Source organism: Zingiber officinale, chromosome 5B (genome assembly GCF_018446385.1).
Source record: "Zingiber officinale cultivar Zhangliang chromosome 5B, Zo_v1.1, whole genome shotgun sequence".
NCBI lineage: Eukaryota > Viridiplantae > Streptophyta > Magnoliopsida > Zingiberales > Zingiberaceae > Zingiber > Zingiber officinale.
In genome coordinates this window covers 28,357,062-28,429,150 of record NC_055995.1, presented here as the reverse complement: position 1 = coordinate 28,429,150, position 72,089 = coordinate 28,357,062, and the positions used below count along the sequence as shown (strand labels likewise).

The window sequence follows — 72,089 nt, the reverse complement described above, 5'->3', positions numbered from 1 at the left end:
ATAGTTGAAAGTTGAGAGAATGTTGAAAGCTTGTGAGCAAGAGAGAGAAGGAGAGAGAGAATTGATCTTGAGAGGAGTTGAGCTAAGAGGATGTGAGAAATGATTTGGGAAGCAATTCTAGGATTTTGGTTTCATTGTAATGCTAGGTGATGTTACATAGATTGCATAGTTCTTATCCTCTATGTTCATGCTCTTGTAGAGAACCTAACTAAATACTGACACAACCCGGTGATAGCTGGATCAGAGTGGCCATCCCATTAGCATTCAATGCTACTAAGTAGAATAGGTAATGTGAAAAGTCTGGTTAAAGGATTATCTTTTATACTAAGGGCTTCCCAGTCATATGATCTACATCGCACTATCCACTTCATATCATGAAATTGAGATAACCCCATTAAGTTCTAATTAGCCATTCTCTTGTAGAGTGTTGACCTCCAATTCAAAGTGGTGCTCTAGATGTCCGGTTAAAAGGATACCCTTATCACTAGGGCCCCCCCTGTCTGTAACACCCCACCCTTCTCACTACTGGACTGTGAGGGTGGAGCGCTACTGGACTACTAACTTATCTTAACTAACAGCGGAATTCTAAATACATGACAATCTTAATAAATTCTTATGCTAAATCCCAAGGCTCTATAGTCCAGGCATCACACATCCATCCGCACCTCCTTGTCGCCTTCCTTTGCTATAACTTTTCCTTTCCTTTATCTGCAGTAAGAGGAAAATGCATCTATAAGCAAAATTGCTTAATAAGCGCTATCTAACTCACAAAACTCGAGTATACATGTAAGCTGAAAGAAATCTAAAAACTGAATGCTCATCTAATAGCAAAAGGAACATAACATACTGAAATGCTAAACATGTAAAGCTTATTTCACTTGTTCAAAACTTATACTTTTATACTTCAGAATAATAAGTTTAACTGAACTGATACATAAGCTGAGCTAAACTGATGTTAGGCTAACGCCGAATCTGAACTGTATTCACGTAACTGATTTGTGAAGTTTTGAAAACTATTTTCATAATAGATAAAAATAATAATCAAGCTGCTGATGGGCCCGACAACTGTACTTGCTATGCGCGCATCCCTAACTAGACCCGAGATAGCTAGTCCCGAATCTAGTAGGGTTTACTAGGTTATCTAAACCTAGGGACGACTATGGGAGCCCAACCCAAGGACAACTAAGAGTCCAGCACAGTGCCACTGATAAAAGTAAAATACTGATTCATAAGTTGATTTATCTTAATTACTTCTTCTTTAAATGCCTTGGCATTTTAACGAGCACTTTGTGTGTCAAAATCCCTAAAGTCTTGACTTTGGGATTTACTTAAGGTCTTGGCCTTTTTCTTTCTTTTCTTTATCTTTCTTATACTTGTTAATACCTCTAATAAAAGAATGCTTCTTTAAAAACTGAAATGTTTAAACAAATTCTAACTTTGAAATGCATAAACAAAAATCTGCATACTATGCTAATCAAAATTCTGCATACTATACTAATCAAGATTCTGCATTCTATGCTACACTATTTCTGCATACTATGCAAACATAAATTCTGCACTATAATACTTAACCAAACTGCACTATAATCTTTTTTTTAAAAAACTGCACTTAAGTTCTCCCAAAAATCTGCACTACAAGTTCCACCAAAAATCTGCACTATAAACTTAATTAAAATCTGCACTATAAGCTTAATTAAAATCTGCACTATAAACTTACATAAAAATCTGCACTATAAGCTTAATTAAAATCTGCATTATAGGCTTAATTAAAATCTGCACTATAAATTCCACCAAAAATCTGCACTATAAACTTAATTAAAATCTGCACTATAAGCTTAATTAAAATCTGCACTATAAGCTTACATAAAAATCTGCACTATAAGCTTAATTAAAATCTGCACTATAGACTTAATTAAAATCTGCACTATAAATTCCACCAAAAATCTGCACTACAAGTTTCACCAAAAATCTGCACTATAAACTTAATCAAAATCTGCACTATAAACTTAATTAAAATCTGCATTATAAGCTTACATAAAAATCTGCACTATAAGCTTAATTAAAATCTGCACTACAAGCTTAATTAAAATCTGCACTATAAGCTTACATAAAAATCTGCATAATAAGTTTAATTAAAATCTGCACTATAAGCTTAATTAAAAGTCTGCACTATAAGCTTAATTAAAATCTGCACTATAAGCTTACATAAAAATCTACATTATAAGCTTAATTAAAATCTGCACTATAAGCTTAATTAAAACTCTGCACTATAAGCTTAATTAAAATCTGCACTATAAGCTTAATTAAAATCTGCACTATAAGTTTAATTAAAATTTGCAATATAGGCTTAATTAAAAATTTGCACTATAAGTTCACATAAAAAATCCGAATTTCTAATTACAAGGGAAAAACAAATCTTGGATCTACTCTAAATTCCCAAGCAACCACAATCCTTTACAGCATATTCCGAAAACTAAAAGAAACACTAAATCAAAGCTCGAAACTACCCTTACCGCAGGTGAGTAGCACTTACCTTGCTTTTTGGACTCACAACCGAACAACAAGGACTTCTAGGACCTTGGCCGGTCGCCGGAGACGATGCCCTAACTCCCTTTTGTTTTCTGCCCGAGCTCCGCCATCGTACACAGAAGAGAAGGAGAGAATGGTTTAGGTCACGGGAAAACAAAGCATCAACTTATCCCTTTTTATAACTTAATATTTCTGTTAACTACTTAAATAAATTTTTCTATCTTTTCTAAACATAACCGCCCGCTTGGGCACTTGGTCAGCCGGATTTGCTTAAGGTTCGGGTCGGGTTAGAGGTTGCGGGTTCGAATCTCGGCTGCATCCCTTTTTATTCCTATTTATTTTCTGTTTTCTAACTACTGCTTAACTAAATTTCATCCCTTATTTGATTAGCATCGCCCGCTTGGGCACCTGGTCAGCTGGACTCTTGGTTCGGCCGGAGGTTGTGGGTTCGAATCTCAGCTGCATCCCTTTTTATTCCTATTTATTTTCTGTTTTCTAACTACTGCTTAACTAAATTTCGTCCCTTATTTGATTAGCATCGCCTGCTTGGGCACCTAGTCAGCCGGATTCTTGGTTCGGCCGGAGGTTGCGGGTTCGAATCCTCTGCTGAACCCTTTTTATGGCTATTTATTTTCTATCTATTAACTATTACTTAAATTAATTCTGCTTCTTCTTTAATTAGCAACGCTTGCTTGAACACTTGGCTAGCCGTGTTTTGACCGGGTCAGAGGTCGCGGGTTCGATTCCTCAGTCGCCCCTTTTATTCCCATTTATTTTTTGTTTCCTATTAACTATTACTTAAATATATTTCATTCCCCTATTTAATTGGCAACGATCGTTGGTACACTTGGTCAGCTGTGTTTTGCTAAATCTTGACCGGGTCAAAGGTCGCGGGTTCGATTCCTTAGCCGCCCTTTTTATTTCAATTTATTTCCTATTCCTCAACTACTGCTTAAATAGATTTTGCTCCTTCTTTAATCAGCAACGCCCGTTTGGGTACTTGGTCAGCCGGATTCGCTTAAGAATTGGCTCGGTCGGAGGTCTCCGGTTCGAATCTCAGCTTGGACATTATTTTTGTCGAAACTTCTTTCGTTTAGTAAAAATACCAAATGACCTTCAAAAATTACGTAAAAATGCTCTAAAAATTTCTAAAAATCTCTAGAATTTTTCTAAAGCATTTCTAAATATTTTTACGTACTATTAAGACTCGTAATGAGGAATTTTGGGTCGTTACACTGTCATACAATTTAGAGCACCCCCCATTACATGGATATCAATCCTCCACATCATTCAATAAAACATGTAAAAAAATATATAAATGCTTCACACACATATTTCATCAAACATGAATAAGGTATCAAATAAGTCATTGAATAGAAGCATGACAAATTTACATAGTTCTACATCTCCATCACATCGCAAATACTCCCTAATCCTATAAAGGGAGATCTACTCCATTGTAAAAGAAGCACAACCCCAAAACATAAAATAAAGTATACTTACAACTCGAGATGTGAGAAGAAGGAGAAGAAGAGATTCTTATCAAGGTTCCTGATGCCTTGGGGATGTCTTCTTGCTCTGGAGATGCACGGATCATCAAGGAATGGAGGTGGATGAAGCCCTAGGGTTTCCTCCTAAGGGAAAACCCCTTCCTCAATGAGAGGGATGAACTTCCAAACCCAAGATGAGTCAAAGAATGAGGTTTTTGACCCTTTTATACCTCCTCCAAAATTAGCCAGGATTGCATGTTGGTGCAGTTTTACACTAACGGTTTAACTCAGGTTTTGATGAATAACAAGTAAGTTAAGTTAGGTTTTGTTGTGATCTAACCACTTGATTAAGTCTACAGAAAATCTAGCTAGGTCAATGAGCCAACCGAATAGCTACTACGAAATCCAACTAGGTCAACGAGCCGACCGGATAACTAGTACAAAATCCAGCTAGATCGACGGACCGACCGGATAGCTGGTGAAAAGTCCAAATAGGTCGACGGGTTGATCAAATATCTGGCAAGAAGTTCAACTAGGTCGATGGGTCGACCGGATAGTTGGCATGAAGTCCAGACAGGTCAACGGGCTAACCGGATGTCTGGCAAACTGGTAAGTTAAGGTAAGTCACTAGAGGAGAGTGATATCAGTCGAGGCGAAAAATAGGTCGAATGTTTGAGATATATTTAAAAATGTAGAAAAATTTGAGAGGTGTTACACTAATCTCAAATTAAAATCGAACAAAAAAATTATCTGAATAGGTAAATTTTACCAATTAACATCCGACCTCGACCCAACCCTCGACTTCTCTATCTATCGAGGATCGACTCACTCATCTTGAGGAGTCCTCTGCGTAGCTTCGGCAGTCAATCTCGGATGAATTCAACACACTCCGGGGGGAGATGACCACTGGATTTACTTCTCTCCGAGACGACATGACCACGAGATTTGAGCAGATTCTTCAGGCTCTGCATGCTCCTGAGCGACCCCTACCACCACCTATTGATGATGATTAGATCTGATCATGTTACATACATTATTATGCATTATATATGACTTGACTTACTATTTCAGTTAGTTTTTTTCAGTCTGATTGTTAAAAGTTGGAATGTGTTTAATAGACTAGGGCCATTATTTCCAAAATTATTTTCAAAAAATTTTAAATTTTAGGATAAAATTCTTTATACAATTTTCTAAAAAAAATATATTTTTAGAATTTTCAAAATCAATTTTAGCCTTAGTTTAGATCAAATCCATAGAAAGCATGTTCCTATAGATCTAGGGCTTGAACATCTCACCAACACATTAGGCTACCATGTTTGTGTATTGCCACACTTAGAAAGGGGTGAGATGCATAGGCAGCTTGCCTGGACTTAAGATGCTTATATCAGTGCATCAACATAAGTTTGGGCGTTAAATACCAAATTTATAGTCAGTATCGTACCTGAGATTTTGATGGTCTGAATCAAACTTCAATAAAAAGGGCCCCTTACATCATCTTACTACTATATTAACTTAAAAAATCATCTACACTTCAAAATATAATCCACCTTTAAATATGTGATCAAGATTTTTTAGCTAGACTATAAAATGTACAATAAAATTAAGAGTTAAATAATATGAATATTTCAAAATATAATAAAAAAACAAATATTTCTGGTAATCATTGAATACAATTCGTCTTGCTTCTGTTTTAGCTATAAAAGTATAATGTATATTGTTGTCGTGTTTTAGTGAGCCTACAACATGTAAAGTAAAATATCAAGTTAAAAAACATTTAATATTACAAATATATAATCAAATAAAAATATAAATATTACCAATAATCATTTGAATACAACACGTCTTGCTGTTTTAGCTGCAAAATATCAATTAAGCTTGTATAATCAAAATGTTCAACTATTTTCTTTTCAATAAAAACCATCGTCAACCCATTTAATCTTTCTTGTGACATGGTTGATCGAAGATATGCTTTAATCAACTTCAACTTGGAAAAGCTTCTTTCTGCAGATGTCACTATAACTGGTATGGTCAATAAAATTCTGTATGCAACATGAGTATTTGGATAACAATCATCCATATTTTTCAGATAATTCAAAACATCTATTGCTATTTTTTGCTTCCACCAGTAAAGACTATTTAAAAATTGATAACTCCATATACAAATCATTTCCATCAATATCTAACTTGCCATTGTATCTCAATGTTTCTTCTAGATTTTTACAAGATTTCATTAGATTATCATCATTAGCAAACTTTAATCTCTCTGGATTGAGCAAAACCCCAAATGTTTCTTCGTACTTTTGAAATTGTATGAATCGAGTTTTTAGTGAAGAAATAGCTTGATCCATTAAGAAAATAAAATAATTAACGCTAAAAGATTCTTCAGCTGATTGTATTACATCTTCATTACTACTCTCACCAAATTGTTTCTTTTTTCGGATAATGTGTTTTTCTTTGAATGTAGCTTCAATCTCCATTTCTTCTGCCATTAGCTTCTATCATGGCCTTATCAAATCCAAACTCTCGATACTCCTCAAAAGTAAGAATAAGTCCTTTTAATTGTTTAATTGCAATATCAATATCCATATTTTCACCTTGAAGAAATTTACTCACAGTATTAATCGCATGCAACAACTTGTGCCAAATTACCATACCAAGCAAGAATTCAAAATTTTTAAGTTCATATGTTGCCAATGATTCAACTTCACTCTTTGTTTTTAGATCTTTGCTTGTTTGTGCCAAATCAAGTAAAGCATCATTAATTTTTTATGTTTGTTCTTTTATAGCTTTCACGCTTTCAACATGACTTTTCCAATGAGTTTGTGACAATGGCTTAATTGTCAAGCCTTCTACGTGATCTTTAAAAACTTTCCAATGCTTTGTAAGAGGAAAACAATGTATAAATATGTTGTATCACTCCAAACATAGACATAACTTTAGAACAACAATTAGCCATATAATATAATGTCAAATTCAGACTATGACATCCACAAGGTGTATAAAAGGCTCTATGATTTATTTCAAGTAATCTTTTTTGCACCCCATTATATTTTCCTTTCATATTGGATCCATTATCATACCTCTGTCCTCTTATATCATCAATATTAAGCTTGAGATCATTCAACACATTTTTTAGTTCAGTAAAAAGTCTAAATCTAGAAGTGTCATCCACTTTCAAAAATGCTACCTAGTATTCTTCAACCATAACAGAGTTTGTTGAATTATCCACACAACGTATTACAAGAGACATTTTTTCCTCGTGACTTATGTCTGGAATGAAATCTAGTATAACTGGATAATATTTTACTTCTTTGATTTTTCTAAGAATTGCAGTTTTTACTTCATTTTCCAACATCTGAATCAATTCATTTTGAATTTTTGGACCGATATGTATAATGTATCTCATGTGCTTGAATACGTCGTATGTGCTCTTGCATTATTGGATCGAACTCAGCAATCATTTCAATCATTTGCAAAAAATTACCATTATTCTCAACATAAAGCTTTTCACAATTTCCTCGATATGCTAGATTATTTTTTACAAGTCTATAGGCAACAACAATTAACCTCTTTAATACTAATTGTTGGATCGAGACGCGCTATAGGGGGTGAATAGCGGTCGTGGCTTTCACTTTTCGTAATCAAAAACTCGATGAGTAACACAGCGGAATAAAACAAAATACACACACACAGAAAGACCCAACTGTTTTACTTGGTTCGGAGCCTTGGGCGACTCCTACTCCAAGGCTCACGCTCGTTGAACGTTTACTTTGGGCAATCACTATAATATCATGAAAGAGTACAATTATCAAATAAGTATAGCTGAAAATTAAACAATACCGATAACTGAATTAAGAAATTGAAGCTCTGGGTCGTCGGGGACTTGTAACAACACTTCTGGGTCACCTAGTTAGCAGCACACAGGAATAAGGACACTTGAGAATTGATGTTCCAAAGCTGTTGGTCGAGACCCCTTATAAAGCTCATTGAAGGTGGCTTAAACCTCCTTGAAGGCGCCTCCAATCACCGAGTCAGCCGTACGGATCAGAACTAAAATGGTCGCAGCTTATCTGGTTGAAGGCGCCTCCATCGCCCTTGAAGGTGCCTCAAAGCCTGTCCGAGGCACCTCAAGCTTTCATGAGGGTGCCTCCAACTCCGCAGTGCGCACACTCCAGTCTTCTCACCTGAGGCGCCTCCAAGCTCCATGAAGGCGCCTCGGGTACTGTTCATCCGAGGCTAATCTTGCTATTTTATCCCTGCAAAATATGTTAGTCTACAAAACAGCCACATATCCTATAAAACAAAGTTAGCACACATAATAAACACATTAATATGAAAGTTTGATAGTCACGGACTGTCTGGTTTTGACTTCGAATTTCTGACCGGAAACCTTAGGTCGAACCGACGCCTACTGTTCCCTCTTCCGAGGAACGCATCCTCACCTACTCCACTCAGGAGAGCATACCTGATGCCAGTTTGGTCCATCAGACTGACTGGACTTTCTACCTAGGGTTACCACCCCCTAAGACCTACGGTTACTGCCCCCTAGGGTTTTTCGCCACCTAGGGTTACCTCCCCTAGGACCTAAGGTTGTCGCCCCTTAGGATTGTTCACCACCTAGGGTTACCACCCCCTAGGACCTAAGGTTGTCGTCCCTTAGGGTTTTCCTCCAACTAGGATTACCACCCCCTTAGACCTAAGGTTACCGCCCCTTAGAATTTTCCACCTGCCTAACTGCAGTTAGGACTTTCCTGCAAACTCATTCAACATATCAAATAACAAATAACCTTAACTTTGAATTCCATTGTCATTATCAAAACTTGGGTTCGATCATCGGATGCTTTGCGCACCAACAATCTCCCCCTTTTTGATTATGACAACTGAAATTCAAAGTTAAACAAAAAAAACGCAATAAAGAAAAGCTATAAAGATAACGGTGCAAGCATAACTGAATAAAAATAGCGCAAGCATAAATTTAGTAAAAAGCAACCCCTTAATAGAGGCTTACAAAAACTCCCCTTTAATAAAAACTCCTCTTGAATTTTCTTTAAATTTTTAAATTTTCTTTTTCTTTGAATTTGCTTATACTCTCCCCCTTTGTCATATATCCAAATAAACAAGAAGGTAAAGAAAAGTTGAGTATAGGCCTTAGCTTGTTTTTAGAAATAATTTTTATCTATATTAACTTTGATAAACACTTAACTTTTTAGAATAAATTTTCTTGTAAAACTTTTAGCTAAGTGAAATCAAAAAAAAAAATCTTTTTCTTTTAGAGATGGCTTAAAAAGCTAGGTTTGCAAAATACTTTAGCTAAGAGAAAATTGATTTGGAAGGTAACTTAGCTAATTTTGGGATTAGAAAAATATGAAATTTTAGTTAGATTTGAAAAGTCTTTTGAAAGATACTTAGCTAAATTTGAAAAAAATTTTAAAAAAATACTTAGTTGAATTTGAAAAGCTTTTTGAAAAAATACTTAGTTAAATTTAAAATATTTTTGTAAATACTTAAAAGTATTGATAAATACTTAACCTTTTTTTAAAAAAAAAAACTTCAAACGTTAAGATTTTGAAGAAGGACTTACTCAACTTAAAACCGATTTTGATAAAAGCTTTAGCTTTAAAAAAAATTGATAGACTTTTAAATCAACTTAAAACCGATTTTGATAAAAGCTTTAGCTTTAAAAAAAATTGATAGACTCTTAGATTTAAAGTTAAAAACTTTAACTTAAAAATATTTTTTTGTAAAAATACTTAACTAAGTGATTTGAAAATATTTGAGCAAATACATAGTTTTTTTTGATAATTTATTTTTCATTTTAAAATTAAATTAAATTTTTGTAAATATTTTCAATTTTTTTTAAAAGTAACTTAGCTCGACTCTCTTCACTCCTCCTTGATTAATGCCTTAATAAATTCTTAGGGTCCTAGAGTCCAAGCATAAAAAACGTAAAGGTTATTTTATATTTTTCTAATTTTCCATCTCACTCATTCTAGGTTATCAAGCATGTTCAGCTTATGAGTGAGTGTGAGATGGAGTTGTCTTTATTTTAATTTTATCAATATTTAAATTGATATTTAAAATAAATTTGAGTTTGAATTTCAAATGAGTAAATATTTAAAATTCTGGAGATCTTGAAAATTATAGCTTGAAAATATGATTTGAAAATTTAATTAAGATTTTGAAAATATGATTTTAAAATTAATTATCATTTAAGATTTTGAATATTAAATATGATTTTAAAATTAATTATCATTTAGATTTTGAAAAATGAAAATTTAATAATTGAAAAAAATTAATTTTGATTTTATGATTTTGGAATTAATAAAAAAAATGATTTAATAATGATTTAAAAGTAATTATGAAATTAAATAGAATTTAAAAAAATTATGATTATAAAATAATTATGAAATTAAATAAAATTTTGAAAATTAATTATGATTTAAAAATTAATTATGAAATTAAATAGAATTTTGAAAATTAATAATTATGAAATTAAATAGGTTAAATTGATTAAATTGAATTAAGATTGATTAATTAGACTAAGTTCAACCTAGATCCATCCCGCCCGATTCTAAGTTGTCAATCAGGGAACCTTATGTATTTTTGTGAGATAGTTAACTTTAATTTAGATTATATCTAAGGATTAATTTACATTTGAATTAGACTTAGGTTTTTTAATTAGTCAATTAAATACACATTTCAAGGATCGGCTCTCAGGCTGTGGCGAAACACTAGACCTTCTTAGGTATGAGATCATCCACTATTCTAGACAGAGCCTTTCAAAGAAATTATATATTTAATTTTCTTTTTGAAACTCCTAGGACTAACCATTCAAGTATAAATTACGCCTAGGTCCTTAATCTAGCGTAATCTAAGCATTTATATAAAGACAATAAAAGCAATCATCAACCAATTTTAAAAATGGTCTTTCTATTGGCTCCCCCTGGATTATAGCCTCGATATGGTCTATCAAGGCAATGGACTTGATCCTTGGGGACCCAATAGTGTCCAAGTCCAACTTGATTGACCAAGTTAGACTTAGGTACCCGTGCTTAGACTATCTTTCTATTCGGTCTGTTAACAAGCGACAAATAAGACCGATATTTCTTTTTAGTTCTAAATCCTAGTCCGGATCGATTGTATACGACTTTCTGTTTTCCAAGAATCAAATCAAGATTCTTATAACTCAATGTAAACTGTTCTAATGTAAACTTCAAATCTTTGAGTTGACTTTTCAAGCTGGAATTCTCTTCCTCAAGCTTTTGGACTTGAGTTGAGGTTCTAGTCTGAACTGGGTCAGTCAAGGAGTTAGTCACTTCTTTAAGGGTTGTTACCTCCTTTAGAAGTGATTTGATCCGAACATTAGACTTATCTAGTTTGCGCATTAAGTAATTTATTAAATTATACAAATGAAATGTACTTACAGAGGGGTTCGGCCCTTCGGAAATGGATACGGATCTGTGGCTTCTCTCGGACTCAGCTTCCAATTCGTCCTCGCTTCCGGATTCATTGATTTGGTCTCGGGCCATCATTGCGAGGAAACTCGTCTGTTCGAGTTCTTCACCATTGGACTCTTCCGAAGAAGACTCGTCCCAAGTAGCTTTCAGGGTCTTCTTCCTTCTTGGTTTCTTTGCATCTTTCTGGTTCGGACAGTTGGCCTTGATGTGCCCCTTTTGGTTGCATCCGTAGCACGTCACCTCGAACTTCACCTTTAGTTGGGCCTCCTTGGATTGGATCACCTTTCTAACATCCTTCTTGTTGAAGCCCTTCTTCTTTCTGTAGAGCTTCCTCACCGGGTTGACAAGTTCGACCGTGAGCTCGTCGTCGTCGTCGTCCGAATCCGGTTCTTGTTCCGACTCCGGTTCGATTATGCGCCTTCTGCTTGTACCTGCAACCAAAGGTATACCCTTCTCAGCTGGGCGTGGATTAGTCTGCTCATGCAATTCAAATTCAGAAAAAAGTTCATCTTATTTTATTGACGAGAGATCCTTGGATACCTTGTAAGCATCTACCATGAATGCCCACAAGGTATTCCTAGGAAAGACGTTGAGTGCATACCTTATAACGTCCCTGTTCTCCACCCTTTGGTCGATTGCGTGGAATCCGTTCAATAGGTCTTGTATGCGAGCGTGCAGTTGGCTTGCCGTTTTATTTTCCTGCAATTTAATGTTATATAGTTTATTTAAAATAAGGTCTCTCTTTCTTACCTTTGTGTCTAATGTACCCTCGTGTAGTTCAATCAGTTTTTGTCATAGCTCCTTTGCACTTGAGAAAGGTTCTACTCTGTTGAGTTCCTCCTTTGTCAGGCCACACTGGAGGGTGCAGGTCGCTTTGGCATTTGCTTCTACCTTCTTGATTAGGGTTGCATCCCAATTCTCGCAAGGTATCGGTTTGCCGACGTCGTCAGTTGAAAGTTCGAGGCTGATTTTGACGATCATCCAGACTTCAAAGTGAGTCTGGAGATACGTCTCCATCCGGCCCTTCCAGTAACCGAAGTCATCTCTGGTGAAGAGCGGTGGGCGAGCAGTGCTATACCCTTCTTAAAGAGCCATTGAAGATCTAGCACAAAAAAAAAAAATGAACAGGAAAACGAGTCCCAGGACTTGATCCTGGATTAGCAGTGCGGTTTAAGAATAGAAAAATACGATCTCGAGTGGTGTTGCACCTACTTCGAGAAAAGAATCCGATTACGAAAAACTAGATCGGAAGACGGCAAGAATACCGATTCCGATCGACTCCGAAAAAATTGAAAAACAACACCGAAAAAGTGCTTGACTTGTGGTTGCACCAGATCAAAGCGACCCCACTCTGATACCAATTGTTGGATCGAGACGCGCTAGAGGAAGGGTGAATAGCGCTCGTGGCTTTCACTTTTCGTAATAAAAAACTCGACGTGTAACGCGGCGGAACAAAACAAAATACACACACACACAGAAAGACCCAAGTGTTTTACTTAGTTCGAAGCCTTAGACGACTCCTACTCCAAGGTCCACGCTCGTTGAGCATTTACTTTGGGCAATCACTATAATATCACGAAAGAGTACAATTATCAAATAAGTACAGCTGAAAATTAAACAATACCGACAACTGAATTAAGAAATTGAAGCTCCGGATCGTCGGGGACTTGTAACAGCACTTCTGGGTCGTCTTGTTAGCGACACACAGGAGTAAGGACACTTGAGAATTGATGTTCCAAAGCTGCTGGTCGAGACCCCTTATAAAGCTCATTGAAGGCGGCTTAAACCTCCTTGAAGGCTAAAATGGTCGAGTCAGCCGTACGGATCAGAACTAAAATGGTCGCAGCTTATCTAGTTGAAGTCGCCTCCATCGCCCTTGAAGGTGCCTCAAAGCCTGTCCGAAGCACCTCAAGCCTTCATGAGGGTGCCTCCAACTCCGCAATGCGCACACTCCAGTCTTCTCACCTGAGGCGCCTCCAAGCTCCATGAAGGCACCTCGAGTACTGTTCATCTGAGGCTAATCTTGCTATTTTATCCCTGCAAAATATGTTAGTCCATCAAACAGCCACATATCCTGCAAAACAAAGTTAGCACACATAATAAACACAATAATATGAAAGTTTGATAGTCACGGGCTGTCTGGTTCTGACTTCGAATTTCCGACCGAAAACCCTAGGTCGAACCGACGCCTACTGTTCCCTCTTCCGAAGAACGCATCCTCATCTACTCCACTCAGGAGAGCATACCTGATGTCAGTCTGGTCCTCCAGACCGACTGAACTTTCTGCCTAGGGTTACCACCCCCTAGGACTTAGGGTAACTGTTCCTTAGGGTTTTTTGTCACCTAGGGTTACCTCCCCCTAGGACCTAAGGATTCCCCCCTTAGGATTTCCTCCACTTAGGGTTACCACCCTCTAGGACCTACGGTTGTCGCCCCTTAGGTTTTTTCACTACCTAGGGTTACCACCCCCTAGGACCTAAGGTTGCCGCCCCTTAGGGTTTTCCTCCACCTATTGTTACCACCCCTTAAAACCTAAGGTTACCGCCACTAAGGGTTTTCCACCTGCCTAACTGCAGTTAGGACTTTCCTTCAAACTCATTCAACATATCAGATAACAAATAACCTTAACTTTGAATCCCTTTGACATTATCAAAATTTGGGTTCGATCATCGGATGCTTCCCGCACCAACACTAATCTCCAATGCTCTTTTTCTTTATTAATTTCTTTCTGAATGCTTTCATCAATTGTCTTGTTTTTTTTCATTCTTTTCTCCAATTCATTCCATATTATCATACAACCAATATGTTCCTTATTTCCTTCATGCATTGTAAGACATCGAGTCAAATTATGCCAATCCTTATAGCCTTCAGTAGTTAATTGACTAATTGTATTCTTGTTATTGTGATTTATGAACAACTTACAACAAAAGTAAAATATTCTATCCAATGAAGATGAATAAACTAGCCATTTTCTATCATTTTTTCTCCATTTTGCAGTATTCATTTATAATGCAATGCATTAAAATGTCTACTAGCTTTATCTTTAATCAATTCTAGTTGGACCCTTTTCCACTAAAAAATCTCTTAAATTTTGATCAATTTTTTCTCATTTTTTAGGATCATCAATATACATATGTGAAATAATCTCTCGAAACTAGCCATGAATAGCAAACGACTCTAGTTGCACTTATAACTAGTCATGAAAATTTTATGCTACTACAGTTCAAGTGTAACACAAGGGATCCTGTTCATTGCTTGTTTTTTGCCATGAAGGTTAATTCAATTAGGTCCTCCTTTACAATGACAAATGAGCATAAAATGACATCAAAATGGTAGATTGGAGCCAAAGAGCTAAGCTCTAATAGATGAACAAGAAGAAAACAACTACTTACATCTAAAAAAAATCATCTTAGCATATCTCCTGCTTCAGTAAGTTCACAATCAAATTTTATGAGTCAACATTCTTGTACTTGGAGCCAAACCAATCTAAAGGAATTGTTTTGGGCACAAACAATTGACCAATTGTTGTTGAAAAATTTATCAATTTGTCTTTATTTTTTGTATATTTAGTATTTAATGCAATGAGCATTAGTGATCAGTCATGCAAACCCCAATTAAATTGTTAGATGTGGATTTGCTTGTTAGATCTCTCATGCTTTTCCTACGAATGAGGTGCAGAATCCTTTTTTCCAGCTCACTTCTAGATGCAAAAAGCTGACTAATTTAATGATAGAATCTAATTGAATCAAATTGGATGGAGTTAATAGGAATTAAGGAGCAGGAGCAGAGCTTCATAAGAGAACAAGAAAAATCAGCTTTGCTTTTATCTCCCTCTCACCTTTTTCCTTGCTTTTGTAACCACACAAAACACAACAATTCAAAAGCAAGAGAACTAATGTCGCAAGCAAGAAGTCAAAAACAGCGAAGTTGATCAAAAATAAAAACTACATAGATCAAACAGAAACTTACCAAAATGAAAGATTAATCGAAGAGCAAGTTGCTATCGCCGACCGTGTAGAAAACTAGAAACTATTGGAGCAATCTAGGTACCATAGGTTTTGATATTTTGACAAGAGTTTAAGTAAGATTTATTGTTGTATTTAATATACATTGTGAGTGTGCAGGATACAGGTACAACAAGAAAAGTCTAAGGATGATCTTAGCAAAGGAGGAAAGTCCAAAGATAAATCTTGGCGATGTAAATTCAAGCATGTAGTCTTAGTAACGTAAGTCCAAGTGTGACTTGACAATGGATGAAGTCCCAGAGGCGCGACCTTTGGTAAAGGAAAACTTAACAATAATGACAAGGCCAATAGAAGCTCCAGAAGGTAAGACGTGAAGGAAGGAGAGGCATCCGAGGGATGCAAGGTTGATGGAGAAGGCTACAAAGCCAAGTCTAGGTTGGTCGGACGAGTACGAGTGCTGAGTGAATGTACTTGGGGCTTAAATCCTAGGATTAGGATTTTACTGTAGCGTCACTATAGCAGTAATATAACAGTAATATAGATGAATTTAATAAATATTTTTTATTTTTAAAATTAAAAATAAAACAAATTACAAACTAAACTTAAATTTTCACTAACAAAAAACGAATCTCTTAATCTCATAGTATTAAAAAGTTTTTTTAAAAAAAAAATCTTACAAAATTATGAATGCATAACACAGATGTTTCACATGATTCTACAGGATACTGGCTCATATATATTTTTATTGGGTAAAAAGATCACCAAGAGAAGGGACTGGCTCCAAATAAAAATATTACATTTTCTAAGTCTCTTACCCATTGACAGACTCTGTTGCACGCTTTGATTGCCTGAACCTGCAAATTATAGTAATCCAGGTGAGTTTTAATCAGATATTATGGTTATAGGTTAGAGTCCTACCAAATAGGGCAGGCAAGCAACCTTAAGAACTTATATTTTTACAGTCCTAAATGTATAGTGACTCTCCCTTTTTAGTGGACACCTTCAATTGCTAATCAAAGATAACCTTGACATTTTCTTAAGTAAAAAAGGAAAGTTAAAATTAAAAGCGACATGCTATAACTTACAACCAAACCTCAACATACTTATTTCAACAGCCATTAAAGATTGAAATCTATTAATGTACAGCTCAATGCGGTAGTCTAGCCCTTCATTTTGTCACATGCCACATGGCACATACTGATGCCCTGTATGAGTAGTCTCAAGTCTCAACCAACACAGGCTGAGATCGACAAGGTGAAGGCACAAAGGCGAAAGGAGGATTAATTTGTACCTCAATGCCTTAATCCCTGAGCTGATCTACAATTGCCTGAGATCAACTGAGGGTTCAATATATTCCATCTCCCACTAAAATTACACAATTATTGCAAGATATTGTGCCTCATTCTATCCTTGATCGTGAACCGTATCTGTCAGGACTGTCTCAATTGCTCTAAATATCCATAGTGATAGAATGGAAGGATAAACTCTATGTAGCTGACCACACAAAAGAGACATACACGACTTAATCATGGTGATGATCATCTAATAATTTAAATTTATAGCATGCATGGTAAAGGGCAGCCCGAGTAAAGGGCAACCCGGTGTATGAAACTCCCACCAATGTAAGATTCCGAAGAAGGATATATTGTATGTAGTCTTACCCTGCTTTTACAAGAGGTTGTTTCTTAAACTCAAATCCGTAACTTCTAGGTCACATGATAACAACTTTAACATGTATGCTAAACTTTTATCATGCATGGTGGCACTAAACAAATATTAATGCACTGTTATAGTATATCCAACTATCTCCCAAATATTCATGTTGTGAATGTTTAATCATCCCTCGGTGTGGCAAAAGGCGAATACGCTCGCCCCCAGCGCCCCCGGGTTGGTCAACCCGTCCAAGGCCAACACGGAGGAGGTAAATCACGGGCGGCTACTAGCCTTTGGAATAGTGACTAGCACATAAGGGAGGTATTTACCTTGGCTTTGCCGAGATTCGAACCCCAGACCTCATTGTGGCAACACCTCATGCGCTAGCCACTAGACCCATCCGAGAATGTTTAATCATCCCTCGTGAACTTACATGTGAAAGCCTGAGTACCTTGATTTTCACTCTTTAGCAATTTAGCCCATAAATTAAGCTCAGTCAAGCTTGATAAAAGGGAACATGTTTAACTAATAAATCTGTAATTAGGTATATCTAATAACTTAAGCTGTAAAATTCACAATTGAATCAAATTATAGTATTAGAGCAACATCAGGTTTGATTTTTCTTTGTTGTGCTCACCCCACTTATTTAATAGTGCGCTTTGTCAACTTATCATCTTAAGCATTCAGGGTAAATAATTGCTCAATACCTTTCATATTTACTATGCAATAGAATTGGAGAAAACCATTCACAAGAAAGGGAGATATGAACAAACCTTGTCCGCAAGAGGATCAAATGCTGCATAAAGTTCAAAATCCTGAGTAATCCAGCAAAGGATAACTGCAACAATTACAGTTTTGGATTAGCATGATGGTCAACTTTCCAGTGTTCAATCGAAAATAAAACAAAAGGAACTATAAAAACACTCAGATAAGGAGAGAAACAGAAGAATATGTACTACTTGCTAAGAAAATACCAAAAAGGAGCATGCATCAATAGCATTTCAAGGTGGTGTCATGCTCTAAGACTTGAAAACATACCAAAATCTCCATCCCGTCTGAACTGTGTTTTATGTGGACCGGTCCCTTCATCGTGCATTGATGCATACAAATTCTGGTAAGCTCTGAACAGTCTGCAGTCATTGGCTTTGTTATTGTATAACAGACATACCATTATATCTAATAAGGAACAAACAGCTGCAAATATTGATATTGCAGCATGTACACGCACCTTTTCTGTTGACTAGAACTGCTTATGGGTGATGAGAACTCCGATGATACATATTGATCAAGGTTAATACTCCTATAAATGAAATGCCAAAGTCCAGAGGGGCCTCCAATGATGGTGTTGGAAGATGACAATTCAGATGATGCTTTTTCAGCAGATAAATGGGGTGGCAAAGACCCAGAGCGAAGAGAGGAATCAACTGGTACATCCTCAACACGTAGTCCACCATCTAGCACAGATCTTTGAACTTCCGACAAGACATTTGATTTTACAAGCACAGACTCAATGCGAATCCTAGGGACCACCAGTGAAACTGAAGTTATTTGGTGACAAGGGAAAACTTATTCCTTCTGAGGTACCAAAAGAACTACAAGCTGTTGTCAGTTCTCACCTGCAATCTTTTAGATGATAAAAGGAATCTGGACCAGTAGTGAGTAGTATCAAATAGGTGTCCACCTATAAAAAAATTATTGGGGAACATAGAAGATGAGCCAGAAGACAATAATAATAAAACAGAATATCACCATATGGAAGCTATGAACCCTGAATAAAATTATTATTCATATTCCTTATAATATCAAAGGATTAGTAAATGAAAGCCATTTAGGGATATCCATCAAACTCACATCGAGAAAATCGACGTAAGCATAAAGGAACACCATTGGATTGTATCTGGGTAGGCAAATTGGTGAGAAAGACTCAGAAGTCCTGCATAATAAGTAAATCAGTAAAATATAAAATTAAACCAAAGAAGTTCACATAACAAAAAGTATGATTGTATCATTGCAAAAAGACACCAAATTTACCACTATTCTAGAATTCAATATGCTAGTGAAAACCCTGAGACCTATGTTGTAAAAGACAACAAGAATCCATAAGAATGAGATAATCATGTCTTGAAGTGCTTGCAAAAAAACTGGTGAAAGTTAGGTTTTAAATACACAAATTCTTATAAGCTAATATTGAGAAAAACATGTATGCAATAAATAGTTCAAGAACGTGCAGACAGACACCAACTTCCAGAAAACTGTTTTGATTGATTGATTTCTCAGTGTGATAGAGCTTAAAAACTTGTGAATCCAAAGGTCAAAATTACTAATCTAGAATTAGTTATTTTAAGAAATTGCATAATTACATGCAGCATGCACTAGCACCAGGTTGCTGAAACTGTAAACAAATTGTCTTGTAAAATTTTAAAGATATGTTTATAAAAGAGTGAGTTGCCACCACATTAGAAAAAATTAGCAATCTTTACCCAAAAGATCTATTATATTGGTGAAAGGACAAACTAATCAATACAAGATTCCAGGCTCGTATTGTTCATATCAAACAAATTTTACAACAATAAACCTACAGATGAGGTATAATCCAACTACAACAGGTGGTACGGATTGGATTAAACACAAACAAGGTACATGAAAAATGTCAGTGAAGATAATTATGAGAACTGAGAAACATTAGACAAAACAGAGAAAAGTTAAGAGACTGCATCAAGTAAATTTTTATGCATATGTATAATTGCTTCCAGTGAAACACAGTACTCCAACCAACTACAATTGCTTGCATAGGTAATCATGCTTGTACAAGGATGGTTTATCTCCTCGTAATAGAGTTGCCAAATGACACAGTTAACAGTGTGATATAGAGCTTATACGGGGCTGGTCTCATCTAACATGCTTTTCTGTTGGGATAGCCATCAAGCACCAAGGAGTACCTGAATGATTCAGAAGCCATTATAAAGTTGGAGAGTAAGAGCATGTCATCAGGATGCAGGGATGCCTTTTGAGCTCCAACAAGACTGATAACCTAGAAAGAAGCACATTGTGCGATCAGCAAGTAACATAAAATCAAAAAAAAGAGAAAAATTAACAAACATAAAATATAATGCATAAAATAGTCAAAGATTGTCAACACTTAATAGGTATCCTGATGAAATAATTGTGGAGCGTTTAAACAGATAAAGCTGGTAAGAAGCATCAACTTTCATATTTGCATGCTGCAGGCATCTAATTGGGAAGAAACTTGTTTGAACAAGACAAAAAAGTGCATATGATATTTCTTTCCACAAAAGCAAAATCTATTCAAACTAGACTGTAAAGATGTTCCCTGTTCAATATATATCAATAATCTAAGACGCAAGGATGTTTTTCTACTGATCTCTAGATCTAAGAATCTAAAACCTCCACTTTTAATCCATTATAAAAATTTATTGTCAACTTCCACAATTAAGCACCAAGCTGTATTTGCCACAATTGACAATCAACTCGATGATGAAACCACAATTTGCAATCAGATGAGACAAATAGGAGAGAGATATATTAAAAGTGACACTGTTCTACACATAAACTCAAGGTATCTTTTACTTTAGATAAAGAAAAACCTTTATTTGGGTAGAATGAAATTAAGTCAAACAATACTATGGTACACGACATCATATAATTTGCTGAAGCATGAAACGTGTATAGTTATTAATATTGATGGATAAGCATCGCTAGTTTTGGAAAAATATTATTTGCTAAAAATTATACCATCTTGTAATATTCTTGTTTCTAAATGCTTAGTCAAAAAATTGAAGAAATAAAAGTTACAAATGTGTTTAAAGAATTCCAACCAGCACATCTTGAAGCAAGCCTTAGCTAAATAGGTAGGATCACACGAGCCAAAAGAAAGAAAAAACAAAGGATGGTTGCAACATCTACTGTCCACTCTCCAAGAAGAATAAGCTTAACAGCACTATACAGATTGAAAGTAAAATAGGATTAAAATTTTAGTAGCACACAATAGAGTTCCTATTCCAAGAATATTGTTCACAAACTTCACATAAACCTTAAAATACAAAAGGACTCAGGAACATTGAGTTGATACATTATTTAGTGGGAGCAGCACTAAGTCCTAACCACCAATACTTACTAAATCTGAGTAAGTGCGAGCAGGAAAAAATGTGATTTTCCGAGTTCTCTGGTAAGGCGAACAAATGAAGGGGCATACAGCTAGTGAGCACATGCACATAGAAAATATGCTGGAAATTTAGATAGTTGACCAGATCTGACTCAGATATCTAAAGCATGATGCACCACCATGCACCCAAATGGTAATAGGATCAAATAGACTACCAAAATTGTTAGGATTAACCAATCTTAAAATTCCTATCTACAGAACTGGAAACAATTTTTATTTTTTTTCCTACTCAGAGGTATCAGCTCCACAATAAGGACAATGGATTAACACAATTGGTTAGATTCAAATCCAATAGCACAATCCACCACTATTTCAAGTGTTCTATTACAGCTTAAACAGGGATGTACTTAAGTATTCAGAACTTCTGATAAAGAAAGAGTACAATAGCAGGAAGCGATCAATATAAATTACAATACTATGTTAACAATGCAAGAGCTAGGTAATGAGAACAGGTAAATTGTAGAGAATTGTTGCTTAATCTCTGGGATGTCAGGTGACTAAAAACAACTCCAAAATTACACTTTTGGACAAACCTTGTGCTTACACAATAATAATGCAAACAGAACCCCTGAATCAGCAACATCTTGTAAAATAGCACCAGCAGCTTGTCTTGTTGCAAAGCTAAGAGGAAGGCATGTATATGCATGGAGAAATGTAGCAGGGTTCCTGAAAAAAAAAATTACAAGTCAATGCATGGCCGTTCTTAGTATATGATCGCCATACCTAAATTGGCATACATAATTATTGTTAAGAAATCTTTTATCCTGGTACAGTCGATCATCTTTGCACAATCAGTGATGTATAAGAAACCTATTAAAGAAATTAGTATTCCTCTTTTAGGTTTTTTTCCTTTCCAATCTATGCAATCTGTAAACTTCATGCAAGAATTTATTGGTCATCTAAATCTTGTTTTTTTAAGCCTTTTGCAACTTAATTTCTCCTTTATGATTAGGTTTAACCACAACTTTTAATGGGTTTAAATTTGACATTCATAATTGATGATTTGCATTGACTGTGCAGATTTATCATAACATTATAGAAATTGAGGTCAACTTTTGAAGATGGACTTCATGGATTAAATGCAAAGCTATGAGGACCTTCATGGATGGTTATCAAACTTGAAGATGAACCAAAAGACCCATGTAATATGTTGTTAGAATCTTGCATTTGTTTTCTGGTACATTAATTGTTCGATGTTTTAATAACCTAGATAGAGATCAAGTACTAAGAGCTTATTTTATTTCAAATCCTTATGACTTAGGGATGCTTTAAATCATTCTTTTAGTGATGGCTCAGGATAGCTTATAGGGCTTGTAAGCTGACCGAAGGGTGCTACCCAGACTAGACTTGAGTGCCTAATGCAATTCAAAATTTTGGATCAATTTTGTTTTAAAAAAAATAATTAAAATTTCCATTTTTTATTCCTAAGAGTTATTAAAAGTTTATTATATTTTTAGAGATAATTTAGACTTTTAAAAGTTGGTTGTTGTTTAAGAGAAAAGATAGGATTTTTGAGACTATTTGATTTTATTTCGAGACAATAAAAGGGATTAGGATCTCATGAATTAGATCATTTTTAATTTAGTAATATTCTTCCTCTCCTTCAGTGAGTTGAGTTATTCGATTATGTGTGGTGTGATTTTTCATATTGCATCAGTGTAAATTGACTAGAGCAATCATTCCAATCAGACAATCAGCTGAAGTTGTTGTTCCTTAAATAGCCAACAAGTGGTCAACATTGTTCTAGTCAACTGAGAGGCTAATTTTAGGGGATAGTATGTTTTTATTTGAGCTACAACTGATTAGAAGACTTAAGCAATTAATTAAAGATAACCAATCAATTGGGAACCCTTTTTAGTCAATTGAAATGTCATAGTTGGATTTAACATTCAAATTTTAAACATTTTCAAGTTGTGTAAGTGAAAGCTAAACCATACTTTATAAGGTTTCTTAGAGATGTTTTGGGCATTCATCCATATTGTTTTAGAACTTCATTGACTGTGCTTCATTGTTATCTAAGTGCCCAAATCATATCCAAGAACTAATGTTGATATTAAGGCTTTGATTTTCTTCTTCAAGGTGGCAAAAGGCGAATACGCTCGCCCCTAGCGCCCCCGCCAACCCGTCCCAGGGTCAACACGGAGGAGGTAAATCACGGGCATTTGATTTTCTTCTTCAAGCTCTTTAATAGTCTCGCTCCCTTATATTTTCATTTACATCTATTTAAGAGAGATTATTTTTCTTTCAATTCTTATTAAGAGAATTTGTTTTTAGGGTTCTAGGAACTAATTCATTGTTGTTACTATGCATTGTAAAGACCTCCCTAACCCGGCTCTTTACCTTGTGAGCTTTGATCCTCAAGTGGAAATCAGTTTAAATTAAGCTCACTGGCTTGTCAGGTCTCATCATTGATTTATAGAGGCTTACCCTATTCTTTTGTTAAACAGGCAATTTAGTGGATATTTAGAGGTGGCACACCGGACATGTTATAGGCAATGGAGTACGACCAATGTCTACTAATCATATTATATCATTACCTTAATTTTAGTTTCACATTTGTATGTGTTTCTTCCTTGCTTTGTTTATCACAATTGATATATTGTCATGTACCTGCACATCAAATTACCTATTTCATTTAAATGCTAAATTAGCAAGAAAATTTTATTGATGTATATTCAACCCCCTAGTGAAGATCCTACAATGTGATGTTTTTAAAATTCTTATTTTTGAAAATATAATATATATGTTAAGGAGAAGGAGAGCCTCAAGCAACAATAAAGTTATTGTCGTGTGACCTAAAGGTCACGTGTTCGAGTATCGAAAACAACCTCTTGCCAAGCAGGATAAGACTGTGTATAACAAACTCTTCCACCGAACCCCGCATTGGAGGGAAGTTCGTACACCGAATTGCCCTTTAATCCAAGGTTTAAAATTTCGACCCGTGCCGAGGTTTCGGTCTCAGACCGGAACGATACGGTTTCGGTATCGTATCGTGCCGTGCCAATACAGTTTCGGTATTTTTTATTTATCTAATTATAAGATAAATATGTTTATGGTATATATAAAAATAAGTTGTATATTGATTTATTATAAGTTCTCAATTATTGAATAATTTAATATTGTTAGAAAAAATAATTAAAAATAAATTTATTTAAATAGAATTGATATAACAATAATTCAAATTAAAATGGAAGTATCTATAATAATAATAATAATATTATTATTATTATTAAATAAATAAAATAACTATTTATTCATTTAATTAATTAATAATTAAATAATATATATTTTAAATAATAAAAAATTTTAAAAAAATAAAAAAAATCAGAATATAAATATAATTTATTAGAATTTTTTAAAAAAAATAGAATTTTTAAAAAAAATTTAGAATTTTTTTAAAAAATTAAATGAAATTTAAAATAATAAAAAATATATTAGAATATAAATAAGAATTATTATATTTTTTAAATTTTTAAATAAAATTTAAAACATTATTTTTTCAGAATATTAATTAATAAAATTTATTTAATTTATTTTAATTTTAAATATATTTTATTAGGATAATTTAATTAGGTTTGTAAAAGTCTCTTCGGAATATCACACTCCTCCTTAGGAATTGTTTAAATTTATTAAATAAAATAAATAATTATTAAAAAAAAAAAAAAAAGGGCGTACGCGAGATCGCCCGCGATCATCGCGGGCGATCCCGCGGGAGGCGTCCGGCGGCGCTGGAAGCGTCGCCGGACGCCTCCAGCGGCGCCGGAAGCGTCCGGCTACCTTGCCGGACGCTTTCGGCGACACCATCGGCGCCGCAGAAGACGTCGCGCACGACGCCTTCGGTGCCGAAGTCGTCGCGGGACGCCGCCGGTGGCATCCCGCGTCTCCTCCAGCGCTGCCGAGACGGGAGGTGCTCCCGTGCCGGTTTCGGCCGCCCGGCGGAACGGTAAAAACCGCCCGTGCCAGGCGGCACGGAACGGTATTTTATACACTGCTTTAATCTATATGTCAAAGGCTAAATCAATATTTTTTACACATTAATGGAATAATATAATTATTATCTCTATGGGTTAATTTAGAAATCCATTTTTTTAATCAATATATGATTTTCAATTTAGATTAAAGAAAAATATGCTTATTAACTTTAGTCATTTAATTATTGTTAACATGGTTTGACAAGTATCGAAGTATCGATTTATAACTAGAACGAAACGGTTTTGATACTGTATTATATCGTGTTGATAAATTTTCAGTATTTTTTAAATATAAAATATATTAATTAAAAATAATAAAAAAATCTAAACATTAAAAATAATAAAATATTTTTAAAAAAATTATGGGATTGTAGCGCATCCATATGGTAAATAAATAAATAATTTATTATATATTTTTGGAATTAAAATAAATAAAATATATTAAATCAATGAGATAGTTTTATTAGGGTTTGATTAAGTATGCTTACATTATCTATTTATAGTTAGGAGTTCATTGCAATTATAAACCTAACTTTAACCTAAGTTTTTTGCATCGCAATTGTGCGCTCGCGGGTATCCTGCTCGACCCATGTGCCCGTGGGTGTCTCGATCACGACTCGTGCGCCCGTAGCCCGCAACCCGCGGAGGTCGCAATGGCCTCTGTGACCCTGCAAAGGTCGTTGCGGCATCGCGGATCTTCCGCAACCCCGAGGCGGCCGCATTGTTTGTGCTGATGCTGGATTGCAAGTGGAACGACAAATTTCGCCTGTTTTGCCTAGCACGGAACACAATTTTAAACCATCATTGTTATATGTAAATATTATATTCATACAAATTAGCTATTATATAAATTGAGAAAAATCATATATATAAGTATTATGTTATATTAATATTTTAAATTAATGATTAAAGTAATCATGTTATTATTTATGGCATATAAATTTAAGTTATTAGTGATTGTTAAAGTGGAACGAAAGATTATTATAATATGTTTTAGTAAGATAACTCCTACATGATGGATATAATGAGAGAAACCTCCCTCCCATAGTGGGAGGGAGGTTTCTCCCTCAAACAAAAAAGCGGCTCTGTCCTTATAGAGCCGCTTCTTCGTTGCTTTTATTTTTTTTATATATTTTAATTTTTTTAATAATTAAAAAAAAAAGCATAACGTTTTAATTTTTAGCCGCATGCAACGGTTACCGATTGCATGCCATTGAACAACGGCTAATTTTTAGCCGTTGTTCAACGTTTTAATTTTATTATTTAATATATAAAAAAAAATCTATAAATATGGGATCAATTTTATTCATTCCATTGCAATCTTTGCTCTCAACTCATTTCTCCCTTTCATTCCCTGTTTGTATTCGAGATGGATGAAAATCTCAATACTTCCTTTACGAATCTTTTGAATTCTTCAAATACGGAAGGACATCTTCTCAAAATACTCGCACTCCTCCAAATATCCAATATCCTCATATTTTCTCTCACCCACAATATCTTCCAAATGTTCAAAATATTTCATATGTTCCACAATATTCTCCAAATTTTCCAAATTCCCAAAGTTCTCAAAATTTTTTGCAGCCGTGGAATCCAAGTAACGCCGCCCCAGCTCCATTTGGTATGTATACATCCCAAGATTGGTCAGCCATGGGTAGCCAACTTGGGATGCCTTATCCTTACGTATTTCCTCCTACTCAACCACCTGTCATACATTCGAATGAATCAAAAAGGGCAACTATTGATCCATCTATCAGCGACAAAGAATCTCTAACACCATCATCTGTTCCTGCAACTCAGTTGCCACCACACTCATCACAAGAGGAGCGTGAAGTTGAGCTGGAGGAAAATGAATCGACATGAAGATTTTGGTCTCTCGATGAAGATGTGGTCCTTGCGAAGTCATGGGCAACTATAAGCACTGATGCAATCATTGGTAATGACCAGAAGGATCAAGCTTTTTGGAAACGTATAGCTGATTACTACAACAAACATCGGCCCACTAGATCTATGACGAGAAGTTATCAGCGGCTGAAATCACGTTATTATAGGTTTGCACCAATGGTAAATGAATTTTCTGCAATTTATAATAATTTTTATACTCATCGGCAAAGCGGTTGGAGTGACGAGAATGTGTTGGAGAATGCATTGAATATGTGGAAAGCCAACAACAAAGGCAAGGATTTTAAGTATATGCATGTGTGGAGGGTTCTCAAAGAATATGAGAAATATACTCCACAATCAGTTGCTCATTACTCTAAAAAGAAAGCAAGGACATCCGAATTAGGGGGAAACACTTCAACATCAAATCCAGATACAAGTGTTGATTTAGATGACTCTGAAGTTCGCATTCGTCCTATAGGGCAAAAGGCAGCGAAGAGAAAGGGCAAATCTAAAGCCAAAGACAGCGACACAATGGAACATAGCATCGACAAAGAATGGCAAGATATTAAAGAATATCAAATCCAAAAAATGGCTTTGCGGGAAGCCGAGATCTTTCATAAGCATTATGAAATTCTTATGAAGGATACCAGTGAGATGACACAGGACAACTTTATTTACATGAGAAAATGGTGGAAAAAATTAAACAGAGACATGGCTTAGTGTAGATGAGTTTATGTTTATTGTTAGGACTATTATTATAATTTATGTCTTTTTTATTTGATGCATTGTAATATTTATGTATTTTTTTTAATTATTAATGTTGTTTAATGTTATCAATTTATAAATTTAAATTTTATAAAAAATTAATGGTGTATGAATTAAATTTATAAAAAATTAATGGTGTATGAATTATGAAGGAAAAATGAGAATTACTACATGAATAAAAAGTGTGGGACCCATGAGGGAGTTGTTGAGAGGTTTTTTGATAGTGGAAGAAGATATGAGGTTTTTAACTTTTGATGTAGCGCAGACGTGGCAACGAAGGAGCTCTCAACGGGGTTTATCCACTATGGATGCTCTTAGTAAGATAACTACTACATGATGTATATAATAAGATAACACAAGCTTGACCTTAAAATAATGCATGTGGAACGAAGCCTAACAACATAAATATTTACTCTTAATAACCCTTTCGTTGTTCCTCAAGTTGGATCATATGGTAGCAGAAGGTGGAATCCACGACCTGACGACCTCACACGGTAGGCCCCATGACCATCTGCGAAGAGATAAATCGGGAAGCTGTAGTTGGTCAGTGTGGGGGAGGATTTTTTTTTTCCTTGGCTTTACCAAAATTCAAACCCTTACCCTATGGTAACAACTCTGTCCTACACTAGCCAACTCAACCCTGCTTCGAGGGCTCCTCAAGTTGGATCATAAATACTACTTATGTTTAACTCATGAATTAAAATATAAAATTATGTTGATTGTTAAAGTGGAATGAAACATTATTATAATATGTTTTAGTAAGCTAACTCCTACATGGTCTATATAATAAGATAACACATCAGCCTGGCCTCAAAATAATGCATGTGGAACGAAGCCTAACAACATAAATATTTACTCTTAGTAACCCTTTTGTTGTTCCTTAAGTTGGATCATAGATACTACTTATGTTTAGCTCATGAATTAAAATATAAAATTATATTGATTGAGATTTATCTTTCAACTCTTATATTAAGACTCACAATGACTCCTTGATCTGGTTCTTCCTTAGTATAATTCTTCCTCACGATCCTTGGCACAATTTCCATGTGATCTTTCCTCTGCTCAATACTCGTGATTCATATTACCTAAAAGTCTAAAACCCTACTTTTGACATGTGAGAGAGGCAACAAGATATGTCAAGGCTTCATCTTACATTGCCACAGCCTCCTCTAAGTTTCCCCCTTGTCCTCTCCTTTAGTGCAATTGACACAATATTCAAGCTCATGCAAAATGGCAAGCAACTCTTGTTCCAACCAAGGAATAAAGCGCTGACTCAGAACAAGATTTTAACCCTTACTCAGCTTGTTATATAAATTATAAAAAAAATTGACAAAAATTAACTAAAATATAACCAAGAAAATATGTAAACATAATTAAGCAAGTAGGCATGAATTCCTTCAAACACGCATCAAGGTGTTTACTATGAAAAGGTGAGGTGAGACACCAAGGAAAAGACTATCGAGTGGGCTTCTCCTTGCAGTAGGCAACAACATCAACAGTGGCAATGGACAAATGGAAAGGGAAAGGAAAGTAGTCAATAAGGATCCTACATTAGGCTGAGAGGATATGGAAAGATCATCTATAAGCTCCTCAAGTGAGTTTCTCTTTACGGTCACATTGACAACACGCAATGAACTATAAAAGGAGAGAAGGAAAACACTTGGGATATTGCGCTCAACTCAGATAATATCTCATAGGGCACGACAAGAATAAGGAGAAGACTGAAAGAACTAAGAACAAAATAATTCGCTTGAGAAGGATGATGCTCCAAAACGAAGCAGTGTGTAGGAGGAAGATTATGACTACTGGAAGGCAAACCAGTAGAAGAAATCAATGCAGCAGTGGCAAAAGCAGCAAGAATGACACATAGAATGGCAGCTGGAATAGAGACAATCCTTCTACTGTTGGCATAGTTCATTCAATACATAGTAGGGACACTGACAAATGATTGTTTTCAATGTCTAAGGAGAATTCAAACAACAATCTGACTATTCAAGTAGGAATAGCTCCTGGTTCCTAAATTCATAAACTAATGAGCAAATTGGCTACGTCACTAGAGAAGAGAAGTTGTGCATTGTCCAGTGGTTGTGTTGTTTACAGAGTAAAAGGCTGAATAAACTGTCATTCTAATGAGAGAAGTTGTCCCATCCAGACATAATGTCATCTTTAGATGTTGACAACATGAGGAAGAACATCACGAGAGTGCAGGATATTTGCAACATCATCAGACATGAGCCCAACTAGAAGAGAGTTCATGAAAAGATGGGAACTCACTGAAGTTTATGCAGCAGAGAGAGCTCGTCTGAGGAGGAAATGAGCAGAAGCACAAGACATGCTAGGTGGGGAACAAATATGAATTGTATGGGTACGGAGAAGATCGATGCTAGCATAGCAAAAGGCAACAAAGTTGGGTAGACCAGGTTTAGTCTTGATACAGTTTGTAGCAAGGGAAGTTGTATTGCATTTGATGAGTTCCAAAGCTGTTGGCACATCCTAGCATGGATGAACTGAACAAGAACAAAGATGTATTGTTGAAGAGGGCAAGAAGGAGATTCATCTAGTGTGAAAACAGATTTTTAGCAGCTAGTGTCCCAGTGCAATCCTTGCTCTAGAACAGGAACCTTTCAAGTCAACTCCATGGCAAGGATGAGAGGGAAGGAAGGAGGGGCAGGCATTGAGTTGAAGAGAATATGGGGAAGGGGAGATTGTCACCAAAATAACCTACCTCCACCTAAGAGGATTTTTTTCTCTTTCTGAAAATCCTAGCTTTAGGAGAGAGGCTACGATACCATATTACAATAGGAGGAAATAAGATTATATTGATCTCTTTGAATAGAACATTAGAACTATTAGAACACAATACATAATCGTTGATTTAAAATACTCAATGTGGGACTAAAACACCTAACTCCTATAACTACAAAGTCTTAAGTACTCTATCACTGATAATAACAAAGTTTTGTGTGAACAAGATCATGACAGTTTCATTTCCTTCGCACATACACATAGGGATAGCTTTATCACAAGTAGAGCAAATCAGATTATTAAAATGTTTGTTTGAAGATCAAAAATAGGAAAACAAGTTTCAAGAAAAACAGTAATTAAACCTAATGAACCATCAAACTGACATATTTGTTTCAAGTAGAAAAACAAACCGGCTGAAGGAATGGATCAAAGAGGAGAAAACTGCATCAGTTCCACTCAATAAAGGAGTCATGTCAAATTTTGGATTCTTCTCAAAACATCTGTTAACAGACTTTGTCAAGATAAGCAGCATCTGGAACAAGGTAATAAACAAATAAGGCACCATAAGCAAACACAAAATCGTTGTGAAAAGGGCACAATTTGCCTATGAAATTGTGATCAAAATATAATAACCAAGAAACAAAAGAGCCATAAGAATGGCTAGGAAAACAGTGTCACAAGTACCTGACCATAAAGAAGTTCTAATTGTCTTTTCAAAGCCTCATATGGTTCTTCCGTGCAGCTTATGCACACTAAATAGATTGGACCTTTAACAACAAAAACCACCTGATCATACAGAAATGCAAAATAACTCACGGAATAGTGAAAAAAAACAATAAGTATAAACATGATCAGCATTAAAGTAACAAATGTGTTCAAAAGGCAATAGACTCATATAGCTAAAGAAAAGTACAGCAATAAGTACCTAATTTTAAATACAAAAATGAAAATGTATGTCGATACTAGAGGTTCATCTTCTTACAAGTGGAAAAAATTGAAATATCGTATGATCTTATCTAATTAACTCCAGCAGATTATTTTGGTATAGAAACATGTGTTCGTACTTACAGGCAAAGATCACTATCAATCTATCATATCTAATGTCCGAAGTCCAAACACAGAGAAAATTTCCAATTGTGAATCATCAGTGCATGAAAACACAAGTTACAACCAGTATGATGAAGACCTAAAAAAAATAAAATAAAATAAAGGAGTAAAGTACTAAACATTGTTTTAGGCTTTGTCAACCAATAAGATGGAACATCTAGCCTTTTACCTAATGTCAAATAAGAGATCAACTAGGACTCTTTGCAAGCATAACATAAATAAGCTGATAAGGGGAAAAAAAAAGGCAGCACGAAGTTCCTGCCAATGCAAGATCCAGGGAAGGGTCTATTGTACGCAATCTTACTCTGCTGTGCAAACGGCTATTTCTGAGACTCGAACCACCTTTAGGTCACACGGCAGCAACTTTACTATTGTGCCAAGGAAAAGGTAGAAGTAATTGAGACAATAGGTATAACTCATGCGAGTTTGAATATGTAAGCAGCTCTCTCCTTTTCAATAAGACGTTGATATGCTATAATCCTACTAAAGGTTGATTGCACAGTAGAACTGAATTCACCATTGTAATAAAAGAGTGATGGTGCAAGCAGGAGAAAGTATTCATAAAAAAAATATGGATATTAATGTTTTCCACTTGAATCAGAATAATAAACAATATGAAGTTTGAGGTGTGGGGGTTTTCAGATTGAACTGCATTTTTTTCCTTTTCTCAGGCAGTATGCTTCTGTATTTATCTAACAGTATTCATATAATGATGGCAACTGGCCGCCTGCAAGAAACAAAATTAACAGGCCCTGTTCTCCGTATCCAGCAAGCAAGTCATTTGTTTTAACTATGATCATGTTCACTATGGAAACAGGAACTTGTATGACAAAGGATGTAAATCAGCATTGAAGTATCTTCAATATACAAGGACAACAAAAATTATGTATAAGATATCTGAGCAAGCAGTAATTGGACTTGGGCAAGAAAAATATGTAACTAACTAACCTGGTGATTCCCTGCTCTTACATGCTTGATATGATCCCCACTACCATAACATGTCAAAAAATGGTAATAAATTAATTGAAAGTGTATTTCACATGATTGTGATGACATTAAAGACGATCAGCAAAATGTCACACCTGTTTTCAACAAAAGAGATAATAGCCTGCAAGGTTGCTGAAAATCCAGCTAATTTATGCTCATCTCCGTACCTGAAAGATATGAAACAGTTGGATTTTATTTAATCAAAATAAACCATGGTGCGACTGAATCTCACAGTTTTATCTAGCAAAGGTATTATATATTTTTGAATAATAGAAGAACGAAATTTAGCTTTACCTAGAAAAAATTGGCTTCCCAGAATGACTCAGAATAAAGTAGTGTTTCTTTCTCTTTCTCCATGAGATTGATCCATCGTCCTACATTTCAAATAGATATAAAATAAAACCAAGAACCAATTCCACAACACAGAATCAACACTCTACGCTGCACTGAATCAGAAAGCATGACATAAAACTCCATAAATAACTTGCAAGCAAGACTTTTGAATTTTGTGCTTCGAATGTGCAAAATCATATAACTCATTTTCAAACATCGAGCAATCATTGACCCTGAACAAGACAAAGATACCTCATCACGATGACGTTTACGACTCCAATCATCCGACAAAGCCCCTGGATCATCGAGTTCCTCAATTCCGCTGGACAGTCCTCCACTGCTTCCCCTCTCGCCGGCATAACCACTGCTGCTGGGACTATGCGGCACATCTCCGTCTTGATCTGAACCCTCCCTCCAGGCACCACGGACACCAAGCGACGAAGTGCCGGCCATATCCCCAACTACCTGACAGCCCTCATCCACGACCTCAATCTCACTCTTAACCATGTAGAAATCCGAGGGCAGGGTTCCGTTACCGGAAGGCGGTTCAGCGCCCGAAGTACTCCCAGGGTCCTCAAAGTCGAGAGAACTCGTATCCTGGGCCCTGGCAGGCTCCGCCCCAGGGTTAACATCAGAGTCATCAGGATTAGGCTTCCGGTAGAAATCCGCGGGCGCAGATCCATCGCTGCCCAAGACTTCGGCGCTCGCAGTTTCTCCTTCGTCCTCCAGGTCAAGAGAATTCATCCGATCCACTACGACATGATCGGCGTCGGGGACAGAGTCGGGCTCGCCAGGATTCGGAGTGGGGCAGAGGTCCTCTGGAAGAGATCTCCTAGCGTACGTCCCTTCGGCGCCGGTAGCATCGCCGGCATCCTCCAGGCCGGGATCAGCGTCGGAGTCAGGAAGGGGATTCGAATCGGCGGAGGCGGCGGCGCCCTCGGGATCCATGGCGGACGAGAGCGAGCGGAGGAATGAGGTGCTGCTATGGGATTAGGTTTTCGATTGGGGAAGATCGGAGGTGGGGAGAGAGAGAGCGAGAGAGAGGTCGTCGTCTCGTCTCCTAGCGCTCGGTGTCTGGCGCTCGCGCTTTAGATCAGGCCGTTTGGTTTGGTATGGTTTCTTTTGACTAGTAGTTGGTTGGGCACGATAGCAGCTGCCAATGTCTCCGCTACCATATTCTACCAATTAAATACAATATTTGACCAGCAGGTAGTTATTTATTTATTCTTCATTCAATTTATTTTTAAATCCAAATAGCTGCATGAATTTATTAATTCGCATAAATATCTTCCTTATTTGTTAATCATTATTCTAAATATTAGTAGTCGTCCATAATTTATCTCCTCCGTGTTGACTCTGAGATGGATTGGTGGGAACGTTGGGGGCGAGCGTATTCACTTTTTGCCACCATAAATTTATTAATTCTAATTAATTTCATTAAAATTTTCATATCAATATAAATTCAAAAGCACGGACGACTACAACGACCTACATTTTTATTTTATCAACAAAAATTCCTACTAGTAAGACGATTGAGATGCCCAAGTCAAATCAAAGTTAAAGGGATAAGCTGACATGACAGTTAAAGTTAAAGGGATAAGCTGACATGACAGTTAAAGTTGAAGGGTTAATATTTAAAGCTAACGTAGTCGAATATCGTAGTCGAGAAGTTATTTGATCAGATCATTGGGTCGGTCAAACTTCGAATCTATTAGGTTATCTGATCGGACCATTGGGTTAATCGAACGTCGAATCATTAAATATTGATGAATAATTCAAGACAAATCAACACTATCTAAAGCCAAGACTCATTTGTCACTTGGAGATAGCAATATTAACTAGATGGGTTGAGTAGTCAAGCTGATCGGAACTATATTTCGATCAGATAGACTAGACGCCTGGTCCAATTAAACCCTTTGACTTAATGGGTCGAGTGAAGAATGAGTTCCCTACAACACTATAAGTCTGATCGGCTGGTCCTTATGAACGATTGCCAACTAGGTCATATGGGGAACTCAGTCAGTTGGTCATATAAGCATATTATGGGCCCCTCGACCCAATGATCTTTTTTTTTTTGGCGTTTTATGCCACGGAGGACAGAGAATATTCTCCTTGCAAGCTGTATATTAGAATCTTCCTCTCTACCAAATGTAGAGATTGCGGGTCCATTTTGAGAAAGGTATCAGAGCATCTTTATCGTTTGTTCTTTTTTGGACACACTTTAAGATTTGTGCAAAGACAAATAGTAATACTATAAAAGGGGTCTCTATCTACATGCGGAGATATGCGATGCTACACATTTTTACACACTCTTAACTATTGCTCTTCTCACTGTTCCTCTACTCTACTTTATCACTAACTTAAGTATCGGAAGGCCTACGCTGGGGACCTCTTCTCTGGCCTGGCCACTAACGCTCCTTGTGGCACGCAGAACCACTTGAAGTCGCTTTTGCTGGATCAGAGTCTACAAGTAGTCAACATCAGAGTCATATTCCCAGCCAACCATCATCTCCACTTTCGAATGGGATCATATTTGACATCGTTTGTGGGAACTTCACCTGCATTTGAGATATGAAGATAGAAGAGACTGGATGACTCACCACAGTAGCTTTATCATAGGAAGATTTAGAATGGTTAATAGTCGCCTGAGTGACTAGAATGGTGCAGTAACAACAAGCAGCTGTTGGTACCCCAAGGTTGTTTTGATATGATCAAACAAGTTATGTTAGGCCCTGTTGTGTTTAATCCTGTGTCTAAGTGTGCAGGAACTTAGGAGCACAGGATGTCGAGCAAAAGACGCAGCTAGCGAGAAGGATGACAATGGAGAGAGCCGACGGGCTTCGTGCGTTTGAGGGATGAGGTGTGGCAGAAGTGTACGTGGGCGGACGAGAAGAAGGTGCGCGACATTTCCGAGGGAGGATAAGCCAAGAATGGAAGCTTGCTTGAGAAAGTTGGAAGTTGGGTTCGGGTGAGTCCTATTCTGGATGGCTGAGATCACCCAAGCAAGAGGAACTAGAGCGGAAGACTCGAACCGAGGTGAGCGAAACTGGAGTGGAAGGCCCGGGCTGGAAAACGTCAACTTGGTTGACTTTCCTGGTCCGGGTGCCCGGAACCCTTACAGGCACCTGGAATCATATTTTATCTGGATTGTGTTTGAACACGATTTGTTGTGAAGAGGATAAAATTTTATCCCCTCTAGATGCCTAGAACCCTTCCAAGCATCCCGAGCAGAGATATATAAGCAGTCCTGCTCCCAGAAGCTAACAACAACCAGAAATATCCAAACAACACTTGTGCGCTTTTCCTTTTCTGTTTTAGCTTCATCTTGTTGTGCGTTCATTACTGTAAAGAGGCTTTTCCGTCTAAAAGAGATTTTTTTAGTGTGTTTTAATTATTTTTTTTGAATTAACAACCTCCTCTGCTGTAACTAAGTAACTTCTCGATGTCTCTTTTTTTAATTTCTTTATTATGCTTTTATGCAAGTGTTATATTAAGTTATAAGTTCAAGGAAGGTATTTTTGTTTGTTTTTGTGTAGGGGTTATTCACCCCCCTCTCTAGCCGGCCACCAAGGGTTCTAACCAGTAGTATCAGAGCAAGGACGCTTCAGGAGGACTAACCGCTAAACGAAGCACACGAGATGGCCGGACCGAGCATCTACCCACCAAAGTTCGAGGGGGAGTTCGCGAGCTGGAAAAAGAAAATGGAGGTATTCTTTAAAACCGACTTTGAATTACTTTTAATAATGAAATTCGGTTTTGTAGCACCCGAAGGCAAGGAAAAATATCAGTGGACGAAGGAGTAGGCCGACTTCATGGCAAATGGCAAAGCAGAGTTCCATCTGCTCAATGTCCTACCGCTACAAGAAGTAAATCGGATCGGTGCCTACGACTCAGCAAAGGAGCTTTGGGAAAAGTTCCTTGAGTTACACGAAGGAACGTTCGAAGCCAAGCTCACAAGATGGGATCTGCTAAGGAATTAGTTAAGCAACATAAAACTGGGAGCAGAAGAAACCATTGCACATCTGCACTCGAGAATGAAAGCACTAATCATCAGACTCATTAATTTCAGAGAAAAGGTAAGCAATTGAGATTCGCTAAGGTACGCGCTCAATGCATTTCCTAAATTTACTGAGTGGGCATCATTAGTAGATGTCTACTATATATCTAAAAATTTAGAATCTGTAACTTTTCAATATTTGAAAATATATCTAAAAATATTTTCAATATTTGAAGTTCATGAAACGAGATGTGCAGATTCGAAGAAGGATCCGAAGTATAACATATCCTTTAAGGCAAGGGTGGACAAACAAGATTCAGAATCCTCTCTCGATGACAACAAACGACATTAATGGTAAAATTATTTAAAAAATTATTTAAAAATAGAAAATCTAACCATCTGCAGGGTAGAAAAAAAAGAGCAATCAGATGTTGTCACTGCAATGAAAAAGGACATGTTAAAGACAATTGCCCTAAGTTAAATATCAAGGACAAAAACAAAGGAAAGAACAGGAAGTCTGTCCAATCTAACAAGTACAAGATGCTAAAGGGGATGTGGGATGAAATGTTTTTACTTAGATTTTTTTAAAAATTATTACAATTTTTTTTAAGTGCTATCAAAATTATTTTCAAAAACTTGATAAGTTTTTTCAAAATATTGAAAATCAGATTTTTAACTAAAAACTTTCTTATTTTTTGAAAAAATTACCCTTAGATTTCTTTTGGTACCTCATTTTTTATGTGATCAAAGGGGGAGAAGGGAAGATTAAGTCTAGGGGGATGTAGTTTAAATTTTTGCATTTTAAATTTCAATTTTTTTTTTTACTTTATGTTAGTTTACCTTAACTTAGCTTGCGTTGCTCACATCAAAAATTGAGAGATTATTGATACCCCAAGGTTGTTTTGATGGAATTAAACAAGTTAGGTTAGGTCCAGTTGTGTTTAATCATGTGTCTAAGTGTGCAGGAACTTAGGAGCACATGATGTCGAGCAAAAGACGTAGCTAGCGAGAAGGATGACACGGGAGAGAGTCGATGAGCTCAGTGCGTCTAAGGGGCAAGGTGCTGCGAAAGAGTGCGCGGGCGGACAAGAAGAAGGCGCGCAGCGTTTCCGAGGGATGAGAAGCGAGGAGCGAAGCTTGCTCGAGAAGGTCGAAAGTTGGATTCGGGTCAGCCCTATTCCGGATGGTTGAGATCACCCAAGCAAGAGGAACCGGAGCGGAAGACCCGGACCGAGGTGAGCGAAATCAAAGCGGAAGGCCCGGACTCAGTCTGAGCGCTCGGACTCTGGGCGCCTGGAACCCTTCCGAACGCTCGGAATCGGATTTTATCCGGATCATGTTTGATCGTGATCCGTTGCGAAGAGGATAAAATTTTATCCCCCTCTAGGTGTCTGGAACCCTTCCAGGGGCCCCGAGTAGGGCTATATAAGCAACTCTGCTCCCAGAAGCTAACAACAACCAGAAATATCCAAACAACACTTGTGCGCTTTTCCTTTTCTATTTTAGCTTCGTCTTGTTGTGTGTTCATTGCTGTAAAGAGGTTTCTCCGTCTGAAGGAGATTTTTTTAGTATGCTTTAACTTTTTTGGATTAACAACCTCTCCTGTTGTAACCAGGTAACTTCTCGGTGCCTCTTTTTTTTTTAATTTCTTTTTTATTCTTTTATGCAAGTGTTATATTAAGTTATAAGTTCGAGAAAGATATTTTTGTTTGTTTTTGTGCAGGGGTTATTCACCCCCCTCTAGCCGGCCGCTAAGGGTCCTAACAAGAGACCAAGTGTCATCTTCCAAACGATCCCGCTGTGTCTGCGACCGACTATTAGGCGGAGTGCGGTATTCGAGTGGAAGGCCCGACCGGATTCCAGCTAATTCAACCTCCACCGGTCACCTTCCAGCAAGCACCTGTGCATCCGACCAACCTCCCGGTCGTGCCCCTATCATGCATTGTTCTGCATGCCCCTTGATAACATGGGTCGAGTCGAGAGGCCCCAGGGATCGTCTTCTGAGAATGCACCTGCTCGGGACATCTAGAAAGGCAAAGCTCTGATGACCAGTAGCTCCCCCAAGCGGGTGAGCATGTCGTTTTCCCAAGAAATCTTAGAAGATAAACTTCCATCTCATTTCCAACCCCTATCGATCATAGAATATGAAGGAGCAACCAACCCAGAAAATCACTTACTCAAATTTAAAAATGCATCTATCCTCCATCAATACATAGATGAAGTTAAATGTCGAGTGTTCCTCACCACCCTATCTGGCTTGGCACAGAAATGGTTTAACAGACCCCCGACCGAGTCCATATGTCGCTTCAAGGACTTTCACAAAGCTTTTCTGCATGCACTTTGCTAGTAGCCATCATTACCACAAGACGATGCTGATTCTGTTTTCTCTTAATCAAGGGCCCAAGGAAACGCTGAGGGCTTATATCAAGAAATTCAATCAAATGGCCATGGACGTCCCCTCGGCTACCCCAGAGATTCTAGTGAGCGTCTTCTCCCAAGGGCTTACTGATAGTGAGTTCTTTTCATCCCTCATTAAGAAGCTTCCAAGAGGCTTTGACCATATACTTGGATGAGTCATCAAGTATATCAACGTGGAAGAAGCTTAGTTCACTCTGAAGAATGATGTAGCTCTGTCTGCTCCTACCTCTGTGCTCGAGCGTCAAGCGCCCCTTCCTACTTTGCCACCTAAAGGTCCCTGACTGGGACACCCGCCACAACACCACAATCCAAGGCCACATACAGTCCAACATGTAGAAGACAAGCGGACACGCTTCCCCGAGCCCCAACAATGGGCTCCTATGTTTTGCACCTAACATTGCTCAGGAACCCATAATAAAAGGGATTGCTATCATTATAATCAAGAGCCACACCCACCAACTAATCAAGAGTTTCGTCAACCATCCCCTTCTCCTAGTCCTCAGTGTTATCATCGACCAAACTGACCAGGTCAGAGCCCTACAAGGGCCGATTGAAACCAACAAAGGCCCCAATAAAGAAATAACCGAGTATTGGCTTGGGTGTTGGTGCAAGGAGCACCAGACGATCAAACATGTATTTTGATAATAGTAAAAGGGTTCAAAATTAAGTTGTCTTGTTGTCTAACAAGTTGAACTAACCGTTCATAAAAATCCTAATGATCTTAGGCAAAGGAAAGTCCAAGCTGCGGTCGGTTAGGCAGATGGAAAGTCCTAGCTGCGGTTAGGCAGATGGAAAGTCCAAGCTATGGTTAGGCAACGAAGTCATGGTCTAAGGGATTGGGCGAAATCTTGGCGGGTCGAAAACTTAGGGCAAAATCCTAGAGTCAAGGACTCTAGGTGAAAATCTTAGGGGTCGCGGACGCTAGGTGGAAGACTAAACGGGTTGTAGAATGGACGTCCAGCATGAAGTCCTGAAGTCTCAGACACTGAGCAAAATTTCAGATGGTCTGGAGAATCGGTCTAGCAAAAGATAATTTCTCCTAAGAGGAGTAGGTGAGGATGCATTCCCCGAAGAGGGAACAGTAGGCGTCGGTCCGACCTAGAGTTTTTGTGAAACTCAAAGTCAGGATCGGACAGTACGAAGGCTGTCAAAACTTGTCTTTCTTTAAATATTATTACCTAGACTAATCTTGTTTTGTTGTGGAAGCTGGAAACATGGTGGTCTGAGTGCCCGGAGTTGCTCCGAGCCCCCGGGATGCTTTAGTGAAGGGGCACCCTGATAGGGTGCCTGGTCGGGTGCCCTGGAGGTTCGGGCGCCCGGAGCTGCTCCAGGTGCCTGGAAGACCAAATTTTATCGACTTGCTGAGCTAGCCCAATGACTGGCTGACTCACAACAGTGGTTCAAGCGCCCGAAAGGGGATGGGCACCCGAATGTGGATAAACTTCAGGGATGACGTTTCGACGAGAGCACGCCGCATCAGCACGATCCAGGCACCCAGGAGGGGATCTAGGCACCCTGAATGGGCTATAAAAGAAGGTTTCAACTAGTGGCTCAACAACAACATTTCGAAGAACTTTCACTTTTTCGTGCTACTCAGAAAGTGCCTTCTCGACGCTCGAAAGTTGCTCCGATGACGACTGTGCTAAAGATCTAATCCTCCAAGTGGTCAGTATTATTTTTATTCAAGTTACTTGTGTTCAAATTATAATCATCTATTTTAACTTTCCAATATATTAGTATTTTCCCAACGAAAACACTCTCATATGCGGGCCTTGGAGTAGGAGTCGCCACAGGTTTTGAACCAAGTAAAACTTGGTCAAGTTAGCATTGTTCTTTTGTTTCTTTCTTTATTCTGTTGCCTTTACTTTCGCTGATTGTTTTAAAACGAACGTGAAAACCACGTGCACGATTCACACACCCCCCTCTAGCGCATCTCGATCCTACATTGGGCACCTACAAAACAACCCCGCCAATTGACCCAAAAAGAAGAAAACTATAGCAATGCCACTCGAGGTGCCATTAGTATGATTGCAGGAAGCCCGACTAATGGTGATTCCAATCGGGCAAGAAAGTCACATGCCCATCGATTGAAGATCCACATGGTTGGGTGTAGCCAAGAGAAGGCACAGGGGCTAGAAATCAGTTTTGGTCCCAAAGACTTGGAAGAAGTAAAGATACCCCACAATGATGCCCTAATTATTAAAGTTGTGATAGCTAACTATAACATTCATTGCACTTTTGTTGATATAAGTATCTCAATTAATATCATTTTCAAGAAGGTGTTCGAGCAGTTTCAAATAGGTAAGAGCAAGCTCCAGCCAATGACAACTCTTCTCTACGGGTTCATGAGAAACAAAGTGCAGCCGATTAGACAAGTCTAGTTGACTATATATCTTGGCGAAGAACCCCTCATAATGACTCGTTGCTCAAACTTCATCGTAGTAGATGCACCTTCAGCTTATAATGTAATTTTGGGGTGACTGACGTTGAACGAATTCTGAGCCGTCATTTCCAACTTCTGTCAAAAGATAAAGTTCCCTGTTGACAACTCGGTCAGTGAGGTAAAAGGAGATTAACTGGTGGCACATAAATGCTACATGGAAATGGTGAAGACCGAAGCTCGTGCCGCCTAGAAAACTTAGTGAGTAGAGTTTAGAGTCATTCAAGAAGCTCCCCCGACCCTAGTCTATGAATAAAAAGAGGAAATACAAATTCACCCAGTCGAGTGAAGGCCATCACACAAATTACAGCCGATCTGTGCCCCAAGAACAAAGTGGAGTTGGTCGCCTATTTGACGCGCAATAACAACATCTTCTCCTAGATGCACCATGAACTCACAGGTATCTCACAGACAATAATGGAGCATGCACTTCACGTCCGTCCGGATACTCTGCCAGTTAAACAAAGGAAGAGAGATTTCAGAGCTGAGTAGAACCAAGTTATCCGAGTAGAGGTGGAGAAGCTGTTTGAAGCTGGTCATATCCATGAAGTATAATTTCTGAGTTGGTTAACAAATGTGATGTCGGTATCCAAGCCCAGGAACAAGTGGTGGGTAAGCGAAGATTTTAGAGATTTAAACAAGGCATGACCGAAAGACTATTACCCTTTATCGTGCATCGATCAGGTGGTTGACTCAACTGCAGGTTGCGAGTTGATATGCATGCTCGATGCATATCAAGGCTGTTGATGCAGTTGACAACAATGGTCAAATCTAAGTTTTCATGAATCATAAGTAGATTAAAATTAGCTATGTTGTGATCTAACCTTTCTACCAAGTGTACACGACTTGTCTGATTTGACACCAGGCTAAAATATAGTTAGGTCTAGAGGTCCTGATAGCTGGTGTAAAAGTCCAGATAGGTCAAGCAGTTGTTAGATCAAAGGGGTGCGATAGAGGGGGGGTGAATATCACGCTTTTAAAACTTTTCTTTTACTCGTTAAAAACAAAGTCATGTAGCGAAAAAATAAAGAACAGCTCGGTTACTTGGTTCGAAGCCTAGGTCGACTCCTACTCTAAGGTCCGCGCTCCTTGACCGCACCGATGGGTAATCCACTAAAATTCTTCTTTCCGAAAACCTCAGAAAGAAGCAGTGCGTACAATATGCAAGATAGTAACACCCTACTATCTTGTAAGAGTTTAAGTACAATGCAAGTATAAATAAATGTACCGACAATAATAAAAGACGAAGCTTGATCGACACTTCTAGATAGAGCAGCTTGCGAGTTGTAGAACAGTAGCACGATCATCAGAAGCTTGCACAGTGATTAATTTTGAACCAAAAACCTTACACAACCTTGAACCTCAAGGTCTCTTTTATAAGAATCATCGATGTTCGGTCGACCGATCCCTGGGTTCGGTCGACCAGACCAGCTCTCTTCCTTCCTGGCGGAGATTCGATGCTGATTCGATCTTCGGCAATTAATGATCATTAAGAGTTCGGTCGACCGATCCCTCTGTTAGGTCGATCGAACAGGCTCCTTCCCTGTTCGTTGAGATTTGTCGAGATTCGCATTTACTGTGCCTTTAATGATTGATCATTCGGTCGACCGATCCTCTGGTTTGGTCGACCGATCAATGTAGTTTCCTTTGCTACTGATCGTTGCTAATTGAATTGATCTATGCTGAGTCAACTTGGTTCGATCGATTCATCCCTACGTTCGATCGACCGATCAGACCATAACCTACAAAATAGTGTTAGACAAAGTATTCCTGTAACACAAAGGTTAGTACAGTAATATATAATGCATGAGTAATATTTGACAGTAGAACCTGTCTTGATCTCAACTTGGAAACCTTCCCAGTTTCTTGAGTTGGATTAGCGACCTTAGGTTGTTCTCTTCAGGAACTCGACCTCTCTGTTGCTCCTCCAGTTATTTACCTCAACCTACCTGACAAACATTGATCCTCTAGATCTTGTTTGGACTTTTCACTTAGCCTTGATCGGCTCGCCAGGACTTTTCTTTCGACCTTCGGTCCTCCAGACCTCTCGATCATACTACCAAGCGTCAGGTCCTCTCGACCCACTTGGACTTTCACCTGGGTTCCACAATCTGCTAAGACTTTTCCTGCCTAGCCTCCATCTAGGTCTTTTCCCGGTTGAGAAAACAATCTGCACACTCAGTTAACTTGTTAGATCATAATAAAACTTAACTTGAACCTTTGACAACATCAAAACTCAGGTTTGATCCTAGTGTAACTTGCACCAACAATCTCTCCCTTTTTAATATTTGGTAGCCAAGATTCAAAGTTAAGTTAAAAAGTACAGAAATAAATAAGCAAGCATTTTCACTCTCCCCCTGAGTTGAATAACTCCCCCTGAATTCACTATCTCTCCCCCTTTAACACACATCAAAATAGGGGAAGCTAATAAATAGAATTAAAGTAGAAGTTTGATAAAAATATTAGAGTGAAAGACTCTTTTAAAAATTTGTAAAGTTATAGAGTGTGAAAACAAGAATTTTGAACACTTTGTAAGATTTTAAAATTTTAAATTAAGGAATTGAAAAATATGTTGAAAGTAAAAGTTTGAAATGTTTTATAAGAGAATAAGTTTAAGGCATTTAATTTAAAAAATGAAGTCAAATTTTTGAAAAAAAATTGTTCGGTTGACCGAACCGGTCGTTCGGTCGATTGAACCAAAAAATTTAACATTTAATTAAGTTTTTTTTTAATCATTAAGGTTTTTTTTAATTAAGTTTTAACATTAAGTTTTAAAATAATTAAGTTTTTAATTAAGTTTTAAAATACTTTTTAATTAAGTTTTTAAAATCATTAAGTTTTTTAAATGATTTTTAATTAAGTTTTAAAATACTTTTAAATTAAGTTTTAAAATTATTAAGTTTTTTTAAAATGATTTTAATTAAGTTTTAAAATACTTTTTAATTAAGTTTTAAAATTAAGTTTTTAAATTATTAAGTTTTTAAAATGATTTTTAATTAAGTTTTAAATTACTTTTTAATTAAGTTTTAAAATAAAGTTTTAAAATCATTAAGTTTTTAAAATGATTTATAATTAAGTTTTAAAATAATTAAGTTTTAAAATCATTAAGTTTTTAAAATGATTTTTAATTATGTTTTTAATTAAGTTTTAAAATCATTAAGTTTTTAAAATGATTTTTAAATAAGTTTTTAAATCATTAAATTTATAAAATGATTTTAATTAAGTTTTTAATTTGAATTTGAAAAAGGTTATTGAACTCATGTTAGATTCAAACTTAGGTTTGGGTTAATCAAACAAGCTTTTTAAGGATAAGTTTTCAGTTCAGTGGCGAGGCATATGGTCTTCTTGTATATCAACGGTGGACCTCCTGCCCAAAAAACTTAATACTAATTTTGGTCTAATTAGCCCATGTTTAACTGGGGTAGCTTCGGTCAGATCTGCTAAGTTTAGTGCACCAGGTAGAATATACAAGATTCAACCTAGACATGCCTTCGACAAAGCTTCCTTGACGTACTATCATCCCAATTCATTCCGATGCTATGTTGTAGGGTTTGGTAAACCTTTTTTAATTAACCGTTCTAAGTTGAAAGTAAACATAATCCTAAGTGTGTAAGATTAATTAATCATGTTGGTTGAACTATTTTTCTATTTGTTCCCCCTGAGTCATAACTTAGATATGGTCTATCTAAGTAATGAATCTGACTTTTAGGGATCAAGTAGAGATTTAGTTTAATTGGTTTGGTTAAATATTTTATTTGGACTCATGCTTGGACTTGACTTCTAACATTTTGACTAATTAATGACAAATATGGTTTGTTTGTTTGATTTGGTTTATAGCCAAGTCCTGATTTATTGTACACGGCTCGTTGTAATCCAAGTACCATATTTAGACATTTGGATCCCAGTTCGAACTTTTTCAACATTTTCTTGAGTCGCTCGACTTTACCTTTCAAGTTGGAATTTTCTTCCTCAAGTTTTGCAACTTGAGTTGAAGTTCCGACTTGAACTTGGTTAGTCAAGTCACTCAAGTTAACTTGCTTCTTAAGGTGGTCTATTTCCTTAAGTAGCAAGTTATTTTATTTTTTGAATTTTGATAATTTTCTAAACAAATATTTAACAAGTTTAAGTAAATTTGATTTCGAATAAATCGTTACCATATTTGGACCTTCGGAAACGAATGCGGATCCGTGGCTTCTCTCGGACTCGATGTCGACCTTGGAATCGCTGTAGTTTCTGGACTTGTACTCTTCCTCGGAATCGAATTCTTCGTTTCTTGCCATAAAGGCAAGATGACTAGAATGCTTCGATTCTTCCGCATCGGATTCCTCAGAGGATGACTCGTCTCATGTCGCATATTGGGCTTTCTTTCTTCTTGTCCACTTAGGCCTTTCTTCCTTCCGATTTGGGCATTCGTTTTTGAAATGTCCCTTCTTGTTGCATCCACAACAAATTATTTCTGATTTATTTTTCATCTGGTTGAGTGGTGTATTCTTGGCACTTCTTTTGAATTTCTTCTTCGTCAACAATCTTCAGACCATGTTGATTAGTTCATCTTCATTTGTTGAGTCAGAGTCTAACTCACTTTCTGACTCGATCTTTGTTCTTGATTTGGTTTCCTTGTTTGGACATGAATACAAAGCAACTCCTTTCTCGACATGGCTCATGTTAGATTGTTCATGTAATTCCAATTCACAAAATAACTCATCTAACTTAAGAATTAAAAGATCCTTAGAAACTTTATAAGCATCTACAATTGATGCCTACAAAGCATTCCGCGGAAAGGCATTTAGTGCGTACCTTATTGTGTTGTGTTTCTCCAGATTGTGTCCGATCAGATGGAGGCCATTGAGAATATCCTTTAGTCGAGCGTGTAATTGTGAAGTCGTTTCTCCAGGAAGCATTTTAATGTTAAATAAATTGTTTAATAAAAGGTCTCTTTTATTTACCTTGACTCGTTAGTCCCCTCGTGTAGCTTTACCAGACAGTCCCACAGTTCTTTAGCATTGTCGTAGGGCCCAACTTGGTTCAACTCCTCCATTGTGAGCCAGCATTGAATGGTGTTGATCACTTTGTAGTTTAGTTGTGCCTTCTTGATCATTGGAGGAGTCCACTCTTCAGGTTCTAGTGGTATTCCATCTTTTGTTGGAGTTGTGTAGCCTTTAAGTATTGTAAACCATAGTTCAATATCAGACTTAAGGTAACACTCCATCCTGTTCTTCCAATAGCTGAAGTTCTCCCCTTTGAATAAAGGAGGTCGGACAGTGTTGTATCTTTCTTGGTAGGAATTTGACATCATTCACTACAAGAAAAATAACAAAACAAGTTTCTAAGACTCTCATCTTGGGATTAGTAGTGCTGGAAAAGAAATAAGAAAAAGAAAGAGAATTTTAAAAGAAAAAGAAAGAAAAAGTTTTAAAAGTGTTATGAAAAATGGTTAAGTATTTTCAAAGCTACAAAACCCTGATACCAATTGTTAGATCGAAGGGGTGCGATAGAGGGGGGGGGGGGTGAATATTGCGTTTTTAAAACTTTTCTTATACTGGTTAAAAACAAAGTCATGCAGCGAAAAAATAAAGAACAGTTCAGTTACTTGGTTCGAACCCTAGGTCAACTCCTACTCCAAGGCCCGTGATCCTTGACCGCACCGATGGGCAATCCACTAAAACCCTTCTTTTCGAAAACCTCGGAAAGAAGCAGTGCGTACAATATGCAAGATAGTAACACCCTACTATCTTGTAAGAGTTTAAGTACAATGCAAGTATAAATAAATGTACCAACAATAATAAAAGACGAAGCTTGATCGACACTTCTAGATAGAGTAGCTTGCGAGTTGTAGAACAGTTGCACGATCATCAGAAGCTTGTACAGTGATTAATTTTGAACCAAAAACCCTACATAACCTCGGACCTCGAGCTCTCTTTTATAAGAATCGTCGATGTTCGGTGACCGATCCCTAGGTTTGGTTGATCGAACCAGCTCCCTTCCTTCCTGACTGAGATTCGATGTTGATTCAATCTTCGGCAATTAATGATCATTAAGGGTTCGGTCGACTGATCCCTCTATTCGGTTGATCGAACAGGCTCCTTTCCTATTCGTCGAGATTTGCCGAGATTCACATTTAATGTGCCTTTAATGATTGATCATTCGGTCGATCGATCATCTGGTTTAGTCGACCGATTAGTATAGTTTCCTTCATTGTTGATCATTGCTGATTGAATTGATCTATGCTGAGTTAACCTGGTTCGGTCGATCGATCCCTACGTTTGATCGACCGATCAGGCCATAACCTGTAAAACAGTGCCAGACAAAGTATCCATGCAACACAAAGGTTAGCATAGTAATATATAATGCACGAGTAATATTAGACAGTAGAATCTGTCTTGATCTCAACTTGGAAACCTTCTCGGTTTCTTCAGTTGGATTAGCGACCCTAGGTTATTCTCTTCAGGAACTCGACCTCTCTGTCGCTCCTCCAGTTATTTACCTCAACCTACCTGCCAAACATTGATCCTTTAGATCTTGTTTGGACTTTTCACTTAGCCTTGATCGGCTCGCCAGAACTTTTCTTTCGACCTTCGGTCCTCCAGACCTCTCGATCATACTGTCAAGCGTCAGGTCCTCTCGACCCACTTGGACTTTCACCTGGGTTCCTCAATCTGCTAAGACTTTTCCTACCTAGCCTCCAGCTAGATCTTTTCACGGTTGAGAAAACAACCTGCACGCTCAGTTAACTTGTTAGATCACAACAAAACTTAACTTGAACCTTTGACAACATCAAAAGTCAGGTTTGATTCTGGTGCAACTTGCACCAACAGCAATCACCCGATATTTGGTGGGAAGTCTTACTAGGTCTGCAGGACTTGACAGCTAGCCGAAGTCTAGTTGGGTTTGTGGACCTGACAACTGGAAGAAAGACCTAGTGGACCATGAGAGAGTCATGTGATTCTGCATGGTAAGTAAGGTAAGTCACTGGAGGAGAGAGTTCCAGTGAGGATGAGTCCTAATTAGCGACTTTAGGTACAGGCCGAGTTTAGGTCCATTTTGGATCCCTAAACTAAAATCGTAACTAAATCCTGGTCTCAAGAAGACATAGTCTAATTAATAATACTATTTTATTATTGTGCTAACTCCATTTTGCAGGTTATACTTTATTTTTGGACTAACATATTTTTGCAAGAGTTAAAGAGAAAAATCAGTCTTGGTGAACAACGCTCAAGGCACCTCTTGGTCGATTGGAGGCACCTTAGACAGTGGCTTGAAGGCATCTCCTATGCGAGTGGAGGTACCTCAGATGCTGGTTAAGACTTCGTGTGAAAAGGTGCAGAGGCACCTCACATATCTCTGGAGGCACCCTAAGCTTGGCGTTGGAGTCGCCTTGGAAGAATATTGAAGGTACCCTCTAAAGGATAAAAACTGAAGGTTGTGGAGCTTATCATGACTAAGGTTTGTGGGATAAAGTTTGCTCTTGGAGGTGCCTAGACGAGGCTTAGAGGTGCCCTAAATAGTCTATAAAAGGGTTTGACCAAGCTTTCAATACAACTCAATTAAACTTCAATATGCGACCCTTCTAATTTTCGGCTGCTCCGACTTCGTCCGTCCGCTGTACTGTGATGCTGCTGCGTCTAACTACTATTGAGGAACTGTCTAACACTGAGCTCGATCCAATCATCTTCAAAAGTGTTGGGTAACAAAAGTTTAATTCTGTACTTAATTATTACACAAAGGAAAGTGTAGCTTGTTACACTTGTCATAGTTTTTCTATTGTACTCGTTTCCCTCTTCCGGGGGTTCCGGAAGAGGATTATAGTGCATTGTCTATTGATACGGTTCGAGGGATCATGGATCTTGGAGTAGGAGTTGTCAAAGGCTCCGAACCAAGTAACTGATCGAATTCTTGTTTCTTTTAGTTTCTATTTATATCTTTTCCGCTGCGTACTCATTTTTGTAAAACCAAAAAATAGAGTTTTTTAAACCACATGATTTACCCCCCTCTCACGTACGCTACTATCCTACAAGTGTTATCAGAGCCCTGTAAGCTCTGAATTGATACATCCACCAATCAAGCAGGGGGTTTAATTGTTTGTTTCTTTTATGCTGTATTTTTTTGGATTTTAGTTTTTCGAATATATTTGAATTGGTATAATTACCTCTTCAAATAATTCCTTTTTTGTTTCGGTTTTGCTCAAGTTGGTACAATACCTCTTGAGTTTTTCATCTTATTCTTTTCTTTCTACCACACTACTTATCCCAAGACCAAGTCTTAGTATCTGTTAGTCTTTACTATTTCAGTAATCACATGGCCCAAATAGAAGGATACAATGCCGCTCGACCCCCGATGTTCAACGGAAATGACTTCTCATACTGGAATAAGCGGGTGAAGATATACCTCAAGACTGACATCAACAAGTGGTTCACTATTCGACGAGGATACAAGATCTCAATGGATGAAGTTACAAAAATACCTCTTAACCCAGAAAATTAGAACTCTGAGATGAAAAAGAAGGCGCAAATCGAGTTTAAAGTCGTTAACACCCTTCAGTGCGGACTCACAAAAGAAGAATTGAACCATGTCGGCCCACACGAGAACGTAAAGGAACTATAGGATAAAATCATCAAATTGCATGAAGGAACAACTAATGCCAAGGTAACCAAATGTGACCTCTTATTATATAAATTGTTTAATATTAAAATGCAGGAAGGAGAGACAACTAACCAACTACATGCAAACATCAAGGACATCCTCAACGGACTCCACATAATCGACCACCAGATGGAGAACTGAGACGTTATAAGGACGCCCTAAACTTGTTTCCTCGGAATGCATTATGGGCATCTATTGTGGATGCCTATAAAATTTTTAGGAACCTTTCAAAATTAAAATTAGACGATTTATTTTGCGAATTAGAACTACACAAGCAAACTAACTCCAAACCGACCAAGAGAGGTATTGCTCTTTTTTCAAGTTCATCTAAAGAATCCAGGTTGAGAACCATACCTGAACCATAAGCTAGATATGACTCAAATTCAGATACTAAAGAACACCTAGTGAACTTGGTAAGAAAAATGTTCACTAGGAAAAAGAAGGATTTCTCCAAGAAGGATCTACAAAAGATAAAATCCAACTCCAACAGCAACAAAGCCAATGTCACATGCTATGGGTGCAACAAGAAAGGACACTACAAGAACGAATGCCCAAAGCTGAAAGAAGACAAACCCAAGATAACCAGAAGAAAGAAGGCATTGAAGAAAACTTGGGATGAATCCTCCTTTAAAGAATCATACACCGAAGAACCAGAGCAACATAATTACCTCACGCTGATGGCATCCCGACCAGAATAAGAAAGCGAAATGGATCAAGACGATAAGTCTGAATACGAGTTAAGCCACGAGTTCGTACTCATTTTCGAAGGTCCCAATGAAGTTAATTCTAACTTATCTACTACTTTCTTCAAAATTATGGCATGCATGAATAGAAAATTAGCAAAGTCAGAAACCCAAATTAAGCAACTCATTAAGGAAAATCAAAATATAAAAGAACAATTAAAAATTAAGCTTAACAACTGAACCAGTTCAATATGAAAATCCAACTCAAGTTACAAAACTTTAGGAGGAAAAATCTAAATTAAAAAATAAAGTTGCTGAACTAAAAGAACTTTTAGGAAAATTTACAATAAGATCCAAGTATCTAGATATGATACTCAGATCACAATGAGTTGTTTATAATAAATCCGGACTTAGATACAAGTCCAGCTCAACCAATAAAATATGTATATCACTAGTAACCCAAAATAAGAAACAAGCCAAGGCTTGGATTCCAAAAGTTTATTTAACCAAGCAAGTAGGACTTAATCAATATTATGTACCTAAAAATAAAATTCACTACCTAAAATCAAATCAAAATAAACCAAATAATTCAAACTCAAACCCAAAAATAAAATCTAAACCTATTAATTCAAATTCAAACCTAAAATGTAAAATGAAATCAAATAAATCAAATTCAAATAAACAAAACTAAGTTTAAATCAAATAACTACAAATTCAATCTAAACTCAAGTTATAATCAGGTTTACTATAACTATAAAACAAATTGCTATAAACCAAAAACAAACCCAAGTTCAATAATTCAGGGGGAAACACCAAACTAGTTGGCACCTCTAAAATAATATCTTACCTAGTAAGGGTAACTAGAACTAGATAAATTATGGACTAATTTAACTTGGCAAACAGTACTAGAAAAAATTGAAATAATAGTAGGTTGGAGAAGCTATGTCTATACATGTCTAAAAAGAATCATATGTATGTTTGACTTAGTGCATTTGACTTGGTGAAACTAACTAAAGATACCCCTTACCAATCTAAACTAATTAGATAAAAGATTTGTATTAAATTCTTTAGAGAAGACTATTTGAAAAATCTCGAAGCACATGGTTACTCTAATGATGTCCATGTGACTCACCATAGCTTAAAAATTTATTCAAATAATGTCTGCTTGATTAACCCAAAGCTAAATTTGAATCTAATACAAGTTAAACCAACTCTTAAAAATCTAACTTAACTCATCTCATAAAATGTTAGGATACCTTTGTTTGAAAATTTAGACTAGTGAGATGATTAGAACAATAGAATTTAAATTTAATCCAAACCTAACTTAAATAAAATTTAGATTTTAAACTTTAACTTAAAATTAAACTTAAGCTTAAAATGAAAATTAAACTTAAACATAAAATGAAAATTAAACTTAAACTTAAACTTAAAATTAAAATTAAAAATAAAAATAAAAATAAAACTAAAACTAAAACCAGATATTAAAATTAAACTCAAACCAAATTAAAACTTAAAATTTAATTTAATTTAAAATTAAATTAAATCAAATCAAATTAAAATTAAATTAAATTAAGCTAAATAAAAATTAAATTAAGTTAAAATTATATCAAATTAAAATTAAATTAAATCAACTTAAAATTAAATTTAAAACTTAACGTGAAAAATTAAAATAAAATTAAAACTTAAATTAAAAATTAAAATTAAACTAAAAATAACATTAAAATTAAAATAAAAATAACATTAAAATTAAACTTAGAATTAAAATTAAAACTATATATTAAAATTAAACTCAAAACAAATTAAAACTTAAAATTAAATCAAATTAAAATTAAAATCAAATTAAATTAAGCCAAATAAAAATTAAATTAATTAAAATTAAATCAAATTAAAATTAAATTAAATTAACTTAAAATTAAAATTAAATTAAAATCTTAACATTAAAACTTAAACTTAAAATTAAAACTTAAATAAAAAATAAAAAATAAATTAAATTAAATTAAAATTAAAACTTAAATTAAAATTAGAATTAGAATTAAAACTTAAATTAAATTAAAATTTAAACTTAAAATTAAAATTAACATTAAAATTAACCTTAAAACTTAATTAAATCCAACTAAGCTCAAGCAAAATTTTAAAACTATAACATATTTAATCTAACCTTAATTAAAACTTAATAAAAAAAAATTAATAAAACCTTAAATTAAAATTCATTATACTGAATTCCCAAAGGCCAAGGTGCCTCCCATTATGTCGGAGGTGCCTCACACAAAGGCTAGAAAAATCCTGCCAAACCTCATTGAAGACGCTTTCAATACATTTTAAGGCGCCCTCAATAAGCCTTTAGAGGCGCCTTCCATCAGCTTAAAGGCGCTTGGAAGGCGCTTAGAGCCCACGTTTTAGCATTGAACAGACTTTCTCCATTCACGAAAAAATGCTCAGGAAGGCACCTTCCAGCTGCTTACTTCACCTCTTTCTCCTTGATTCTCCTCCTAAACTACAAAAATGCCTCCTAAGTACTCTCTACCTTAATCTATATATTTGTTTTGTGTGTTTTTCTTGAAACTTTTCTTGTATGTGATTAGATTTGTATATATCTATTTATTGTTTAGAAAAAGATAGGTTGTCACTCCACCCGTCACTGCACCATCTACCGATGTTAGATTCCCGACTGAGTAACTTAGGGTATATTTTTTTGAACATATATATATATCCCTTAAGTCTAGATATTTGAATAGGATTTTCTTTACCTACTATTGTCCAAACATAATAGAAATTATTGACTATTACAACTTAGGTCGTCTAGTTTATTATAATCATGCAATGAATCTGTTGAATTTTGTTTTAAATTCAAAGCATTTTTTTGGTAGTGTTTTTAGTCCCACATTGCTAAGTGGAGAAGCTTGGAAGGGCTTTTATAGGAAGCCCTTCCATCCTTGCTTAGCAATGATAAGGGGACCTACACGCTTGCACGGGCCAAGCCCAAATCGAGTGGATTTGGAGGGTTCGAGCCGGAAATCCATAAACCGGGCGTCACGTACGCGATTAACACGCGCAGGGGGGGTGTAAATCCCCAGCCCGTGGACCTTGCGCTCACGGGCGGCCCGGTCTGTTTTTGCTGGTTTGGTTCAGTCTGAACTAAACCAGTTTGGTTTCCGGTTCGATCTGAACCAAAACCAAACCAGAGTTTGGTTTTTTGGTTTTGTTCCGCGCGTGAGGAAGGGACGCGGACGCGACACTGAGACGCGTTTCCTCGCTAGCAAAGCAGTGCTTCGTCTCTTCTCAGAGTGAATAAAAGGGGACTTGCAGCACCTCTATTCTTCACTCAAGCCTCGAGCTTTCTCCTCCTTCTCCCTTCTCTGTGCGATTCATTCTGCACGATTTTCTGCTTTCTTCTCTTCAAGTTTTTCGTTGCTTTCTTGTCCTGAGGCTTGGTCTTTCGGCGATCTGAGGTTGGGTCCGAGTGTAGCGTCCATTTTGGAGTGCACCTACGGACGAGACGAGTGGTTGTCGGAGCTTGGGGGAATTTTGCCGGAGAGCCTTTGCACCGTGAGGCGGCAATAAATTTTCTAAGGACAGTCGGCGTGTCGACGCTTCAACCGGATAACTATATTCTAAACCCTACTCCTTTATTTATCTGTCTATCGCATGCTATTTTTTGTGCGAATATAATACTACTTATATTGCTTTATATTACAACATTCTTAGAGAATTTATTGCCTACATCAATAGACATGATGAATGATAGGGTAATAGGATTTGATGAGGCTAGTGCTAGACCCGAGAAACTTTACGGGCAAAACTTCAGACATTGGCAACAACGGATGAAATTTTGGCTTACTACGCTAGGGCTATTCTCCGTTATAGAAACAGACCCTCCTTCACCTAATGAAGAGGAACCTGCCCGTAGTGCTTTCTTAGAGAGGTTTAAGCAAAGGGATTATCTCTGCCATGGGAGAATCATGTCTGCCCTCTCAGACGCACTATTTGATGTGTACTGCTCAACCTCTTCAGCTAAAGAGCTGTGGAAATCTTTGGATAAAAAATATAACTCCGAAGATTCTGGTTTAGAAAAGTATACTATAGCAAAATTCTTGAACTTCAAAATGGTTGAAGGCAAATCTGTGGTTGAACAGACACATGAATTCCAAGTTCAAATTCATGGTCTTCCTGAAGGAGATATGTCATTACCTGAAAAATTTCAGGTCTTGTCTATCATCGAAAAATTGCCTCCGAGTTGGGAAGATTTTGGCATGACTCTTAAATATCAGAGAGGTAAAATCTCTCTAGAAGATTTGACGATTGCCTTAAATATCGAAGAAGAACATCGGAAACAACATAAAAATGATAATACAAGAATGCCTATGGATTTTATTCCAAAGGCGAATGTAGTAGTCTCATCTGACAAGAAGAAATTCAAAAATCAGAAAATGAAGAACAAGATGAAACCCAACCCAAAGGTTCAAAAGAAAACTGGAACCAAACCTAAGCCTTGCTGGGCATGTGGACAGGTTGGACATTATGCCAAATTCTGCCCTAAGCGAAAGGACAAGGAGAAAACCCAAAGCAATACGTCCAACACCAAGGCACAAGTAAATGTCATGACTGCTAGTAACGACACCAGCGATAGGTTTGTTACCTTCAAACCCGAACTAAACTTGACCTATCAACCCAATGAATGGTTAGTTAATACAGGTGCTAATGTACACTGTTGTGTTAATCACTCTGCCTTCCTTACTTATCAGGTAATTGAAGGCACTTCCGTGACCATGGGGAACCATTCTGCAGCCAAGGTGTTTGGGATAGGACAAGTTGACCTGAGGTTCACCTCTGGAAAAGTCCTGTCACTGCATGAGGTGCACCATGTTCCAGCGGTCCGTCGGAATTTGATTAGCGGATCAAAGTTAGTCTGTGCTGGTTATGAGTTGAACTTTAAATGTAATAAAGTTGTAATATTATATTTAGGAACCTTTATTGGAAAAGGTTACCTTAATGAAGGTTTATTCAAACTCAATGTAGAAAATGCTACCTTAAATAAATCTACTAATATTGGTTGTTCATATAACATTGAGTCTTATGATATATGGCATGACAGATTAGGACATGTCAATTTTAATACCGTGAAAAGGATGATGAACCTTGACATGATTCCTAAATATGCTATAAATGATAGGAAAAAATGTGAAGTTTGTGTGCAATATAAACAAACCCGAAAACCCTTCAAATCAGTTGATAGAAATTCTGATATTTTAGAATTAATCCATACTGATTGTTGTGAGTTTAACGGTGTAATAACGAGAGATCATAAAAGGTATTTCATCACCTTCATTGATGATCACTCTCGTTATTGTTATGTTTATTTACTAAAAACCAAGGATGAAGCTTTAGATAAATTTATGGTTTTTAAATCTGAAGCTGAGAATCAAACCGATAAAACTATTAAGAGGTTAAGGTCTGATAGGGGTGGAGAATTTAGCTCAAACCTGTTTCAAAAATTTTGTCAAGATACAGGTATAATCCATGAGGTAACTGCTCCATATAGTTCTCAATCCAACGGTATAGCAGAACGAAAAAATCAAACCCTTGAAGATATGATTAATTCCATGTTAGGCAGTTCTGGGTTACCCAACTTTATGTGGGGGGAGGCTCTATACACTGCATGCCATGTGCTAAATAGAGTCCCAATGAAGTCAAGGGATAAAACACCATATGAGTTTTGGAAAGGCCGAAGGACAAGTTTGAAATATCTTAAAGTGTGGGGGTGCCTTGCAAAGGTACTAGTACCTGAACACAGAAGGAAAAAACTTGGTCCAAAGACCATAGATGGTATCTTCTTGGGTTATGCTCAAAATAGTATTGCATATAGGTTCCTGATTATTAAATCAGAAATTCCTGGAATAGATGCAAATACTATTGTAGAACTTCGCGATGCTACATTTTTTTAGGATATATTTCCTATGAAAACGAGAACACCTCAATCTAGTATTCCTACTAGAAATGAGACTTCTTCCGTAGAGGTCCCACTATCCGTAGTGGGTACATCTTCCTCAAGTCACTCTAGACTAGATGAATCTAGTGAGTATACAGAACTAAGAAGGAGCAAGAGGCAACGTGTGTCTACGGATTTAGGCCAGGACTTTATCACCTATAATATAGAAGGTGATCTTGTGACATATAGAGATGCTATGGCTTCTCCTGAAGCTAAACACTGGAAAGAGGCTATTAAAAGTGAAATGAACTCTATTATCTCTAATGCCACTTGGGAGTTGGTAGATTTACCTCCTGGGTGTACCACTATAGGATGTAAATGGGTGTTTAAGAGAAAACTAAAACCTGATGGATCAGTAGATAAATTCAAAGCCCGCCTAGTTGCTAAGGGATTCAAACAAAAAGAAGGAATTGACTATTTTGACACTTATTCTCCTGTTACCAGAATTACTACAATCCGAGTGTTAATCGCATTAGCATCCATATATCATCTTGAGGTCCATCAAATGGATGTCAAAACGGCATTCCTGAATGGAGATCTAGAAGAAGAGATATATATGGATCAACCTTAGGGATATGTAGTCTCTGGAAATAAGAATAAAGTCTGTAGGTTAGTCAAATCTCTTTATGGTTTGAAGCAAGCCCCAAAGCAGTGGTACGAAAAATTTGATAGAGCTATGCTATCATTTGGCTTTGAAGTAAATGACTCTGATAAATGTGTGTATGCTAAAATGAAAGGTGATAATTGTATTATCCTATGTTTATATGTAGATGATATTCTACTATTTGGAACTAACCTTTCTATTATTAATGAGACTAAGGCCCTCTTAAGTGGTAAGTTTGATATGAAGGATATGGGTTGTGCTGATATGATTTTAGGGCTGAAGTTGACTCGTTCAACTGATGGAATAACAATTTCTCAATCACTCTATGTTGAGAGAGTATTAGAGAAATATGGTTATAGCCAAGTTAAATCTGTTGTCACTCCATATGACCCTTCAAAAACTCTCCACAAGAATAATAGTGGTGTGGCAGTGTCTCAATTAAGATACTCACAAATAATATGTAGTCTAATGTATTTAGCTAATTGTTCTAGACCTGATATTTCTTTTGCTATAACAAAATTGAGCAAGTTTACCAGCTGTCCGGACAGAACACATTGGTATGCATTAGACAGAGTAGTCAGATACCTAAAAGGTATTATATCCTTGGGCTTGTGGTATGGGAGATTCCCTGCAGTCCTGGAGGGATATAGTGATGCTAGTTGGATAGCAGACACTGCTGAGTGTAAAGGCGTTACTGGTTATGTCTTTACACTTGGAAGCGGTGCAGTTGCTTGGAGGTCTGTTAAACAGACGATTATATCCCGTTCTACATCTGAGGCAGAATTGTGTGCTTTAGATACCACAGTAACTGAAGCTGATTGGCTTAAGGGTCTTCTTTCAAAAATTCCCTTGATGGTAAAGCCAATACCTTCTATTTCAGTACACTGTGATAATCAAACAACAATAGCTCAGATTAGAAGCTCCAAGTATAACCAGAAAAGAAGAGACATGTACGAATAAGATTGAAGTCTATTCGTGAGCTAGTGTCTCTTGGAGTGGTGTCATTGGACTTCGTAAGTTTAAAAGACAATATTGCTGATCCACTCACAAAAGGACTTGATTCTGAGAAAATCAAGAGATCCAGTAAGGGAATGGGACTGAGGCCTATCCTGGTTTCATCTATAACAACAACCCAACCTATCTGATTGGAGATCCCAAGAAGTAGGTTTAATGTGGTATAAACAAGTTATAAGAGTGAACCGTAAGCATCAAATTGATTGAGATGTAATCTCATAGTCTCTTCCCTGGATAGATGCTTGACTGCTAGTAAGGATGAGCTTAAAGGCTCTTAATGAGTTCAAGGTCTTATTGACAGGATGCTCGCAGTACATCCTTGGAGAACTCACCTATGTAAGTGTAACTGTGTGGCCGCAGTGTGGGGGGTCTAGGCAACTCCTCTTAGCACTTATGAAACAAGATTCGGTGGCATGGCCGTAATGCACCAACCCAGAAGGATTCAACCGTCGCCTGTGATGAGTTGTTACCATTTGACTTCACATATAAAAAGGTTTAAGTTCAAGACCTAGTTCACTTCAAACCTATGTGAATAAGATTGGTGTACTTAGGTGAAAATTCAAACCGGAAGGTATTTTCACTAAAAGCTCATTGCAACCTAGCCTCAGGACATATTTTGTCACGCCCCAGAGTAGTCCCTGTCCGAAAAAATTTCGACAGCACCTCCCCTGTACGGGTGACAATCTGAAGCATTTCTACAGGCATAATATACATCAGCCACAGACGGCTGGAATATACACACAACCACGCAGTTATATATATATCATCAGCCTACACGGCTGAAACAAAACCAATACAGCGGATAAACATAAAATACAAGCTCATACAAAACCAAATAAAACACTGCTAGCCGGCTAGGCTTACACCACACAACCAAAACAACACTCCGAACATAAAACCGGAACACAATGCTAAGTACACAAATACATATACCAAAAATAACAATAAACAAAGGCAGAGACAGGTCTTCTGATGTGACGTGGGGACCGGCAGCCAGGATACTCCAAGCTTCTCCATAAATAACCTAGTACCTGAAAAAGATAGTGTCCACGGGAGCGAGTTCAACAACTCAGCAGATACCTAGTTGACATGTATAGTAAACTATAACAAATAGTAATAACTATGGAGTACAGTCTCCTGAACAAAAAAATGTAATGCATAATAAAAAAAAGTTGAAGAGTACTGTACTCACCAGGGCCACCTATCAGAATAATCAGGTCGTCAGACCAGAAGTGTCATAAATCCTGTATGCATGTCAAACATATGCATCCATCCAAATGCAGCATATATGTGCAGCAAACACAAGCAGTAAATGCATAAATGTGTATGATGCCAATGATGCGTCCTGGTCACCCCTGACGCCAGTAAGTCATCTCACACACAATAGTGAGGCCGAGTGGGTAGGGTTGTGACAACCGTGCACTCTACCATCACTACACCTGATGAGTGAGTGAGTGGACGGGATGTTGTCGGAGTACTCCTGTCCTGTGACCCCAAATCATAAATGGGGGAGCTCAATGCTCTCATCTCCCGGTACACGATGACAGGGAGGTATCTCTGCCGGCTACCACGCTGCCGACTACTACGCTGCTACACTAAATGCCAGCGGAGCCAAACAGAGCGGAACTGTCTGCCGGCTACCACGCTGAGTCACCTGACCAACGGAGCCAAACAGCAGAACCGCCACACACCTGCCTGATATACCACTAATCCATGAGTGGTGGTGTGTGCAGTATATGTAACTGACGATGTGCTCTACCATAGTGGAGCCGACAATCGCGCAGCATGCAATCATGATGCATGACACTAAGCATAGCAATAAACTGATCAGCATAACCATATCCATATATATAACATGAGTATCGTAGTATCGATGGTCAAATACGAAGAACTAAAGTACACAGGTCAGATAGGATATCAAAAACCTAAGTCCTAAACATAACAAGCATGGTATGTCACTACCTCACTGAGCATATATATAATCATATGGATACTAGCATAAAATGCATAACAGGTGAGCAAACAAACAGGTAACGAGTATCCGGTAGTGACGTACCGAAATAAGGACGAACATAATTATTACTAAAGGCTATAACCTACTAGACATATCAACAAGACACATCAAAAAGATAAGTCAAGGTACCCGCCTCCAATAGCAGGTCCAATCCAGTCAAATCCAACGTCGAGATGCTCGTCTCGAATCAGAGTCCTGTAATACATAATATCCAGATTTAGCTAATTTCATATAAAAAAAATTAGCTAAATCAAATCCTCGAGAAACTATCATAAATCCAGATCCAATTATAAACCCTAATTGGATCATCTAACTCCTCAATTGATTTAACTAATCCATTCAAATTTGGACTTGCAATAAGCATACCAATCATAGTAATTGACCCAATTTAGCCCTGATTCAACACATATATCAAATTCAAACCTGAATTCAAACAACCTTTAAACTAACTTACCCAAATCCAATCGACTTTGCTATTGACTCACTCGAAGATACTTACCGCCATATGATCGAGCAAGATGGTGTTTGTTGTCTTCCCAAATCAAATACCCAAAATCATCAATTGTTGGTCGGCATTCAATAGGTCCATAATGCTACTAAATGGATCTGCAAACCCACTGCAAATCAGATGAGTACAACCATCGATCAGGTAGGAAGGAAAACAAAGACAAAAGAGCCTCACCATACTTGCTGAAAACCACCTACCTCACACTTACAAATCGGATCATGAAGAGGAAGTTCTAACATCGATCCTTCTCCGGCGACCACAACACCCGGCGACAGATACAGGTGTTGGTGCGTCTCACTGGTGGTGTCGGAAAGTGAACAGAATCTAGGGCACGACCAAGTGGAGGCTCGGATGAGGCATCGATGCCAGGGCAGAGCAATGGTGAGCCTCAAGGAAAGAAGAAAAATCGACCCTGTCGCCGGCTCACACTCTAAACGTTGTTGCCTGGCAATCAATAGAACAACCCCTCCACTACCGACCCGGTATCGCGTGGAGAACACCAGACGACGATCGGCCGAGAGGAGGAGAAGGGAAGTGACACAAATGCTTCGGCCTCACGAGGGCTTCACCGGCCGAGAAGATATGCCCTGGCGACGAAAGGGCGAGAAGTGGAAGCAGACGAGAATTGGCAGAGGCTTGTACTCCTTGGCTGATCACCCTTGTACACGAAGGAGAAGGAAGAGGCGTGAGGCTTGGCCACCGCTCTTGTATCGGAGGGAAAGGAGATGAAGGCTCGGCGCCGCACAGAGGAGAGGATCGGGATGGTGAAGAAGGGAAGAGGAATCGACGTCGGCTAGGTCACGCGGGAGAGAAAAAGAAAAAGCTAAAAGAAAAATGAAAAACAAAAACAAAAATAAACTTTTCCTCATTAAAATAGGGTAGCTTAAACAGGCTTTCCCGGGACCCAATATCTATCCCCGTAACTTCTTCCATACGAGTTCCGAAAAATTCTCGAAAAATTCCCAGAAATTTCGAAAAATTCCCTTATCATTATTCGTCATTTTCCGGTATTTTACATTCTCCCCCACTAATAAAAATTTGGTCCCCAAATTTCATTATCTACCATCAGCAACCACTAACAATAAGTAAAGAGTATAAATGCTGAACGGTAAATTAAATCACACACCTCAAGTAAAAAAGATGGGGTATCGAGCTCGGATAGTATCCTCGAGCTCTCAAGTAGCCTCCTCGTCCGTATGATGCTGCCATCCGACTTTAACTAGCCGGATTGTCTTGTTCCGCAACTGACGCTCTTTCCGGTCCTAAAATCTGTACCGGAATCTCCTCATAAGTGACATCAGGCTGAACTGGAACTGAGATATCAGTCAGCACATGTGTCGGGTCAAGTATATACCTCCTCAGCATAGATACGTGGAATACGTCGTGAACTCCTGCCAGGAACGGTGGTGGTGCCAACCAGTAAACTACCGTTCCAATCCTTTCCGAGATCTGGAAAGGTCCAATGTATCGCGGCTAGCTTACCTCTGAGGTCAATCTCTTCACCCTTTTCATGGGTGAAACTCGCAGAAATACATAGTCGCAAATGGAGAACTCTAGGGTCTCCGATCTGTATAACTCTTATGGCAGTCCTACGCCTCTGACATCCTCCGTCTGATAATACGGACCAACTCTGCCTCCTACTGAGCTCTATGAGGTCCCAATAGCTGGGCCTTCCCAACCTCATCCCAGAGGGTGGTGTCCGACAACGCTTCAAACGGTGGCATCTGCATAGCCGAATGATGGCTATTGTTGTAGGCAAACTCTACCAATGGCAAATGGTCCTCCCAACTGCCTCCAAAATTCAATACACAACTTTAGCAAGTCCTCTAGAGTCTGAATGGTCCGCTCTGACTGTCCATCTGTATGCGGATGGAAAGCTGTACTAAAACGGAGCTGAGTGCCCAAGGTCTGCCGCAGACTCTGCCAGAAACGAGACGTGAATCGAGGGTCTCTATCCGAAATAATACTCAATGGGCCACCACACTTCCGCTACGCAACTCTGATGATTTCTCGACAACACTGCTCTACCAATTGATCCAGGAAACAAATCCTCCGGATCATTAAGAAATACGCGGATTTGGTTAATCGATCAACGATTACCCAAATCGCGTCATGACCTCATCGTGTCCTAGGCAAATCCACTTGAAAGTCCATGGTAATGTGTTCCCATTTCCACTCAGGAATAGGAATCTGCTAAAGTAAGCCGACAGGTCTCTGGTGCTCGGCCTTCACTTGTTGACAGACAAGACATCTAGCTACAAAATCTGCGATGCCTTCCTTCATGTCGTTCCATCAATAGAAACACCTCAAATCTTGGTACACACGGGTACCACCTGGGTGGACAACAAATCATGAGCGATGAGCCTCCGGAAGTAACTTCTATAAGACCGGATGAGACTGAAGTACGCAAAATCTGCCTCGGAAGTGTATAACACCCTTCTCATCTCATGTGAACTCGGTATGCTGCCCGGAAGCTATCGCGCTGCAAATAAACTGCAAATACTGATCAGCAGCCTAGGGCTCTCGGATCCTCGTCCTGATCGACGACTGAGCAACCATGGTAACAAGAATACCCTGCTCTGTCTGCTCTTATCCCTCAAGGCCCAACTCGGAGAAACCTTGAATCAAGTCTGTGACTACAACTGGTTGGCAATCTAAAGCCCCTCCGGACTTCCTGCTAAGCGCATCGACAACCACATTAGCTCTCCCCGGGTGATAGCTAATGGTACAATCATAATCCTTTAGGAACTTCATTCATCTCCTCTGTCTGAGATTAAGTTCCTTCTAAGTAAACAGATATTTGAGACTCTTATGGTCAGTGAGAATCTCAAATGTAACGCCATATAAATAATGTCGCCAAATCTTCATGGCAAAAATAATGGCGACTAGCTCCAGATCATGTATAGGGTAGTTCTTCTCATGCTCCTACAACCGACAAGGAGCATAGGAGACTACTCTATCGTGCTGCATCAGAACAGCGCTCAAACCCTGAATAGATGCATCGGGGTAGAGAGCATATCCGTCCTCTCCAGAAGGTAAAACCAAAATCGGAGCCAACACTAGTCTCCGTTTCAGCTCCTAGAAGTTGGTCTTGCAATCCTCCGTCCAAGTGAACTTCACGCCTTTCCTGGTTAGGCGAGTCAGTAGCATAGCAATCCGTGAGAAACCCTCAACGTATCTCCGGAAATATCGAGCCAAACAAAGGAAGTTGCGAGTCTCCTGTATAGACTACGACTACTATCCAATTGTAACAAACTCCATCTCCTGTGGATCCACGGTATTCCCTATTGGTCACCATGTGTCCCCAAAAATCTCACAGAAGACAATCTCAAAACGCACTACTGAACTTCGCATATAGATGTTTCCGTCGAAACATCTCTAGCACTATGCGAAGATGATATACGTGATACACCTTAGATCAGGAATAAAACACCACGTCGTCAATAACGATAACGAATTTTGATTCAATATCCTAGGGATACCCAAATCATTGAGTCCACGAAAACATCTAAGGCTTCACAAGCCCTAATAGTAAAACCAAGACACAAAATGTCCGTATCACAGACATTCCCAACCATAAGATCTCTGATAATAAGTCGAAAATCTAATTACCAACAACATAAATCACCAAGGAATAGATACTCTAGTGTGAGAGCAACGCTCCATCACACGAAATACCACATATGTGGGAGCAACGCTCTACCACAAACAATCCGTAATAAGTGGGAGTAACGCTCCACCACAATAATCTAAAATATGTAAGAGCAACGCTCTATCACAAACCAACAATAATATGTGGGAGCTCCGCTCCACCACAAACGATCCATAAATGTCCAAGGCACCTAACTATCCAACTAGAGGCTGCACGAGATCACTCAACCACATATCACTGTGGCCAGCCAAAGGTATAACAATCCAGCAATCACATCAAACTCATCGTCAAATCTATCAACATCGTAGTGAGTCACCCACTGATAAGAATATGGGTTTACAGGTTAATCCAACAAATGACATAATACAGACACTCCACATTCTGCATTCAACATAAGTAGAATCATCATGATGCTACCAACAATACACCTGACGCACGTGCTCACACAACATATGTATGATTGACATAATCCTCCAATTTGTACACACCACACATACTCACAATATATGTATAATTCATCGTGATACCTCCAACAATGCATACCGAACTCGTATGCATATATAACATAGGTATAATCAACAATACACCTCAACAACACTCACATGACATATATACACCTATGCCAAGAGTATAATCAACGTAATACTTCCAACAATTCATAATAAACACAAGTGTACCCATAAACCAAATATAATCCACAAGATACCTCGAATCTTACACTGAACACATATGCTCATATCACAATTCAAATTAAATCGACCAAATACTTCCAATATGACACTCACACCCATGTGCACATACCACCACACAGATTTAAATCGATAAGATACCTCCAATATGTCAATCAGACACGTACAACTAACAAAAAAAACTATAATCCACAAGGAACCTACAATAACCATATCTAGATGTGACTACTCACACTACCTGCATATGAACTATCATCATAGAACTCCTACAACTCATAACAATCATATGTACCTACCACATAGATATGCAAAATCATCATATTTAATCCAATCCACCTTGCATTCTGAAATGGCAGGGTCACCTTCTAAGTTATCCAACTAGGTCCATACAGTTAAAATTAACGTACCCATGAAATAGGATACATCGATACTTTATCGACTGACCAAATCGTCAATAGTATATGGCTAATTCAATCCTTTCACACGTCAGTATAAGCTAGGTACTCGATGTGCTCAAGATATCCAACTAAGCACGAATAACCCAAGATTCAAACATCTAAAAGTAAAGTAGGTCAATCCCCTACTAATCGGATCAACAAAACTAATCGGTCATCTACTAACTAATCCAGAATAAATAAAGCCTCTACAAGCATCTAAGATAAATCGATCACGACTACCCAAGTCGACAAACGTCAATCTATCTTCTACTGACCGATCTAACAAGAGTAAATCTATTATCTACGGATGAAATTAACTAAGATAACATGGTATACTATTGGCTAGATCAACATAAAGATATAGATACTATCCACTACACAGCTAATAATAGCAGAGGCAGGTATGTGCCTCCATCTGCTAACCAACTAGAAATAACAAAAACTAAAAACTACAGGTGTATGATATGAAAAATCACTAGAAACTGTAACCCTTAATCTCTATCAAAGTCTACAATAATAAGTTATTTACCTAACACATAAAATATATGATATATCAACTAGATAGGTACTAATAAAGAATACTAATACATGTCATAGACTGTAATAGTGAACAGGGCATAAACTAATCAAAAAGGTAGGATAACATATACCAACATACCTCCTATAGCTTCGAGATGTCCTGCTGCTGCTAGGTCCCAAAACCCGAAAAGTCACATCGAGAAGATCAAAACACGAAATCTGAAATACAGGGAAAATAAGACTCGTAAGTCGATCCCTGATACCAAAAAAATTGATATCAGATAAATCTCAAAAATCCAGAACACATAGCAAGTATCGTATACCTGCTCTGATACCACTAAATTGTCACGCCCCAGAGGAGTCCCTGTCCGAAGAAATTTCGACAGCACCTCCCCTGTACGGGTAACAATCTGAAGCATTTCGCAGTTATATATATATCATCAGCCTACACGGATGAAACAAAACCAATACAGCGGATAAACATAAAATACAAGCTCATACAAAACCAAATAAAACACTGCTAGCCGGCTAGGCTTACACCACACAACCAAAACAACACTCCGAACATAAAACTGGAACACAATGCTAAGTACACAAATACATATACCAAAATAACAATAAACAAAGGCAGAGACAGGTCTTCTGATGTGACATGGGGACCGGCAGCCAGGATACTCCAAGTGTCTCCACGGGGGTGAGTTCAACAACTCAGCAGATACCTAGTTGACATGTATAGTAAACTATAACAAATAGTAATAACTATGGAGTACAGTCTCCTGAACAAAAGAAGGTAATGCATAATAAAAAAAACTGAAGAGTATTGTACTCACCAGGGCCACCTATCAGAATAATCAGGTCGTCAGACCAGAAGTGTCATAAATCCTGTATGCATGTCAAACATATGCATCCATCCAAATGCAGCATATATGTGCAACAAACACAAGCAGTAAATGCATAAATGTGTATGATGCCAATGATGTGTCCTGGTCACCCCTGACGCCAGCAGTCATCTCACACACAATAGTGAGGCCGAGTGGGTAGGGCTGTGACAACCGTGCACTCTATCATCACTACACCTGATGAGTGAGTGAGTGGACGGGATGCTGTCGGAGTACTCCCATCCTGTGACCCCAAATCATAAATGGGGGAGCTCAATGCTCTCATCTCCCGGTACACGATGACGGGGAGGTATCTCTGCCGGCTACCATGCTGAGTCACCTGACCAATGGAGCCAAACAGAGTCCACCGTCTGCCAGCTACTACGCTGCTACTCTAAATGCCAGCGGATCCAATCAGAGCGGAACTGTCTGTCGGCTACCACGCTGAGTCACCTGACCAACAGAGCCAAACAGTAGAACCGCCACACACCTGCCTGATATACCACTAATCCATGAGTGGTGGTATGTGCAGTATATGTAACTGACGAGTGCTCTACCATAGTGGAGCCGACAATCGCGCAGCATGCAATCATGATGCATGACACTAAACATAGCAATAAACTGATCAGCATAACCATATCCATATATATAACATGAGTATCATAGTATCGATGGTCAAATATGAAGAACTAAAGTACACAGGTCAGATAGGATATCAAAAACCTAAGTTCTGAACATAACAAGCATGGTATGTCACTACCTCACTGAGCATATATATAATCATATGGATACTAGCATAAAATGCATAACAGGTGAGCAAACAAACAGGTAACGAGTATCCGGTAGTGACGTACCGAAATAAGGACGAACATAATTATTACTAAAGGCTATAACCTACTAGACATATCAACAAGACACATCAAAAAGATAAGTCAAGGTACCCGCCTCCAATAGCAGGTCCAATCCAATCAAATCCAACGTCGAGATGCTCGTCTCGAATCAGAGTCCTGTAATACATAATATCCAGATTTAACTAATTTCATATAAATAAATTAGCTAAATCAAATCCTCGAGAAACTATCATAAATCCAGATCCAATTATAAACCCTAATTGGATCATCTAACTCCTCAATTGACTTAACTAATCCATTCGAATTTGGACTTGCAATAAGCATACCAATCATAGTAATTGACCCAATTTAGCCCTGATTCAACACATATATCAAATTCAAACCTGAATTCAAACAACCATTAAATTAACTTACCCAAATCCAATCGACTTTGCTGTTGACTCACTCGAAGATACTTGCCGCCATATGATCGAGCAAGATGGTGTTTGTTGTCTTCCCAAATCAAATACCCAAAATCATCAATTGTTGGTCGGCATTCAATAGGTCCATAATGCTACTAAATGGATCTGCAAACCCACTGCAAATCAGATGAGTACAACCATCGATCAGGTAGGAAGGAAAACAAAGACAAAAGAGCCTCACCATACTTGCTGAAAACCACCTACCTCACACTTACAAATCGGATCATGAAGAGGAAGTTCTAGCATCAATCCTTCTCCGGCGACCACAACACCCGGCGACAGATACAGGTGTTGGTGCGTCTCACTGGTGGTGTCGGAAAGTGAACAGAATCTAGGGCACGTCCAAGTGGAGGCTCGGATGAGGCATCGACGCCAGGGCAGAGCAATGGTGAGCCTCAAGGAAAGAAGAAAAATCGACCCTGTCGCCGGCTCACACTCTAAACGTTGTTTCCTGGCAATCAATAGAACAACCCCTCCACTACCGACCCGGTATCGCGTGGAGAACACCAGACGATGATCGGCCGAGAGGAGGAGAAGGGAAGTGACACAAATGCTTCGGCCTCACGAGGGCTTCACACGCCGAGAAGATATGCCCCGGCGACGAAAGGGCGAGAAGTGGAAGCAGACGAGAATTGGCAGAGGCTTGGACTCCTTGGCTGATCACCCTTGTACACGAAGGAGAAGGAAGAGGCGTGAGGCTTGGCCACCGCTCTTGTATCGGAGGGAAAGGAGATGAAGGCTCGGCGCCGCACAGAGGAGAGGATCGGGATGGTGAAGAAGGGAAGAGGAATCGGCATCGGCTAGGTCACGCGGGAGAGAAAAAGAAAAAGCTAAAAGAAAAATGAAAAACAAAAACAAAAATCAACTTTTCCTCATTAAAATAGGGTAGCCTAAACAGGCTTTCCCGGGACCCAATATCTATCCCCGTAACTTCTTCCATACGAGTTCCGAAAAATTCCCAGAAATTTCGAAAAATTCCCTTATCATTATTCGCCATTTTCCGGTATTTTACATATATTTTTTTGTTTTTTTGTTTTTAGCCGAAATAATTTGAATTTGTGGGGGATTGTTGAATTTTGTTTTAAATTCAAAGCATTTTTTTGGTAGTGTTTTTAGTCCCACATTGCTAAGTGGAGAAGCTTGGAAGGGCTTATATAGGAAGCCCTTCCATCCTTGCTTAGCAATGATAAGGGGACCTACACGAATGCGCGGGCCAAGCCCAAATCGAGTGGATTTGGGGGGTTCGAGCCGGAAATCCATAAACCGGGCGTCACGTACGCGATTAACGCGCGCAGGGGGGGTGCAAATCTCCAGCCCGTGGGCCTTGCGCTCACGGGCGGCCCGGTCTATTTTTGCTAGGAAGGGACGCGACACCGAGGACGCGTTTCTCGCTAGCGAAGCAATGCTTCGTATCTTCTCGGAGTGAATAAAAGGTGACCTGCAGCACCTCTATTCTTCACTCAAGCCTCGAGCTCTCTCCTTCTCTCTGCGATTCATTCCGCACGATTTTCTGCCTTTCTTCTCTCGAGTTTTTCACTGCTTTCTTGTCTCGAGACGAGCGGTTGTCGGATCTTTGGGGAATTTTGCCAGAGAGCCTTTGCACCGTGAGGCGGCAATAAATTCTCTAAGGACAGTCGGCGTGCCGACGCTTCAACCGGATAACTATATTCTAAACCCTACTCCTTTATTTATCTATCTATTGCATGCTATTTTTTGTGCAAATATAATACTGCTTATATTGCTTTATATTACAACAGAATCTAGATCTATGTACCCAATTTTACAATAACCTAGTTCAGATAGATGACCTGACCTATTCCTCCAAAGTAGCTGGTAGGGAATTTAGTCTGCTTAGGTATATGGGTGCAAATGAGCCAAGCTGCTCGCGAGCGGCTCGGTCAAAGCTTGACTCAAGCTCAAATTTGATCGAGCTCGAGTCGAGCTCGAGCTGGCTCATTTAACATTCGAGCCGAGCTCGAGCTCATTTAACACTAGCTTGAGGGCTCGTCGAGCCTTGTCAAGCTAGCTTAATTTAATATTTTAATAATTAAAATTATTATTACTTTTAAAATGAAGAATAAGTTAAGAAGGAGTTTGTGGTTAGAACATATCATTTGGTGTATTTGAGGTCCATGGTTTAAATCTCACTTAAATATGCTTTTAATTTATTTTTCCAAGTCAGGCTCGGCTCGAGCTTGACTTAGGCTCGGCTCGAGCTTGACTTAGGCTCGGCTCGAGCTTGACTCGAGCTCAAGTCAAGCCTCTGTAGTTTTCTCGAGCTCGAGCTGGCATGAGCTCGAGCTCGGCTCGGCTCAATTACAACCCTACTTAGGTATACGACAGTCTTCCTGTCCATTTTTGTACTATCCTAGTAGGGACTTACCATTTGACGAGCCCTACTCCAATATTATATTGGATATAGGCTTAGACCTGAGGTGAGGCCCAGGAGGTGCTTGCCTCAAACCCAGTTCCAAGAGGGGCACAAATATTATTAGTCTGTCATGTAATTTAATATGTATATTTTAATTTTAATGAAACTTGCATCATCGATTCCTCTCCCTAATTTTTCGCCATCGCGACTTGAGAAGTGCCCCTCTGTCAATCGCCTGATCCTCGCCCTAAATTCGTCGTCGTGAAGTGTCGCTGTGTTGATCGCCCGATCCTCACCATAATTTTGCCGTCGCGAAGTGTTGCTGTGCCGATCCTCTCCTAATTTCTCCGTCACAAAGTGTCAATCCTTGCCCTAATTTCGCCGTGAACTCTCCTCTTCAAGGGTGGTCGTTTCTAGTTTTCTACATGGTCGGTGATAGCAACCTGCCAGCCTCTTCGATTAATCTTCCATTTTTGTAAGTTTATGTTTGATCTGTGTAGTTTTTATTTCTGATCAACTTCGCTGTTTTTGACTTCTTGCTTGTGACATTAGTTCTCTTGCTTTTGAATTGTTGTGTTTTGTGCGGTTACAAAAGCAAGAAAAAAGGTGAGAGGGAGACAAAAGCAAAGTTGATTTTTCTTGTTCTCTTCTGCCGCTCTGCTCCTACTCCTTAATTCCTATTAACTCCATCCAATTTGATTCAATTAGTTTGTATCATTAAATTAGTTAGCTTTTTGCATCTAGAAGCGAGCTGGAAAAAAAGATTATGCACCTCCTTTGTAGGAAAAGCATGAGAGATCTAACAAGCAAATCCACATCTAACAAGTTAATTGGGTTTTGCATGACTGATCACTAATGCTC

The 72,089-nt window shown here is 38.0% G+C and overlaps 1 protein-coding gene across 1 annotated transcript; it reads right to left on the bottom strand.

The window, feature by feature from the left end:
- Positions 1–16,077: 16,077 nt before the first annotated feature.
- LOC121984290 (vacuolar fusion protein MON1 homolog) lies at positions 16,078–34,192 on the bottom strand. The gene is made up of 14 exons (XM_042537158.1): positions 33,319–34,192; positions 33,028–33,107; positions 32,829–32,900; positions 32,695–32,734; positions 31,324–31,425; positions 31,050–31,171; positions 21,811–21,943; positions 20,034–20,125; positions 18,946–19,027; positions 18,711–18,775; positions 18,323–18,613; positions 18,133–18,224; positions 17,868–17,932; positions 16,078–16,295 (listed from the first exon to the last, which is right to left on the bottom strand). Exons 1-14 carry the CDS (start codon positions 34,012–34,014, stop codon positions 16,200–16,202), a joined length of 2,028 nt encoding a protein of 675 aa, XP_042393092.1. The 5' UTR covers positions 34,015–34,192; the 3' UTR covers positions 16,078–16,199.
- Positions 34,193–72,089: the final 37,897 nt, after the last annotated feature.

Coding starts and splice junctions, on each gene's coding strand:
- LOC121984290 (XM_042537158.1), bottom strand. CDS start 34,014: ATGGATCCCGAGGGCGCCGCCGCCTCCGCCGATTCGAATCCCCTTCCT. Junction 33,108..33,318: donor GTAAACGTCATCGTGATGAG/GTATCTTTGTCT, acceptor TTTGAAATGTAG/GACGATGGATCAATCTCATG. Junction 21,944..31,049: donor TTGATCCATTCCTTCAGCCG/GTTTGTTTTTCT, acceptor TTTTTTTTTCAG/GAACCCTGCTACATTTCTCC.